A 72,089-nucleotide genomic window follows, 5' to 3' on the forward strand; every position below is an offset into this window, starting at 1 on the left:
TCGAATTGGTCATTTGAAAAATTAATAGCAGTAGCTAGCTAACGTTAGGTTAGCTAGCTAGAGTTAGCCATTTTTAGTTAGCCATTATAGGCTAACTAAAAGCTAGGACTTTTAGTTAGTCTATCATGTTTGGTAGCTAGGTATAGCTACAGTTAATGCATTCATGACAATTACATCAACTAATTTGTAGTTAATATCAACGGATATTTTCTCAATTTCATTAATGTTACCTTTGCATCAGATAACAGAGAGGCTCTCTTGGACTGTGTCAACGACCCACCACGAGGATAAGGGTCCCAAAGATTAGGGACATCATGGAAGCTGAGACATCAGAATTGCAGTCTTCTAAAAAGAAAAACGTAAGACATTTTAATTTAATATAGCTTACAGCCTCTCTGGGCTGTTGTGCGTCTGTGCTTTCCTTTTGTGTCTTCCAGGGCCTGAGGTGATTGGGTGGAGCCATGACCGGTGCACCTGCTGTCTCAGTCGGCTGACCAGCATGTCAGACCCGGTTTGACGGTCATGAATATAAGAAACCTACCAGATTTTATTGTGATTGGACTATTGTGGACTAACAGGCCGCCAATAGACTCTTTATAGTGAACCCTGTTTTACAGTTTATGTGGGATTATGCATTGTTCTGTGTTGACTGTGGCTGGTTACCTTTCTCCTGTGTACATAGAAAAGCCTGAAGACAATAGAGGAGGAACAGCTGAAGAAAAACTTAACTGCGATCCTCGCAGAAAAGAAGGCATTAAAAAAAAAGAGCCCTCTCTTCCCACCGGCGAAGAGACCCAAGAGGGACAAAGACAGGTATGCTTTTCTTCTTCCTCATACCTTTTTGAATCCAAAATTACTCAAATCCATTTTTAGCCCTTCAGGATAAGTGCAGATGCGATTAGAAATGCTGTGTGTCATCAAGTCATCTCCATGCCATGTATTTGTTTTGTTCATGCACTAAACCAGCTGAGTCCAATCAGCACAGCTCTTCAGCCAGGAAGGTGAGCTAATTAGTGAATACACCTGGTTCAGTGACTGAGCAGAACAAATACATGGCATGGAGATGACTTGATGACTCCACAATTCCCACCTCTGCTGGTCGCACGCTTGCCAACCAGCAAATCACTTATTGGCAGTGGCACAAAGTATAATTGATGTTAGGTCTAACAATGAACTTTGCTTAGGCCTACTACCTCATGTCAAAATCTGCCATGACATCCTGTGAGCTTTTTCCCTGATAGGCCTACCCAGTTGATACTAACTAATTTCAATAGTCCAGCTTAACTGACTTGTTTTTCAAGCAGGACTCCCATTTTCCCATCTATTTATCTAAATGAGTGGTGGGATTTTTAGTTTTTAAAATGACTCCTGTTTGAAGTGCGGGTTCAGGCTTTACTGCATCTTTGAAAGCTTTTGACGCAAACTGTGTTCTGCGTGTGTCCACTTCTCAGCCCCCCCCCCCAAACCAGTGAGGCATCTGATTGTGGTGAGGGGGCTGTTGTGCCAGAGAAAATCCACAATGAACTGAAAGCGAAATACAAGGCCGCGAAAAAAGAACTGATGGATCTCCGCGAAGAAATTAAAAAAACAATGCAAAAGTAATGTGCTCTAATCATCTTACTAGACATTATACTGAACTGGGTATTGAGTTTTAACCTGTTCTTTAATAAGGATATGTACTAATGATTTTGGTGACGAGCATTTCTCTGGACAACCTATATAGGTTGGTGTGTTTACCCGCAAAGCTACAGCTCATAAACCTTTGTAAACAGAGCAGTTTATCAGCCAGACCTACTATGTGAGTCAATAAATAATTATGGGTCACAGGAATCGGACAAATTAAACCTCTAAATAAGTTCTGCCTTGGCCCGTTGTATTTCATTTCCTATTTTTGATCATAGCATAAAATTAAAAGTATGAAAAAAACAAATCTTTATTTGTTTTTTGGTATCAGACACATAAACAAAAAAATAAACTTATTAAACTAATCATTTTTACATTTTTTGATTTTGGATTCTCAATTGAATATCAAATAATTCATGATACACAGATTGATGTGCATTCTCCTTTGCTATTTGCAAATGCTGCTTTATCATCATGGTTTGTGTATCTGCAGTCCTGATTTTGTTGGTTTCACTTTTTAAATGACGGATACAGACGATCACCACCTGGTGGGATGGAGAGTTTTTTCCTCACACGCAGTCAGCAATTTAGCATCCAGCATCCAGACATACACTAATCAACACTTAACAGATGAACATCTACAGTTTCATCCAATTTCACCTCCAGTCTGGATCTATACTGGCTGGCCCAAAAGACGGTGAAAGCCCCTGCTGTAAAGCTCGTTCTGTCAGTCTGCAAGGCTAACGTTAGCTGAGTTGGTCAATCCAAAACTACCCACACGTAGCAAACCAAGTGGCCTTCTTCTTTATAAAGATAGAAGATAATTGCACACATATCTGAACATGAAACAGGTAAACTCACAGTTGACAAATGCAAAGTCTGATCACTGGATGGCTGTACAAAATGTTTAGAAAGAAGAAAAAGAAAACTAATTTGAATAAAGGACAAATAGAGAGAAAAATAGATCCCAAGAGCAGAACACAAAACATTTACAATGTTAAGTCATCTACAACCACATAGGCACCATACCTAATGCATCAAAGCAACTACAAATAACTTTCCAAGCACTCTAGACTCCTTCTTTCCAAAACGTTAGATTGTCAGATGTTATCTGTCACCAAAAGTGTAGCATGCTGTATTACTGTTAGCATGCTGATGTAGGCATTTGCACTTCTGCACTTGCACTGCTGTGCAGTTGTAGAGCCTCACAGAGCCACCACTAACTGTAGACTCTCAGTATTTATTTGTAGAAAGCTAACAAAGTGTGACATCACATCACACCTATCACATCATAAAAGAGAGCTGACTGCTGCATCATATAATAGGTTAGATGGATACAGGTGCAAAGTGTACATTCAGTATGTCCTTCACACAAAAGTACACACTCCCCCGATGCCAAAAGAATAGGAGCTAACCTCAAAGTAAAGAGGGAGGTCAAACATCAGAAACATGTTCATGTTTACCTGAGGGGAGAAAATCTAATTAAGTGTTTCTTGAGTTAAAATGTGCCCTTCCACCCAGTGCTGGCAAAATCCACCAGGGTATATTGTAAAATATCTTCCCACCTGATAAGGACATCAGACAATATATGAGCATTCCTTAATCAGCAAACATGTATAATAGAGAGTACATTTCAGTAAAAATAGATGCCAGTACTGAGCCTTCATTAAATCCTCAAACATGCTTTGTTCTGTCTTGTGAAGATTAAAAACTTAAACTGACAGTCCACTGGCTGACCTGAGTAATTTGTTTGTAAAAGGTACTAGTGTAGTGTACAAGTTCACAAAAGCAAATATGACCAAATCAGATCAGTTTTTTGTCCATGAGCAGGCCAACTTTTTTACTTATACTGTGAGTTATCTCTGCATCTGCATCATCATTGATGATCTGGATAGGATAAGGCACAAAAAACAGTTGGTTAGAGTTAGGAAAGGATATTATTTTGGCTTTAAAAAACTGTTTTGGTCACCTCAAACACAGCTGGAGATGCTCTGAGGTCTCAGAAATACACCTGGTTTTGTCGCCACAAACATGGCTTGAAATTGCGATCTTATTAAAGCTGCTGTAAGTGATCCATTTTTATTAAAATACGTGTTTAATTGTTAAAGACGTTTGAGATGTACAACCATGATGAAACCATCACAAAAATGTTAACTGCCAACATTTAATTCTGGCAAGTGGGCTTGATCGCTGCAGGTAATGTCATTAATATTTTCCTCATTAAGGACGTATTTCTCCCCTCTCATCCCACCGTTATTTATCAGAATGATACTTTTTAGGACCTGTCCTGCTTGATCCATGGACTGAGATCTGCGCACACACACAGAGGGACGCGCAGCAGCTCCTCCTCCGCCTCAGTTTATTTTTTCATATGCTGTCAAACACAGTTGTTGATGGGACAGATGGCTGTGAAACAGTGGGGCAGAGGGTCCAGCAGCCGAAGATCACACCAATGTCCCTCACTGAAGACGAGTGCCACTGGTTAATATGTGCCGGCCCCTGGCACACCTGGCTCTTAAAGGGAATGGGAGACAACACTCGGATTGGTTTGATTTATGTTCCGCCCAAAACACACCCACGACTAATTCAGATCTTAAATATAATCCCTTTGCGCCGTGCACCTCACTTTGCGCCTAGATTATCCGCCGTTTAACTAGCAAAAAGTAGTCTGGCCGTGGATTCTATATATACAAATGTTATTTGTAACATTTTTAAACAAGAATTTAAAATAAAAAAAAATATGATTAGAAAAAGGTTATATGTTTAATAATATATAACTCATTCATTGAGGCAGACATTTAGTTTGGGATCGTCATCAGGCTTGCCTCAATAAATTAGTGTTACACAAATTGGAATGTGCAGTACCTCAAACTTTACAAAGAGAAAATCAACATACAATTGTTTTTTTAAAGGCTGACTACACTTCATGACTGGTTCCTCTTAATATTCATACTACAAAATTAAGACTTGCAGTGATTACATTTAATATTATCTTCAGTAACATTTTGCTGATACCAAGCTCCGCTTATCATTCTGAGCCAATCAGGTCACCTCTTCCTTTTCTTTTAAAAGTGTGTGCACTTCCCACTGTGGTGTTCTGACAGTTCCGTAATGGATGAGGAGACCAGACAGCCTGCAGCAGAAAAGCTTTTTCCCAAGAGGGAACTGATGTCCTTGGATGCAGATGGCCTGCCGCCAAGGGCAGATGATGTTCTTTTTGAGCTGAATTCATATTTCTGCAGGCACCGTATTTCCCAGCATGTTTTGCAATATTTTGTCATTTCCCTCCAGTTTGTTTTACTTGAGTGATTAAGAAGGTTATATTCACTTAATCCCTGACAACACTAAAGGCAAGAATGACACAACATCCAATAATGTAAGCAATGGCTGAAGCTACTTCATTAATTTAAAGACAAAAGAAGAAAGAAAGAGTACAAAGAACATCAGAAACACAGTTTATAGAGCTCTGGAAATCACGTGATTCATTCATAATGCAAAACTTGATAGATTTAACATAACTAAACCTTATAATGCCCCAGGTGTGCTTTTCACAAGTATTGAGACAGCTGGAGCGGACAATGTTGCAGACCTGCAGTATCCAGACATCTACAATTACCTGATCATCTCTCCCTCATCCTACTCCAGGGAGTATCTGAAAACATACAAGAATCTGGAGGGGTACAAATGGACGCAATCTGGCTTTCTGATGAATATTCAGCTTTGGAGTCTATCAGCTAAAAACAGCATCATCGTCACTGGAAGGTTAGTGTCTCCTCATCACAGTTATGTTAGCATAAGCAACAGGACAGCACAATGTAACAAGCTAATCCCCATGCTTAACATATATGTTAACTAGTCAACATTTCTGATATACCAATACTTTACCATCAGTGCCGGCCCTGACCAATTTGGTGCCCTAGACAAGATTTTAGTTGGCGCCCCCTTGCGTCGCAGTCAATTTCACAATCAATTTTCATACACTCGCACAGAAACTGCATGTATGTATTCAAGATTTTATTTCTTTAAGTCAAAAATATCACACCAAATAAAAACTGAAGAAAGAAACAAGTGATAGATTAAAAATACAATATAAATAAGGTACTGCACAAACATATTAATATTCTATTTACATACAAAATAAAAACAGTGAACGTGACATAAAATGAATTGAAAATACAATATAAATAAGGTATTGCACAAACATATTAAAGAATATCGTCACTCTGCTGTGCTGAGGTAGAGGACAGGAGCACCTGATGCTGTGTCACTGGCGGTGGTGGTGAAATATTTTAAAAGAGAAGTATGAGAGAGAAGAGAAGAGAAGTATATGTGACCACTGGATGTTAAATTTTAATAAAAAACAGATGCTTGGTGTGTGCTATACATAAGACTAATATAGACTAATAATGAAAATACGATGAGATTCATTCAACTTTATCGTCATTGCAATTCAGTCTAACCAGAGTGCAAAAAGCAGTAAAGCGCAGTGAGTGAATTAATATATACTGTGTGTGTATGTATGTGTGTGTGTGTGTGTGTGTATGTATGTATGTGTGTATATATATATATATATATATATATATATCATATAGCCTATGAATGATATGCTAAAGCTAAGGTATCGAGTATTAACAGTAATACACTTTAACTGCACTTTAACACTGATGTAAACTTTAACAAACATAAACTGTGACACAATAAACCAAAGGCTTACAACTACTCTTTTACTTATAAAGGGGATGGAAAACTGATAGCATTTTAACTGACATACAAGCAGGAAAACACAGCCGACAAGTTAAAATAACACCTGAACAGGCCTGACGTTAACTTTCCAAATGTCCCTGATGAATTTAAGGTGGAGTAACATTAACTTACGTCGACTCAGCTATTTACTGATTATTAAACAATGCTACTATCGTCCGAAGTAAGCTAGCAAGTTATCAATCTGCTCCAACAACGGTAACTACGATCCATTAAACTATTAATTTAATTCCCTTCATCACATTGACGTTACTGTACCTCTTTTTTCACGTTTTTCTTCCTCTTCTTTCCTTCTTTTCCTTCCCTGGGCGCCGGATGGTTTCAGTCTTTTGGACACTACAGTATCAATAAATCTCTCTCTTGGTCTTGGGGTCACGGTCCGGTCAGATTCAGGCAGCTCGCCTCAAAATCTGGTTTGATCAAAGAAGTGGTAGGATAACAGCATCCACCTTCAGAGCAGCTGTAGCAGTTGTGAAATGGTTGCTTATAGGCTGAAGGATGACAACACCATGGATCGAAGTTTGTTCATTTATTCTGCAAAAGGTAGCACAGGGCAGAGTCAGGAAACACACTTGCAGGTAGGAACAGTCTGCCTCCACAACAAGAGCAGCCATAGTTTTTTTTGCCCTTTTTTTCTTCTTGCTTTTACAGTATTGTCTATGTCAAAATAAAAATAAATGAGTAAATAAATAAATGGACAAATAAACAGTAATAATAATTTTAGAAAAAAAGAAAATACTCCTGAATAGAAACAAAAAAAGAAATCACATAAAATGAATATTTCCATAAGCAACTTGTAAATAATAATTATTAGAAAAACAGAATAAAAATCACTATGAAACTATTAAAAAAACGTCCATACTTTTCCTCTACACAAGGACAATAATAGAAAAACTGAAATAATATGTGCTCTACTGACATTATTACAGCTCTGACCAAACTCAACTCTCACATTTAAATACACCACGAACACGTAACAAAAAACAAATTTCAAGGCATCTTACAGCCAAAACGCACCTGCAAAAGGTAGCACAGGGCAGAGTCAGGAAACACACTTGCAGGTAGGAACAGTCTGCCTCCTACGACAGGCCACAAAACACACACACGAGAGACGTCATGTTAAACCGAAACTACAGCCGCTCCTTTACGATAAAACACAATCGAAAACACCGCAACACATTAATGAAAGGCTATTGCTACTTTAGCGCACGGTTTCATCGCATTACATGACAGCTTAAATGCATATTTCAAAGAATAATGAGAGAGCATCACAACACGTCTTACCGCAACAAGAGCAGCCATAGTTTTGCCGGGAGTTTAGTCCGACGTCACTCACGTACCCCCTTGTGTGTCACCCCGATAAAGCCCCCCCTTGCTACAGGTGAACCCGGAACTTAGAAATGGTACTGGCATAGAACAATGCAAGAAACTCAACCTTTCCTTTTTTTTTTTAGATAATATTAAAGATAATATTAGCATTGACCAGGTTTTGAGAATGTTCACCATAATTAATTAGGAAAATAAATAAATAATGACAATAATGAATGATCAGATGAATAAAATAAGGTAAACATTGACCCAGCTACACAGCCACAAAGACAGACATCAGAAAGCCCTCAGTGTCCCTGTTAAGAAAAATATGCTACCCAAAGTTTCATTGCTTCACCACGGAGGCTACAAGGTATTTATGCTGTGATGGCCTCAGGGTTGGTCCTACTCTGTCCACACTGTGTTGGCTGTGTCTTTCCTTGTTTCAGGAAGTTGATGGGTGGAGCTGGGTCCTCATCAGTGATGCAACACACCAGAGCAGGCTGGGCTCAGGTGGCTGTAAATCAGACCTGCAGGATCCTCTCACTCTCTTGCCCTGACCTGCTATACATACAATACATACATATAATACATATAATTATGTCTATGTGTGGTCTCCCTCTTTTGTCATATACTGTTGAGCCAGGTTGTGACAAAATGGGGGCTCGTCCTTCCAATTTCTGATTTTTTTTGTCTGGTAAGTTTTCTGACGCTGAGTTAGTAGCTTTTTTTAGTCTGCAGGAACTAGTACTATTTGCGTCACCTCTATCTTATGCTAATCTGCACTACTAAAGGTTTGGGGCTTGCCTTTAGAGGAGGATAGAATGATTTAGTAACAGGTTTTGCTATGGATGACTTGAGGTGGTAGTCTGGGTATTAAAGCTGTTAAGTATTAGTTTTGGGAGGCCTCATAGTCTGGAGTTTTGGTTACTGGTTGTGATGGAGATCAGTTTGTCTGTGTATACATAGGTTTGGTTGAGGTTCTTGTATCGTTAATTGCTTAGTTTTGGTCAGTTGTGCATATGGTTAGGGCTGTCTTGGGTAAAGCTGGAGACAGTTTTGGAAATTGAGGGCCATGGAGACTATGTTGATAGTTTGTTGTGCACATGTTAGAATTGAGCTTTCCCTAGTAGGATGAAGGAATGTTTCTCCTTTGGGATTCATTTGTATCTTTGTAGTGTTGCAGTGAAAATTGTTAGAGCAGTTGTCTCGGGGGCACATCCCTGGATTCGAGGGGGTCGCCTGTTTTTGCTGTTGCCTTGCTGCTTCTAGTGGTTTTAGTGCATAAATACCCACTGTAAGTAACTGCATGAAGACTAGGGTTGAGATGAATAAGTTTCTGGGTAGGTAGTTAGCAGGAAGGCTCTAATCAATATTGTCCTGTTATGGCTACTGTTGCTAGTTTTGTTGTTTTCGGTCTCTATTGCATTATGACGTCATAAACTTTGAGCAGCAAAAAGAGCTGTTGCTGTTGCAAATGGAGAGGGATAAATTGGGTATATGTGGTGATTCAGGGGGAAGCCGAACGTCACCTGGGGACTTGTAACCCAAAGAAATCTTTGAACCTCTGAGATTGGTTGGGAAATAGAAAGGGACACACAGGCTCGTTACTGAATAGGCAGAGACGTAAGTTATAAAGTAAATTAAAGGTTTTATTTTAAATGATAATGTAAACAGACAGGGTTGGAACTGCTGAGGGGGAAAAGAAAGGGTTAATGAGTGATTGAAAAAACTCTTAAAATCAGTAAGGTGAATGAAATTACTTTTTAAATTATCTTATCTTTTTATATAATTATCTTTTTAAAAAGGCTTCAATATGCAGTATTAAAAAGAATCGGTGTACGGCTAAGGCAGTCTTTGGAAAAGGACAAATTGGAGTTGCAGTAGTACCGATTAGCTCTAATAAAGGCAGGTAAGCAATCGGGTAATACTGGTGTTGGGTGTTCAGAAGAGTCTGTAGCATCTGTTTCACAACGTTGGAAAATGATATCAACGCCAGTAAGACAAAGGAGGTGGTGATCGATTTCAGGAGGAAGGCTCCTCAAACCGCACCAGTGAACATCCAGGGTTTGGACATTGAGATCATAGAGGAGTACAAATACCTGGGTGTTCACATAAACAATAAACTGGACTGGACACACAACAAAGATGTCCTGTACAAGAAGGGCCAAAGTCGTCTCCATCTGTTGAGGAGACTGAGGTCCTTTGGTGTGTGCAGGTCACTGCTAAAAACTTTTTATGACTCTGTGGTGGCATCAGTGATCTTCTAGGCTGTGGTCTGCTGGTGCTGTGGAAGCTCAGTGAGGGACAGGAAAAGACTAAATAAGCTGGTCAAAAGGGCTGGCTCAGTCTCGGACTGTCCTCTGGACTCCATTGAGGAGGTGGGTGAGAGGAGGATGTTAGCCAAGCTGACATCGATTATGGACAACCCCTCTCACCCCCTACATGAGACTGTGGGGGGTGAGAGGCCTACTGCACCGTGTGCAAGAAGAGGATTCAACTCGAAACAAAGGGAATGAAGGTGTTAGACTCTCATGCCAAATCGACCAAGCACATGAAGTATGTTCAAGAAAAGGAACAAACTCCTTCCATCACCGCTGGGTTTCCTCCAGCTAACGTTAGCCAGCTAGCTGCTCCTGCAGCCCCTCCTCCTATGACCGCAGCTAACGCTAGAGTCGATCTACGCACGTCTTTCGGGTCCACGCCAACGCTGAAAGCAGGGGCGTTGTGGACTCTTCACACCATTGCCAAACACCAGTCCTACAATGGAAATGAGGGTATTTCAGAGCTTTTCAAGTGCATGTTCCCCGACTCCGACATCGGCAACACCTTTACTTGTCGTGCCGACAAAACTGCTTACGTAGCCAAGTTATGGTTAGCCGTTCACATCAAAGATGAACTTATGTCCAAAGTCAACAAATCGCCGTTTGTTCTGATGTTTGAAAGCCTCAATGAGACTACGAAAACCAATCAGCTGGATGTGCACGTCCTCTTCTGGGATGAGGGGGCGGGTTCAGTCAAGATATCTGGGCTCCCAGTTTATCTGTAAATCCACACACTTCACTGATAAACCACAGAACCAGAAACCAGAGTCACAAAGCTAACTGTGAAAGTGGCTTAATAAGGAAGAGACATCTTAGCACCCTTATTCCAGACACTTACACAGTAAGTTTTGTACATACTGTTAACAGTATTTACTGTTCTTTTTTGTATAGTGTTTTGATCATATTATTTCGATAGCCTAAGCACCTCAGTGTTTTCAGAAAGCGATCTAGTTTAGCCAGTCAGTTAGCCTAGCCGGCTACTAAAATGAAGAAAAGCAGCGTCATGCTTATCAGGAGTGTCTTTAGCTCTACAGAGTTTTGCTCATTCCGTCTAAGTGAGCTTTCACTCCAGCTGATGCTGAGAAAAGGGCAAAATGGGCAGTGAATATTTTCTAACAACAGTTAGAAGGGAGAAGTTCACCATCACCAGTCGGTGCAGGCCGTGTAGCAGGCACTTTGGACACGGGAGAACAGCTGAGAATGGGCACTGGCCGTGGGCTCATGCAGCCTGTTGTTACCCTACACTTTTGTGGTTTATCAGTGAAGTGTGTCGATTTACAGACTGAAGTGTCTGTTAGTAACAGACATAGATCTGCATGCTTGTCTCCTCTATGAATCGTCAGTATCCTCACTACAATGCATTATTATAATTAATTTTAGTAGCTGGCTAGGCTACCTGACTGGCTAAGCTAGCTCATTTTCCGAAAACACTGAGATGATTAGGTTTCTGAATGATCAAAACACTATATACAAAAACAAACAGTAAATACTATTAACATATGTACAAAGCTAACTGAAAAGTGGCTAAAATCAGTAAAAAAAGCACTGTTAGGAAACCAACGGTGAAGTTAATGGGAATTTACCTTCAGCAAAGACTTCTAGTAGATGAAATGTAGGCCTACTCCAGCTTTTTTCCATACTTTTTTTCAGGTCATAAAGGGAACCCAGAACAGCACATATGCGCGCTTCAGTGAGCAAAAGTCTTGCATCTGTAGATGATGATACATTTAATTAATTACACCAGTTCATGGGTGCCCCATACCACACAACAACTGTTGTAGTCAGGGGTCATCAAGTATTCTAGAGCAAAACTGCCAGCAATTCAGACCCACACACAACAGCAGATCATCATTTATGCTCAAACACAGACCCACACAATGCTGAACCAGAACCAAGACACTATCATAAAATACGGGCTGCATTATTATCTCTAATTCCTAATTCATGTGTCAAATTACTCACTTTAGCACCAAGAAAAGATAATAAAAAGAAATATGTATTTTCCTCTTGCTCATGTTGACTGTGAATTTAAAGTAATCTGCGTTCAATAAAGTACTAGTCATACATTTGAAATAAAAAGACTCACTAAAGACTTAAAATGAAATAACAGACTCTATATTGATGTCAAAATGTTCCTCTAAAATAGCTAATCATTAGTGTCACTGTTCATGCCAGGCACCAGTGTAAGCTAACAATTAGAAAAAATATGACATTTTATAGTGGTAATGAAATGCCAAACCAGGGCAGGCTATCAGCTAGCTAATATAGCTCATTTTAGGTAAAAGAAATGGTGCCTTTGGTTAGCTAAGAACAGTTAGCTAAATTTTAACTCAAGTTAAAAACTTGCTCACTTGAGCATTCATCCATAGACACTTGACACAATCAAATTACGAAACCCTATGGCTGGAAAGTTAAGTGAATTAATCAAGCTAGATAGCTAACTTTACATTAACCTACAGTGTCTCCATTAGCTTGTTGTGTGATGCACTGGACTTTACTGAGCAACTGGGATCAACTGTTGTTTTTGCCTCTTTTAGAGGGGTCCAAGTCTTAATTAAGGAGGTCAGACCCCCCCCCCTCTGAGAAGAGGAGACACAAGCCTGTTACTGTTGCTCGGCCTGCTACTAAACTAAGTGCCAAGACCAAGACCAGGGGGGTATTCCAGAAAGCGGGTTTTGTGAAAACTCTGAGTTTGTTAACCCTGAGATGAGAGAAACTCTGAGTTTTCAGTTCCAGAAAGAGAGGTAACTTAAACTCTGGGTCTGTTACCGCGGTAACTGACTCTGTGAACCTAACCTGCTCACTGGCAGGTTTACCTGAAGAAACCCTGAGTCTGGCGGAGCTGTCTGACAGCGGCTGTCCTTTCCTTCTCAGTCCGATCATGTTGAAGCAGAAATAATTAACATAGTTTTACACCAGGAGGAGAATTTAGATTCATTTAGATGAGCTCTCACTCCCTGACGAGGACTGAACCGAACAGTAGACCGCTCCTCATCAGTCCGTCATTTATATTCTCCGGCCGCACAGCGAATATCAGGCTACACGTCATCGCTGACGTGCTCTCAGGTCTGAACCATCCTCTGCGTGTTTTTTTTTTTTGTTTGTTTTTTTTAATCACTTCGCAGGTTAATCAATCACCTTCCAGCAGCCAGAAGGAGGAGGAGCCACCGTGAGACTGTTTTTATAGGTAGGCTATTTCATTTTCAGCCGATTTAAATTAAATAGCCTAAAATAAAATGAAATAAAACATTGAACAACATTCAACCACTTCCCCAAAGGCTAATATGAAAGAATCTGATGTTAAATTCCAAATGAAAAGACAATTGCATCTAAAACTCTATCAGTGATTTTTATTACGGCCGCAGCCGTGTTACTTTTTTTTTTTTTTTCCCAGAAAATGTCTGCTTCCTGTTTTCTCCCCTGTTGCCATGGTGAATCACAGTATCGGAGCTCCACTGATGATGGCTTTTTACTAGTCGTCAGGCACGAGCTCAACTCAGTGTTAACATACTCAGAGTCGACTTACCTGACTCAGATCAGCTGTTCTGGAACTGAAAACTCAGAGTTTCACTTCACAGGGTAAGTCAACTCAGACTTCAGGGATAGACTCAGAGTTTGTTGAACCTCCTTTCTGGAATACCCCCCAGGTGGTCATATCCCATCATAATGGTATTGTGAAGGCTGGGCTAACAGAGCTGCACCTTATGCCCTCAGCCCATAACACACAGTTAGTCACTCCTCTAACACGGGATGGCCCTCATGTTACACGCAAGGGGATGCACTGGGCAAAGAACGTGCAGTTTATTATTCTGATGAGGTGGAGGTAAGCAGACATGCAGCTGACAAGTATGAGAGGAAGGTGTTATAACCAAGTGAGAGGCTGGAGGCTGCAGTCACATCACCTGCCAGGAACTGGTTTTACCTGGAGTGGCTCCTGGCCTGAATCAGCCTCAGGGGTTCAAATGCCAAATGAACCAGGCCCGAAGAAATAATACTAATCATGATAATAAAAATAAATGTACGTTACAAAATCAGTTCTTCACAAAAAGATAATAATAATGAAATATTGTTGTAATGTGTACAACATTGTGTTGCATAACATTGTACCTTGTAGTAAAATACATAAAATAATTAAATAGAATTAAATAAATAATAATAAAAAAAGTTTCACACAGAGATGAATCCCTTCTTAAAGAATCCTGTTTTAAGACGGAATTTAGAAAGCATTACAGCAAACAACTGGCAAGTTATACCAGAGTAGTAGTAGTAGTAGTAGTAGGGAGCCCAGACTGCAATAAACCTTATAACCCTGAGTCACCAGATCTAAGAGGGGCCCCCGGCTCTAAGGGGTTTAGCTTTAAGGACGGGGAGGAGGGTTGGGGACAGGATGGAAATACTGGCCCACTGAACTTAAATGGCTTTCTTGCCTGACCCACCTTGGCCAAGAAGAGGGGAGAGAGGTGGTGAGATCTGGATCTGAGCATTCCTTCATAAGGAGAACACGGCACTGTGAGACGGCAGAGAGTGATAGAGGTACCTTCAGCAGGGCCCAGTGTGTCTCTGAGGCGAACAGAGCTGATGGAGGCCGCTTATTCTCTACTTGCACCATGTAGTGTGATGTAGATCCATTTTACAAACTGCATGTGTGCTTACTTCCTGTCAGCTCTACCGGATAATTTCAGTCACTTTCACAGATAGCTTTGTATATTGTTAACAGTATTTACGGTTTGCTTTTGTATACAGTGATTTTGTTCCGATAGCCTGATCACCTTAGTGGTTTTAGAAACTGAGTTAGCTTAGCCAGTCAGCTAGCTTAGCCAGTCAGTTAGCCTAGCTGGCTTCTAAAATAAGGAAAAGCAGCTTCAAGCTTATGAGGAGTGCCGTCAGCTCTACAAAGGTTTGCTCAGTCCCTTTTTGCTCTTCATCAGTTAAGTTCTTCTCTGTGAGCTTTCACTCCGACTGAGGCCTGTTGAGGCCCTGGCCAGGGCTTATGCAGCCTGTTGTTACTCTACACTTCTGTGGTTTATCAGTGAAGTGTGTGGATTTACAGACTGAAGTCTCTGTTAGTGACAACAGACACATAGATCTGCATGCTTGTCTCCTCTATGAAACTACTGTAACTACAATGCATTATTATATTTCATTTTAGTGGCAGCTAGGTTTGCCGACTGGCTAAGCTAGCTCGCTTTCTAAAACCACTGAGGTGATCAGGCTATCGGAACATAAACACTATACACAAAAACAGACAGTATACTGTTAACAATATATAAAACTAACTGTGAAAGTGGCTAAATAAGGATTAAACAGTGCTGTAAGAAGATTGGCGGTGAAACTAACGTTACTGTAGAGCTGACAGGAAGTCAGCACATATGCAGTTCATAAATTGGATATACATTACACTACATTGTGCAAGTAGTCTATTATGAGAGAATGGGGCCAGAGGCCTCCCTTTCATGCATTTACTGGAGGTAAATTGAACTGCGCACAGTGTGTCACAAGGAGATGCTAGATCCAGGGCTTAAAGCAAGAACATTTTCTGTGCCTGAAATGTGTTCAGGGGTTACGACAAAGATGGAGGGTAGGGGGCAAGAGCGTAACTTTGTTTTGAAAAGTGATGGGGACATAGGGGCTCAGATTAGGGGTGTGACGATACACAAATACTTGCCAAACAGTAGATAACTTAAAGGTATAGTTGGTAATCCTGTTCAGAAACACTTTTTGTTATACTGGGTGAAATGGTCTTCCCATCGTCACAACGCTGCGCGAAGGCTGTCCAAATTCAGAGGCTCCTCCAAACGCAGCCCACAAATGCAGCCTGGCCTTCCCTCTTTTCGGAGGACGCATCGCTACTATCCTTCGCGGCCTCCCATATCCCAAGATCCTTTGCGCACCACTGCTCAGTCCCGAAACAGAAGAGGAAGCAAGAGAAAATGGCGACATCAAGTGGCGCAGACATGACATTCAAATTTAAGTAATGGGTTTATACTCGGTTTTTAGTCATGTAAACATCCAACGCCAGATAATTTATGTTAAAGCTCTGGTCTACGATCTGAGAAAGGTTTGAAAAAAGCACCCCCCCCCCCACACACACATCCCTCCCCTCTGTGCTCGTATCGCTCTCCCCTCGGAGTCCCGCGACACACCCCCTCCGGCTACAAGCTTTTTTTTTCTCTTCAACGAACTTTATACGTCCCGCAACAAGCACCAAGAGCAACAAGCCGGCAGAAACCAAATACAGCCCAGCTTTGAATGCGGAGTAACGATGTCGGATTCACAGATAAAGTTATTACAATGCACGTTAAACTCACGTAAATCTTGTAAGTCATTACAATGTCCACTGCTAAGCTCCACAGCCAAGCTAGCGTAACGTCATTAGCATGCTACAGCTACGTTACCTTACAGCTACGTAATAAGTTACAACAGCTAAGTTAGCCACTTCTAAAAGTTATTGAGGGCCAAGAGACTAACAGATGCTGCCGTCAGCTTTCATCACAACGATCGCTTCCACATTGTGGCTGAAAAACAGACCTGTGTGAGTCTCGGAGCAGCTGTGTGTGTCCCTGGTGCTGTCTGAGTAGCACCAGACTGCAGCTAGGACACACACAGCTGCTCCGAGACTCACACAGACCGCGACACAAACGTGTCCGTAAACCGTAATCTCTTGTTTATGACAGATAAGACACACAAATACACACATCGTAACGCGTTTATGATAATCCATCATATTGATTTAGCAAAGGCTTCGTTGAAAACAAACGGACAAGACCGGGAGGAGGGTTAGCAAAACAGCTGAGCAGTGACCGGGCGAGAGGTTGTTATGGAGAAATAAATCCGGACAAAAAAGATAAAAATAAAATTTAAATAAATCCGAAACCCCTCCGCTTCGCGTTGGGATTTCATCCATCCCTTCATTCATCTTACTTGCTGCTTCATTTAGCTGCCACGAGCAAATAAATAGGCTGATTTGGTGTAAACATGTTAGCTTGTTAGCTTGTTGTTAGCTTACAATGCTAGCATAGAGGCTAACGTCTCCGTCGAACAAGTAAACAAGTGTTGACAACACTGCAGAGACAGACACCGTCTAATAACACAGAAACAAACTAACGGCAGCTTTCACAGTCATAAGCAGCATCGGCATGAAAGTTATCTGTGTCACAACATCCACAATAAAGACGAAGGATACCTGCTCAACAGAAACGCCCCTGTGTCAGCATCGGGTCCATATCTTCACGGACCTTTCGCCACCGTTCAAACAATGACCCGATGTTTATTCGGTTTGAGCCCTCTTTGTTTCACATCTCCGCTTTGTGTCTTTTCAGTGACAGACTCTTTCTTTGACTCTTTGTCGGTGGGGCGAGCAGAGGCAGCTGAACAGCTCAGAGCAAAACAAACCTCTTGTCCGCTTGTAGTTTCAAATGCGGAAGTGGGTCGGGACCAGACGTGAGCAGGAGCAGGAGAGTGAGCGAGGATTGGATCGGAAAATTGATCCAATAGGAGCCATCCGGGCCGGATGGTTCCTATTGGTCAATTTCTTTTCAGTTTTACAGACACTAGAGAGAATGGATTTTTTTGGTTCCTTTTACTCTTCACATTGTGTGGGTGGTACTATTGGGTCATAACCACCATCTAAATGATGTTAATAATAATAACAAATCTTTCAAATCGTAGACCATAGCTTTAAACTTCAAAACCTCCAAATTTCAACTTTCAGTTAAAATACGTTACGCTGGTGATGCTATGGTAAATATAGTTGTTATTCACCAGTGGGTTAATGTTTATTTTGTAATGTTAATGATTCAATTCAGATTTGACACATTTTGTTGTTAATTTTTGTACACACACAAATAAATGTACACGTTTGATAGATTTGAACCAAAACAGACTTTAATGCATCTCTTCATTCACAATCGTGACGTAAGGGTAAGGGGCGGGAACATCTGGTGAGGCAACCAGGAAATACTCCGAAGGCTAGACCGTCCCATTTACCAACGGTAGACGCGGCCTTCAAAGACCTGTCCGAAGGACCCGGCCCTCGTGGACCGCGAAGGCTAGGCCACTGAAGGCTGCAGCCCCTGAATTTGGACACAGCCATTATGTGTTCAGAAAAAGGAAGGAAATAAATCAGACCTCTGTGGCAGCTGCAGGCCTGTAAAGACTCTGACCAATCCCTCCCTCTCGGTCCGAGTTGAAAGAACCAATCAGATGCCTTCATGTGTCGTCCTGCCTGCACCCCCCTCTGTCCCCCCCTCCTCCCTGCGCGCACTCATCACGTGTCACCGTTGCCGGATATATTCAGCACACTGCATATGGAGTTAGCAGGAGATCCACTCCAGGTCAGAAGGTGGCGGTAATGCACACCTAACAGTTGTTTGCAGACAGCCATAAAACAGCAGAAGAAGAAGAGTTAGCACAGTTAGCAAGAGAGAACAATGGCAGAGGAAATGCAGCTAAAGTAGCACTTCCAGAAGTGATGCAGAGGTTGCTGTCTTTCTGTTGGACAGGTAATTATTTGTTTTGCTTCGGGGGGATTTGTTATTTTCATGAAATATGTAACGTTAGCCAACTTAGCTACTTTTGTAGCTTGTATTAGCCCAATGCTAACAGCTCTCCTCTGCCCTGCTGACGGACTGTCTGATGCGCGTTCAAGTTTGTGGGGGCGGGGCTTTGGACGGAGCACTGGGAGGGGGAGAAGGGGGTGGAGCTTAGACGAGGTGCCACTTTCAAATCTTGCTAGCTCTCCAACATTACCAACTATACCTTTAACATATCTGAGGTAGAACATTCAAAACAATTACGATCAAAGTGTAAGCACTGATAGTCTGCTGTTAGTAGAGCAGCTAGAAGAGCCAACATGTAAAGAAGCAGAAATCTCAGTAATGCCAGACAATAGCGACAGCAAGCTGGATCATTACGGTTACTCTGTCACGATAGACTCCAACCCTGAGAATGAGGACCAACAGAAAGACTACCTCGCAGTTAGCGAACAGGGGATAACAAATTAAATACATTATATTTGGGACTCACAGATCAATGATTTTGGAGATCACTGACTTGGGAAAAACACTATTCAATGTTTTTTTCTGTCAACATTGTAAATATGTTATTTGCTTAATTTGTATAGTTTCAAGCCATTTTGGGAGGATCTGGGCCAGTGGCTAAACCAGAATGGGTTCCAGACTGGAAATTAAATCATAAAATCACTATTTACTGATCTTCCAATACAATTTTATTTGGGGATTTATCTTCTCTCTAAGGGGAAAATACTACATGCCTGACATGTTAAGGCATGTCTTGTTGCTGGTCTGATTTCTGTCATTCTAATTTAAGTCATTAAAAAAACATTTTTAAAATACATTTCTATTGAGTAATTACCTCTCCACATGGAATTCATGTAGTCCTTGACCCGATCAGCTGTAGAAATAAAATTCTAAACAATTTCTCAGCTTATCAATTCATATTTCGGAGAGAAAAAGTGAACGTAGGAGATGTATTGTTAATGTCATTAAGTGTGCTAGTGTGAGTACACCCTTAGACAGTAGAGGTGGCTGAGGGAAATGGTCATGGTGGGGACGTTAAAAGTCAGGATTTGTGTAATATATCACTGAGTACAGTCCTTTCACCCAGTCTCAGTATATATCACACACATCCGGACATTTCAAGTCCCCACCATGACCATTTCCCTCAGCCACCTCTAATCTCGCTTGGGCTGGTCTGCCACCTTGTTAATGCTAGCTAGCAAGGTTGATCAATATTATTAATCTCCTACATTCACTTTGTGTCTCTTTTAAAAACTGTGATGAATGTGTAGAAATAGAAAAATAATAAATGGTTAGTACTAAGAACAGGATTCACAGTTTATTTATTTAATCTTTTAATTCAACTAACTAACTATTTTTAACTAAGTTTCAGTTGAGTAGTGTGTCTGTTTGGAGTGTGGTGTCAGTAAAAACTGATATACACAGATCCGGACCTTTAACGTTGTCAGCGTGTTCGTTTGTTTGAGTGAAGACATACAATGACGTTCTGTTTAACTATTTATTTAGAATTGTATCATTAAGGAAGCATGATCATGGACCTTTCTCTGTTAAACAAATCACAGTCAGCGGATTGCTGTTACTCTGTAACCCGTCGCCCAGAAAAAGGATGCAGATATTCACATTACAATAACAGTTATGTTTTTGCTGTTGAGGTGTTATAACTTCTCATTGGTCAAAAAGGTGAGGAGGCCGTGGTCTAGACTTTGGCTCTCCTTTCGTTGGTGCACAGGCTGGTCCCAGCCTCTTGGCAACACGATTTCTCCAATCCGTGAAGACATCGCCCTGTGGAAAGACCCTCCCTCTTCCTGTTCTCTTACTGTCTCATCCTGCACTGCTTCTGCACTACTTTTGAGTTCCTCTAAGTTACACTTTGCTATCATTCCACAGACAGATACCGCTCACTACAAGGTCATCATGTGCAGGCAACTTCCCAGCTGGCACCAGACGTCAAATAGACGTCATAGAGACGTTGCCCTCCTACGTTGAATAGACGTTAGTATTTAGTTGAAAATGAAAATCGGGTTGACGTCTAAACTTAACGTTGATCTGATATCAAAATCCAACGTTGGACAGATGTTACATTTTTATATTAAATCAACGTCGGGTTTAGACGTTAACCTGATTTTAATTTTCAACTAAATACTAACGTCTATTCAACGTTGGACTTAGATATCAAATCATCGTTGGGTTTAGACATTAACCCGATTTTCATTTTCAACTAAAATATAACATCCAGCAAATGTTGGACTTTGATATCAACTCAATGTTGGATCTAGACGCCTACCTGACTTGCATTTTCAACTAAAATATAACATCCATCCATCGTTGGATTTTGATATCAAATCAATATTGGATTTAGACGTCAACCAGATTTTCATTTTCAGCTAAAACATATCCAACGTTGGATTTTAATATCAAATTTACGTTTTTTTCATTTTCAGCTACAATACAACATAGCTATGCGACGTTGGATTTTGATATCAAATCAACATTGGGTTTAAAGGTCAATTCTTTTCAATTAAAGTATAACATCCACCCAACATGTGAATTTTAAGTCTAAACGACATTGGGATTTGACGTCATCCCTTTTTCGACAAAACTCCAACATACATTATATTTTGATGTCAAACCAATATTGGATTTTGATGTCAAACAGATTTTCATGTTCAACTACAGTTCAACATCTATTTAACAGTATAGTTTAATGTCAAACCAACGTTGGGTTTTGATTTCAACCCATTTTTCATTTAACTAGAATTCAGTGTCTATCCAACATTGGAGTTTGATGTTTAAACTTTTGTTGGTAAGTATTAATTTAAGACACTGTTTAGCTGTATGGGTAAATAACTAAAACTGGTTAACAAAAAGGCTTTTTAATAAAACATTTAAGAATAATTAAAATTTTAACATTAACAAAAATTGAACACATTTAACATTAAGGGAAAAACAGTTTCAACATTAAAAAACAATGAATATTTAAAACTTAACTTTTAAAGAACAGTTAACAACATTTAAAAACAACAACAACAACAGGACAGTGCAGTTCCCCAGAATGAACAGAGGTGGCAGTAGAATCACAGTCACTGCTGCATCTGGCTTTTCCTGCCACCTCCGCCCACCCTGTCTGGGGCATATTTGAGGCAGAAGGAAACAGCCTTGGAAATCTTCGCCTCCGTCTCCTCCTCCCTCCCTGGAGTCTTCAGGACACTCTCTGTAAGAAATATTTGAAACTTCAGAGTACAGGACAAGTAAGGCTACAGTAAGAGTAAGGGTGAATTCCAATTCTTATTTTCATCCCTACCCCTACCCCTAGCCCTTAACCCTTGCCCCTTGAAACAGAGCTACAAGGGGTAGGGGTTGAAAGAAAACCCCTACGAATTGGGACACCCCTTCAACAATCACATAGGTCATCAGTAGTCTCTGTTGGCTTTCACGTAAGCAGACGTGACAAGCTTTTGCCACAAATCCTGTATTCAAAACCATGTTAACTTAATAAAATCTAATGCAGATGAATTGGTTCATTGTAAAACATTTATTGATGTAAATGTGGTGATTTATGTACGTAGACTACAGAGCCCCCAGGCAGCGCTGCTCTTCTGTCCAATACACACATGAAGCTTCACTTTTAATTAGGGATGCACCGATCCGACTTTTTCAGTCCCGATACCGATGCCTGAGCTTTGTGTATCTGTCGATACCCGATACCGATCCGATACCGTTGTTGAATTAACTGTATACCTTCCACCTTATGCCTTCCTTCCACCATGTGGAAGAGACTAAAGGCACCAGACTTTCCTAACTAAGACAAAATAATCAAACATTTATCAAACAATGTAAACATGTAAAAAAATATTTGAATTCTTATTCATTTGTTATTTAAAAAAAACAATTGTGCATTCAAATCTAAAACGGAATGTAATCAAACTTCTTAAATTAAAATAAATAAAATGTAGGATGTGCTGTGACGGAGGAAAGGAAAAAAAACTGGATCTGTTCACTAGCGGCGCCAGGATTTTGATTGTGGGTGGGCCACAAGAAAAGTGGATGGGCCAATTAAAATAAGCAAAAAAAAAAAAACGGGGTTCCCCTTCATCTCTGTTTCAGCACTTTTCTGCAGCACTGAGGACAGCGACTCAGTAGCCTACCTGTGTGGCTCTTGTGTCGCTGTCCTCAGCTCAGTGCTGAAGCGGACAAAGACCTTGGCAGTAAGCCTGACTTCATTTATCTCTTTTGAACGTTCAATACAACAAGACTGAAACGGAATTATATCTTTGGAGGGTCTATTTCTCTCTCCATTTATTTACTCAGCATGGCGGGCAGGGAACTGTCCAAAATTATTTAACTGTTTCTAATAGGCCTACATTCAGAATGACAGAAGTACATATCGACATGAATTGAAATAACCGCAGCATTGAATCCGAAACAGCTGCTAAACACAAACGGCAGGAAAACGATCCAAAATGATTTCTCCTGTAGCTTATTTCTTCAGAATAATTAAATGAATAACATATCTAACCATATACACAACAGCATAACAATCCGAGATAGCTGATAAATAATCACACATGCACACAATTTAATTCAAACGTGCTTGTGGGACTTGGGGCTTGTTACAGCAGGAGACGGCGGGGTTTCGTCCTGAACACAGCAAGAATTTCTTGATATCCCAGCGCACAATCTCATGTTTATTCATCAGCTCATCCGTCAGTGCCATTACTTTAGCAAATGCATCATTTTCATTCCTGAATTGTGTGTAGCTGTCCTTGAGCCCTTCAATCAGATCAATACAATCTGTAACTGAGAGTGTGGGAGATTGTAAGCCCTTAGTGGCGTAGTCGCTGACTTCAAACAACTGGTTGAATGTGACAAGCAGAAACAAAAACTTTTTTGTTTGCATTTGGTGCAGTAGGGAGTCAGCTTCAAGTTTTGTTTGGCCAGAACTTTCGGAGAATGTGGCGAGGGTCTCCAAAATAGGTCCCAGGAGCGTCAACACCTTACTGACTGCATTTGACCATGAGCTCCACCTCACATCACAGGATCTCTCCAGCTCCAGTGTTTTTTGCCCCGGTCGCATCTGCTTTTGGATTTCCAGAAATTTGGCGTGTCTGTGCGCCCCAGTCATAAAGTTATGCAAGCTGTTTATAATATCGAAAAACGTTGAAATGCTAGGAGACACTTTAGCTGCTGTGCACAGGACAAGGTTGAGTCTATGTGAGTTACAATGCACATATAAAGCGTGGGGAAACGTCTTCTTCAGTATCACATGTACCCCTCCTCTGTTCCCGACATGACTGATGCGCCATCAAACCCAAATCCGACGCACAGCCCCAGGTCCAGCTGCAATGGCTCCAGCACCTACAAAATCTTAGCCGATATTGCCTCTGCAGTCATGTTGCCCGTTTCCACAAATCCCACAGCCCGTTCTTTCAGTGTGCCGTTGTGCAGGTATCTGACCCATACTGCCACTAGCTCTCTTTTTGAAATGTCTTTGCACTCATCTGCTAAAATCGCATAATATGTGTCCGGTTCATCATGCAAATCTGCCTTTATTTTTTTTAGGAGTGATGCTGCGATTTCCAGTATCTCATTCTGTATAGAGTGGTGCAGCAGTTTACCATTCTTGGGTAATTCATCCAGTCGCCTTTTTATTTCTGGGTCATATTTGGAAACCAGGTCAAGTAGTTCCAAAAAGTTACCCTTGTTTGACACATCTGGATTTTCCCGATGCCCACGCAATGGGATTTCTTGTTTTGCACAGAACAGGACGAGATCTATTACCATCATGATGTGCTGCCTATGTCTTTCAATGAAGGACTTGTCACTGGCATCGTTGTTCAGCTGGTTAATAATATTTCCTCATCCTGGCTGGTGACTTTGCTTAAAACCATCCATTTTCCCCAGCGCTGCAGCATGTGCCCTGCTGGCTTCATGTTTGCCACAACCCTCGGAAAAATGTTTCCAGTCTTTGAAGCCCGTATTAATGAACCTATTCTCATAAGCTACTTCAGGGAAATGACGACAAGACTTACAAAATACAGCATCTCTTGAGATGCTGTATTCCAGCCACGGGAATTTTGAGTACCACCTGTCAGAAAAACTCCTATCTTTCCCCGATATGTGTGTGGCTGGGAATGTACGGAGTTTGGGCTGGCTTGCAGGCTCATCTATTGATGACAGGTCTAGCGGAGGTTGTGACAGGTCTTCTTGGGGAACGGCATTTGTGCCAGGCTGCTGAACCCTGTCTCCTATAACACATCAAACGATTTCATAAGTTACCTCTGCCTACTGCCAATATTATTTTTCCCTCTAGAAAATGTGCATACAGACACTATACCTTATACTATAACGTTAACGTTAAACTATAACGTTAACATTAGCCTAACCGTTACTTGCCTTGCTGGTTTGAGGGGGTGGCTAGGGGAGGACTTGACGTGGAGAGGCCGGCTGAGCTGGATGGTAATTGATCACTAACGTTACTTAAAATGGTAGTTTTCTTCTCCTGCTCCTCGGAGCGTTTCTTGGAAAATTTAAATGAAAACAAGCTGCTTTGCTTGGCCAAGTTTCATATAAGCTAATAGCTACCGTCTGTGTCTGTCTCATGGATCATGGTCTGTCTGTTCTGTCTGATTTCTCATCTCAAAGCTTGCGCGCCAAAGTCATTCATTTCATTGGATCACTTGCTGGTGACGATGCAGCCTGTGGGCGGGCTTAATAGTCCACACAGGGTAGAAGCCGCTGATTGGCTGAGAAGCTTTCACTCAAAGCTTTCCTCAGGCTGCTTATTGGATGAACAGCTAGAAAGAAAATCACTCACTAATCAGTAGGCATGAGTCAAAATGGGTGGGCCCAGGCCTAAAATGGGTGGGCCCAGGCCCACCGGGCCCAATAGTAGCGCCGCGCCTGGATCTGTTTTGGTTTTAAGGGATATTCAATGGAGGACCCAAACGCAGACTCGCAGGCAAACACACAGGAGGCAATATAAGGGGAAACAAAGGGCGAGCTTTAATAATCAAAGCTGAATATACAACTGGCAAGGAGGAAAATACAGACAAACTAAAAAGGGACACGAAGACAAACACAAAGTAACAACTAAAGGCTAACACGAAGTAGGCTACAAACCGAAAGCAAAGTACAAATCAAAAGAGAAATTAAAACTACAAACACACCAAATGGGAGACACGAGGAGTCACAGGAGGAGACACTGGGGAGGAAGCTGGTGGGGAACACAGAACATCACAGAGAAACACAGACGAACACAGAGGAAGACAGACCAAGACGGACAATGCCGGACACAGGCTAACACAGGCTACGAGCTAACACGAAGACGGTCGGGAACGGGACATCAAAGGAAAGACGGAGTACAACATGGACCACGGACCAAGACGGGGGGGAAACGAAACGATCAGACAAAAACATGAGGGAGAACAAAGGCTATATACACAGACACTAATGACGGGATGAGGTACAGGTGGAGTGAGGACGGACACGGACAGGTGAGGGGATTAACGGAAAAACACATGAGGAAGTGAAAAGCAGGACGCGACACACAAGGGTACAATTTCAAAGTAAAACAGGAAACAAACCAAACAGACAGAACCATGACAGGATCGGCCCGTGGATCTGTTAATTTTTCCGATCCCCGATCCAGCTATTTTGCCAATATCGGGGCCGATATCCGATCTTAATATCGGATCGGTGCACCCCTACTTTTAATTCAAACAAACTAATGCGACTGCCACAATTGTTACATTTCATCAATGAGACCAGCATTTGTCTCCTAAAAAGAATGTAACCAGCCGGCGGTAAACCTCTAAAAACCTGCGGGTAAGTTAATTGGCGATCGTCTTTTCTCCCGGGATGACAACGGAGGTTGGCTGGCCAACGAGCTCTCCAGACGGGCTGCTGCCTCTGTGACGAGCCGTTGATCTGCTGCACAGGTGGAGCTTCACTTCTCCGAAAAACGTCAGAGCAAACTTTAAAACAGCCATCATTTGGGTAAACTAACCTCACATTGGGGATCTAGACAGTTACTGTCTCGCATGAAAAAACATTAAAACTTAGTGACGTAATAACAGCGCTACAGCGAGAAATAAAACAGCTTTTCGTTTTACGGCTACCGCTGCCGGTTGCCGCAAGATGCATTATGGGAAACTTGTCATACCCCTCGGTTTGAAGTGTGCCTCTGAAAAATCTCTGTTTTAAGGGCCAGATAGCCCTACCACTTCCCCCTAATCCTCGTCTGAACCAGAATCGGGACGCCCATACCACTTCACGTGAACGTGCAAAACGAAGGGGTAGGGCCAAAGGCTAGGGCTAAGGGGGGAATTGGAATTCACCCTGTGTGTGAAAAAGAGAGAGAGCGCACATCAAGAGAACACTGAAAATATGCTTTTTACCTGTAATCACACTGAACAGACGTAGCTTGGTGAAGGCAAGCTTGCCCCTCCCTCCTTTCATATTGAATCGGCTCATGAGGTCATTGCTCATCAGCCTGTGGATACAAGAAGGAAATGACTAAAAAGCCCAAATAATCAACTCGCAATATTTTTAACTGGTTAATTTTTGCTAACAAATATGTTATGTTTAATGTGGACTTCACAGTGGTTCTACTGGTGGCGCTAGAATGAGGGTCCATGGGTTCATCCAAACTGTCAGGATTCATTACCTGGCAAGACCACCGTTTCAACATTTTAGACTGGTGTTGATGCTTAAAGGCCAACTGCCATTTTTTACAACCTGAACCTTGTTTCTGGCATAAAATATGATTATTTACTCACCCAGATAACTTTGGTATCATTTGGAGTCCAGAGCCACGTATATAATGCAAGTAGGGATGGGTACCTTTCACATTTGAACCGATACGGTACTGATACTCGGTACCAGTATATATCGGTACCTGTTTTCGGTACTTTTTTGCGTATATGTGTGGTAATTATTTTGTATATAAAAAAAATTGTCAAAACTTCTGAATTTTTAATATTTATTTCTCAATAACATCAAGGAACTCCAACATAAAACTTAAGAGAACTTGAGAAAAATGTGTGTTGGGGAAAGTAAATAACTTAAAAATAAATAGTGAAAATAAATGACTCTATAACATTTTTCACATTAGAAACTAAAACAAACCACCCATTCAAGAACTATACCACACATCTTTAACAGTTCTGTTTAAGGAACACGAGCATATCTACTTTATCTGGCAAGAGCCGAGCCCGTCCATGCTGACTGTGTCCCCAGCTGTGTCTCCTTAGCCTTTGTGAATGGAGTCACCGTTGCAGCTCTCACTGTAACTGAGGGGCGGGTAGAGAATAGGGCAGACGGACCTGTAGATCAACATAAGAGTGTAACATTACGTTACGTGGAACCGAGCCGATTATAACAACAAATGCTAATCAAATTGCAAAGTCACTTTAGCTCATTATTTAGCCTACCTGGAGCCGACGAACTTGATGATGATGCCTTACTAATTGAGTCGTGATCGTAGGCGTCGTCATCGATTTTTGACGGCGGATCTTCTCCCGCGATGCTGGCTGCAGGTGATGAGCCGCCGGCTGCTACGGTGCCTGCTGTGGGAGTCGTAGTGGCCTGCGTTTTAAAGCTCTCGAAAACTGTGCTCTTCTGCGTCCACTGCCGTCGCCGTGACTTCCGCTCTAACTGACGCCCGTGAAGGTGCGTTCAGGTACCGAAATGTGGTACCGATTGACTTCACGTGAATCAATACTCGGTACTTCGGGGGGAATTCGGTCGGTACCAATAAAAGTACCGAATTCGGTACCCATCCCTAAATGCAAGTGACCGGGGCAACAAAAGGCAACCTCTAAAAAATGAATTATTATCTGCTGCGAAACTCGTTCATTTCACCAATATTTTGTCCGGTCTGCAAACCATGTTAGCAGTATAGCAGTAGCAAGTTCCAGGTAAACAAACCAGCCGTAGCAGAATGAATGAGCCGTGGCGGTGACATCATCCAGTTCAAAAGTTAGTAGCTCAGTCTACAGACCCCAGATGATGATAACGGGTAACTCCGGCTCCGGACTCAAACGGGAATAGCACTAGTGAATCATAACAAAATATGGTGAAATGAACAAGTTTCGCGGCAGATAATGCATTATTTAGAGGCTGCCTTTCGTTGCCCCGGTCACTCAAATTATATGGCTATACGTGGCTCTTGGCTGGATCTGAATATCATTTGAATGAAATTATCTGGGTGAGTAAATGACTGTATTTTATGCCAAAAATAAGGTCCAGGTTGTAAAAAATGGCAATTAGCTTAAGGTCAGTAAGGATTTGTTAACACGTACAAAAATCTCTTTACTTGAGGTTGATGTTTGCAAACATCTCATTGTCATTATCAGACCTGCCAACCTTGGCAAAATATTTTGACTACAACTTGTGTCGTGCAGCTTTTTTTTCCTCGCAAACTTTTGCAACTACTTTGCATACAGTAATTTCCCTATGATTCACTGGCTGGAAATTGGTCATGAAAAAATAAAACAATGAAATGTATATTTTTGGTTACTTTAATGAACAAAATATAGACATTTTAACCATTTCTTCACAGATATTCATCAGAAAACCCATCAACAGAAAACCAAAAAATGGTATGTCCTGTCCTCTGCAATGGATTCCTAACCTTAAAACTCTGGGGTAAGAGAAAAACAATGTGGAATTTAGCTACTTTCCACATCGTTACACACACGTGGAAATTAGCAAATGTTGCTACAACCTGGCTCAAGGCATCTTTTCTCGTCTCACAAGATGTTTTTGTGCATTGTCCCCATTTCAAGTAAATAAATTCCTATTCCTATACACACACCACTAGCGCTAATTTCTCTATTTTCTTCCGACGGTGCACTGAGGTCATTAGAGGAACATGAATGACAGATTTGATAGACCAAGAAAAAAAAGAAGTTTTTTTTACTTCGGCTTGACTGTCGGTGCTTATTTCCCTGTTGGCCCTGATATGCCGTTGTATTTCCACCGTGAAAGTAACATTAACATCTTAAATTTACCAAAAGTTGTCAGGTCTGCTGACACCGTCACCCACACACACACAGTTTACCTTTATAACTGCCAGCTGTTGCTGGGGGCGTGGGGAACAGGGAGGGAGGCAGAGGACAGGAGGCAGGAAGTAGGGGAGTGGGGCTATAACGCTAACGGCAGACTCTTTATTCTCCGCTACACTATGATAATTGGTTGAAACCGCTTCACCACCACACTGCTGCATCATGTTGTCATGAGTATTGCACATGCACATTTCTCACAAAACTCACAGATGTCAGTAGCTTTTTGTGTAGTTTAGAGGCGAATCGTACCAGTGTACTTTGATGTCAAATTGCGTACCTGCTACGCAAAATGCATGGTGCCAGAAGTGGATGTTCAACTTGGCAATCTGGTGGCCACAGCTGCATGCCAATTGTCAGTTAACCTCCATTCCTGTTGTATCAATGCTTCCTTAAAGTCCCCCTCCAATGATCCTTTTTGGTCATTTTAAAGCGTTCTCTGTGGTCTTTAAATTGTGATGAAGTTTTTAGCCAAAATCACAAAACCTGTGCCATTTCCCAGGGCTCTCCTTCTGCAGAGCACCAGTAGCTCATTAGCAATGCGCCTCTGGGTGGTGGGCGGAGACTGCGCTGCTCTGCATGCATTTTTAGTTATATATTGGTAAATAAATAATTATTTTGCCATCAAAAGTCTTTTCTCAGTGTTGTTTTTGTTGTTTTATAGAAGGAAAACAATGTTCAGACGTTTGAGGTGTCACTAAAGCAAAAAATATTGACGTCAAAGTCACTGTTCTGCTTGACATGTTTCTTTCCACAAAAAGCTCGTTTTCTCAGTGTTTTGGTCAAAAACAGGTGTTTTTGGTGAAACCAGCATATGTTCTACTGCCGTTTACCAAAGAACGGAAAAAGGTAGAAACAAACTTATTTTCCTAAAGAAAGAAGAGAGTCTACTCTTTCTCTTGGTAGTTTCGGTGTTTACATAGTCAAAGAACACAATATTCTGTGGGTCTTGAAAGATCCGTCAAAATGCTCTGAAAACGGCTGGCAGCCGATGAGTTAATAACAACATCTTATTGACTGAGTGTTACAAACTTACTTCTCCATGATCCTCTTCACATTGTCCTTCAGGTGGATCCCTCCTACCTTGGACAACCCATTTATCTGAAATTAGAGAAACAAACAATTTAGCAAAAAAGGAAGTTTTAGAGTGATGCACGATAATTGAGGCTGATAAATTGCTTATCCATTTCATTCATAATTCCAATAATGACAAATAGAAGCGAAGATAAGATAAGCGCACTGACTTGTCTTGGCAGGTCAGACACAGTTATGTGTCAAGCTATTGTGCCACAGTTGAGCCACATGAGCGTGCTTAGTGAAGAAGAAACATAGCACTTAGTGTTGAGTGGGGTTGTGCCGGTTTCTGGTTTGATCCGGTTTATGAGCGCTAGTTGGGTTTAATTTACGTTAATAGGCTAAACCCACCTAACTTCTCTGTGTGTGTATTCTAATGGCGCTTTTCCACTAGCGCAGTACGGTACGGCCCGTTTTCTTTTGCTTTTCCACTAGCCCTAGTACCTGGTACCAGGTACTATTTTAGTACCGCCTCAGCCCTGGTTCCAAGTGAGCTGAAGCGATACTAAAACGTGACGTCAGCCGACTGCCTTCCACTGATTGGGCAGAGCGTCGTCCCTGGAAGAGTGCGAGTGCGACGTCCGACATGAGAATCAAACCCAGAAAATTCCAAAACATAGCTGCAACAGCGCCACTGAAATGACTGCTGTGTGGAAAACCACGCTGTGATCCGTAATCGAGGAACAGACAAGTGAGTTTGGAGCTGACGAGAGGATCGAAAAAGAGAGAGAGGGACAATGCGGCCCCGCGATTGCCCCCGCGACGACCCCGCCCCCGCTGAGGAGGAACTAGAGAACTCAGCTGTAATGGAAAAGCACCTTTACCGAGCCGTGCCGTGACTGTGTGGTGGAAAAGTGCCATAACACTGCAGCCGCTGCTGGAACCTCTGGGACAATTTAGATATGTCTAATGCGTATTAACTATTTTAAATCAGTCCATTACTTTTTCATAAATGCATTTTAGAAGAAACGCTGTGTAGCATTTCATGTAAGCCAATGTGGTGCTACTGGAGTGCACCTAACGAATGGTTGTGTCAACTTTAACAGACTACATGATCAAATGTTAATCAGACTTTATGAATGATGTCATTATGTTGCCAATATGTGTGTGAGCAGCCACCAGCATGGAGACTTGTTTCTGCTGCAACATCTGATTATCTGATCTCTGCCCTGTCTCTGTAGCACTTTGACATCTTGACAGATTAACTGTAAACATTAAGCTTTGGTGGCAGGGTAATAAATATCGGGGGACAAAAGAAAAAGGGATTAAGTAGGGCTGTGTGGTATATGCGGTCGACGGTAGAAATTATATAAATTTGGCCAACGGTAGAGATTTGCACTGTACCGTCCCATCGTCGATGACGTCATTGCACCTGCCTCAGAGACAGCGGAGCTGGAGAGCTTGTTAAAAAAAAACAAAAAAAAAACGGTGCTACGTCCGAGATTTGGACTTGGTTCGGCTGTAAAGCTACAGTTGGTAAGTTGACGAAAGTGTGCGACTTTATGAACCTGCCATCACCATGGCCCAAAACACGGATGTTACCCCACTTTTCATATTTTTACGAAATCGCGGTGTACCAGAGGAGTGCCTCTCATGCTTCCGTAAACATCCGTGTTTTGGGCCATGGTGATGCGAGTTCATTGCTGAAGACCACTGGCGGTTCACAACCGGAAGTAGATCATGCGGGGACTACCTCCGTCCGAGACCATTATTTATTACGTTATTTCATGATAAGTTTCACGTTATTTCATGAGAAATATCACGTTATTTCATGATAAGTATCACGTTATTTCATGATACTGATCAATTTTTATTTTTGCTGGTGTGGCAGCAATACGCTTCCGTAGGAACCTGACGGTGTATCATCTTGAAATTTCCAACCAAGTCACAGACTTAACTTTCACTTTCGTCAGCTTACTACGAGGTGTATGTGCTGCGATTGGCTAAATGTCCGACTATCAGAATAAAGTGACAGTTCCAGCAAATATGACTGAATACTTGTTACCTACTGAAGCTTCAAATACCCACACGGGCAGTTTAACAGCCCAGTTTTAAACTGTCCATTGTTCCCTCGACATTGTTTCCTCACTTAAACTATGTATCACTGCATCTCTAAAATACAATACATGTTATTTGTCACATTTGTGCAAATGTTTTCATATCCTATGACCTCATCACAAGTACTCCATTACAGAAGAGGACAAAACAAATATAACCAACCTTCACTTAAGTTGGAACCTTCGCCATCTTCAACTTCCGGCTCACTCTCACTTACTGCACTGTCAAGATCACCTAATTCAAGAAACAAAAACAAAATGATTCTGTTAGGAGCTGCAATTATTTTCATTACTGTTTAATCTGTCATTCACTTCAATGCATTTCAATTTTAGGAAAATATGCAACAGTGTAAATAGCTTTCAAGCTGCACTATTTTTGAGTTAAGTGCTGCAAAATAGGGTAAAAAGGGAGTAGTTCATGAAAACAGTAGGGTTCACATGAAATAATTCTTAAAGTTATACATGAACAACTATTTTGAAAGATAAGATTTGGTACCTAAAAGAAAATCATTCAATGGCTTAGATTTTCTTTTTCTCCTTTCCATTAGCGCTTCCTCCTCCACTTCTGTAGCACTGGTTAGATCCAACTCCTCGCATGCTTTGAAGTCATCTATTAATAATATATAACAATAAACACAACAAAACGGTGTTAATTCATGATACTGAATTCAAGACAAAATGCACACAAACAATGTAACTGGACCTACCAGATCTCATTTTGATTTTTATAATTGGAAACGAGTTCCAACTATCAGTTGGTGTCTGCCGTTCTTTCAAATGTTTGGCAGCATTTGCCACCTTTGGCCAGAACAGCAACATCTTCTTGGTGTCGACCCAGCTGTCTGGCACCGTTCCCTCTTCCTGTCGTGTATTTTCTTGCCACACTGCCCTAACCCAAGCCATCCTGAAATATAACATACAGACAACTTAAAAAACATGGCTTTAAAATGAATAGAAATAAGACACTGACTAAATGACTTAGCAAAACTTCCTCAAAATCATATTTTTAAAAATTACCCTATGTTGATGAGGAAAAAAATATTGCTATTGGCGGGCCCGCACACACACACTTTAAAAAGGAAGTTTAGTAATTAGTAATTACCCTTTAGTGTATTCACTCCATGGTGTGCAATAGTGGCATGAGCACATACCCTGTATGATAGGGCAGACAGCACACTTTTCTGCTGATTTCTTCCTTGTCAACAAGCCTGTGTTTTTTGTGGACTCTCTCCCAGTTTTTGACATACATGATATTAATGAGCCTGGAGTCACAAGGTAGAGTGAAGAAGCTGTCCAGTCTTTTCTGTGATATGATATCACATACAATGCCATCATCCCGTTTTTCTTGTACAAAGGCAAAGCAATTATTGTTTAAGAGGAAACATCCATTCCTTTTGTTTGCTACAACAAAATGTCCACTTTCACGACCCGTCTGTTTGTGGCTTTCTGCCGTCTCATACTCAAAAAGTCTTTTTGCCACTTGACTTATGGGATTTTTGGCATTTTGCACCAGTTTCTTCAGGATTTGCAGGTGGTTTTCAAAGGCAAATGCAGATATGTCATTGAGTGAACACTTGAAATCTTTACAGTCATCTGACAGATGCCTTAAGTTGTGCAAATTATACACCGAAAAACTGTCTGTGTATATATGCTGACATTTGTCTACAAAATAGCATAGCAGTTGTTTGGCATAGTCCATGTAAGCAGCACGTGTCCTCTCACTGGAGTCCAGAAGGATTGATATCGCTACTGTTAGGCAGAGAAAGTGTTCATATACATTTTTGTGCAAAACCTTTTTCAAAACTACAGGTCCAGTATAAAGAAGGAATTGCCTAAATTCTGTGGTTTTCCACCGATCTAATTCAGACAATGGCCTGGGTTGGCGAGCAAATTCACTGGGAAGCTTCCCAGACAGAGAAACAAGAAGAGTTGAAATCTCCCCTACTTTTCTCTGTGACAGTCTACATTGAGGTGGTCCTTGTTTCAGAAAGCACAGCAGTCTTTTTACAACTCCTAGACATACTAAGTGCATATAATCAAGAGGAAAACCTGACACACATCCAATTCCTACATTAACTAAAGGGGATACTCCAACCTGATGATGAATATAAAGTCCATTGGAGAAATCTCGATCAGTTCTCAATGGGTAGTCTCCTTGGAACACAACTCTTTTGTTCTTATACTCTCCCCTAATTGTGCATCTTTCACAGCAGTGATATCCAGTATGTCCTTTTACACACTTTAAAAACACTCGAGCTGGAGCATCACAAACAAAAGCCTTGATGCACACGTGGATTTGTTTGCCATTCAGTGATGTGCGTTCTCTGTAGTTCTGTGTATTCAGCTAAAAAGTCTTCAAGAAAATGATCAACCGAGTTAGGTTTAGAGTCACCATAAAAAAGAGCAACTACGAATGGTTTAAAGTCACTGAAACGACAGATGATTGGCCAGAACTGGGCTTTAGATGACTTGAACAGAGGAACTCCATCAACGTTCACCGATAGGTCCACAGAGTTTGAATGTTGCAAAAAATTGCTGTTCCTAGAAATAATTTTCACAACAGAGCACTCAATCCCAAAGTAAGCATATTGACCACCACACTTGTCCTCTGTCTGGATTTGGCGAGGTGTTTTCAATAATGTCCTTGAATCCTTCGGCACATCTAAACCTTCATCTTTCAAAATACCAAGCAATTCATTAATTTGACTTCTACCACATTTACTTCTTTGTAGCCCAGGAAGCAAGCTTTTCTTGAAAGGTTACTACATCTTCTTTAGCAGAGTTTATGCCTTCTTCAGAATCAGTTGACAAATATTCTCTGTATCCAAAATCAGAATCAGTATCTGTATCAACAGGTTCACTTGCTTCTTGTAAGTACTGCTTTCCTCTAGTACAACAACTTCAACTTCATCTTGTACATCATGCTGGTTGTGATCCAAATTTTCAGGGCAATCATCTTCACTGCTACTTTCTAGTGCAATTGCTGCTGCTTCAGAGCGGATTTTTCACCAACGCCGCAGATAGGACATGCCATGATCTAAAAAACAAAATCCCACAAACAGAGGTTTTTTTTTGGAGGATCTGAACTTTTACTTTTACTCTATTACTTTGACGTTTGCCAACTCATTGCTCGTTACAAATTAAAATAGAAATATAATTAATCAAAGGATTATCTGGAATGGGCGTGTCTGAGAGGACGAGAGGAACAGCGTATGGTACTCTCGCGAAGATTTATCGGTAAGGGTGGGATGCGCGGGGTGGCAGAGATCAACAATGGTGCTGTGTGTAGTGAGAATGTATCATAGCGTCCGACCAGACGTTAGAAGGACAACGACGAGTTGGTCGCAAATAGTTATTTCATTCCCAAAACCGTAACAGCTACTGTCGACCCTAACTATGCCAAAAAACAACAGCAACAAACTTGTCTAACAGCTCTCACTCTCCCACATACACATGACTCCTTCTTCCCACACTCACCCTGCCCCCTCGCTTTATCATCCAACCACATACCTACCCATACCATACACCTTCACAGACTGTCAGAAATCACAGAACTTAAACACTATAACAGTGACATTACTGCAGGGTCGACTCGCTACAGTATTTCTTCAGTTGTATTCTTAACCAGACACAAGGCACCTTATTTAGTTGTGTTCTCAGAGGCAGATAGGCACACTTTTTTGTGTTCTTAGGCAGACAGACGCTTTATTTATTGTTTTGTTCTCAGGCAGACACAAGACACTTGATTCACTCACTCATTGCACTTATCATACTATTTCATTCACCCAAAGGTGAAATAAAGAGAACAAGGGGAGAACCATTTTTGGTTGTTTTACTTCTTTTTATGCATACTATAAAGATACTTTGTACTTTACTTGTACTTTTCATACTTCAGCATATTTTTCCACAAACGTGAGCTACTTTAAGACTGGGTGACTTTAACTTTTACCAAAGTCATTCTCAGTTATGGTACTTGTACTTTTTTTTTTTTCCAAGTACTTAATACACCTCTGCCGATTAGTGCCACCAATCACGATCTGATCATGTGAGGGAGCAATATGTCGACTTAAATAACTTATTTATTTACTGTATGTAACCTACTTGCCATGTTTACTTGTTGATTATATTTATGAAAATAGGGGGTTAAACACTTGATATGATTGCACAAAAAGTTTCTTAAATTTATATCACTGGATCTAAAAAAATATAATGGCTTAAAAGACAACTCCAATTACAAGTTGCCCGCAAGACTTGTACTAAAAGAGGGGAAGGGGAGAGGGAAGGGGACAGAGAGAGAGAGACGGAGGCAAAGATGCACTGCAATTAGGTCCACATTAATTCATAGTCTGTCGTAGATACTAGTAATTTGACTCCTTTTTCTGTTATAAAGAGGGAAAAAATTAAATAATCTACTTTTATCAAAGCCGAACTAATTTATACATTTTCCTTACCTTTGTTTACATTCACAGTCCAAGTATTTTGCCTCTCAATGCCCACAAAGCCGGGTTAAGGAGTCCTGAAATAAACACAAGTTCTTTACTATTTAAGTACCTGGAGAGCCTTAGGGGGGTGATGAAGACGACATAAATGCAAATACCTTACAAAACTGGGCTCGTAAAGCAAATTAACCTTCAGGGACCATCTCATTTTTGCATACACTTGTACCGCTTCGGACAAAAATGTACACTTACGAAAAAAAATCAGCTTTTTTTTTAGCTTAAATCTCTTAAACCACTTCTCTCTCCAAAACTACCAAATATTCCATAATTCTGAGGATTTTAACCCTTGAAATGCCAATTTGATTCCTTGATGTCACTGTTTTTTTAATGAAAAAAAACCACACAAAAATCTCCCATTAAAAATCCCATTAAACCACATTTTTTAATCTAATTGTTTTAACAAAAAACAATCATGCATTCTGTGATGAAAGGGTTTAGATTTGAAGAATAGCACTATTTGCTGGTAAACTGTGAAAATGAAAAATATTTTTAAGTTGTGTCACTGTCATCAACACAGACAAAAGGCCACCATTTTGTCTGTGTTGATGACAGTGACACAACTTAAAAATATTTATATATATATATATATAAAAGAAGATGAAAAGAAGAAGATGAAAATGTTGCCCAGAAAGACAAAAATGTCCCTGATGAGGCCTTAAGGTTAAGAAAAGAAGAAGAGCTCCGTGAAGTTCTGTGCAGCGAAAGGGAAACTCACTGAGGAGGGCTGCTGGCCCCGCTAGCTGTCCCGGATGCTAGCACATCCCCCTCTCTCTCTCAGCAGCAGTTGTTGTCAGGACTACAAAAAAAAAAGAAATACAGTCCGAGTGAAGCATCGGAGCCACGAACCGATACCCGGCCGCAGGGGCGTCGCTAGGAATGCAAAACATCCGGGGCCTTGGTTTATGTTAACGCTGCTGCTGCAAGTAGCCGTCAGAACCACGGTCATACATACTAACATACAATTGCAAAATCACGGTCATACAGACCATCATATTATTGCAAACCCAAGGGGCAGCCAGTCTCACGAGTTACACTCAAAATTTCATCAAAGAATCCACGTTATTGACATAGCAATACGTAAGCGTCGCATCAATATTAACGAATACATACGAAAGTTTGATGAATATCACCACCCCCCCTATCATCCAAAACAAATCAAAATATCACATCAAAATACTGAGTGAAATTAAGGAAAAATGAAGAACTCAGTCAGTATGAGTCCTTCCTCTTGTCCTCTGTCCTACAACACCTTAGCAACCACCTGGCAACATCCTAGAAACAATGAAGAACACCTGAGAAACCAACTTGCAAAAGTCTGGGCACAGTTGGGTGCATGGCAGTTAATTAATGTACCGTGTACGGCAAAGTATGCACATTGTGTATATTATACTATTTATCCAGGTTAATATTGTACTTCAGGCAAGATCTCACAATTTCTTCTTAAATGTAGCCTTTTCTCTTTCTTCTAACACTAAGCTTTTTGTTTTTTAGCTGAACAGACAAAAGGTTGGATATACAGTACAGACCAAAAGTTTGGACACACCTTCTCATTCAAAGAGTTTTCTTTATTTTCATGACTATGAAACTTGTAGATTCACACTGAAGGCATCAAAACTATGAATTAACACATGTGGAATTATATACTTAACAAAAAAGTGTGAAACAACTGAAAATATGTCTTATATTCTAGGTTCTTCAAAGTAGCCACCTTTTGCTTTGATTACTGCTTCGCACACTCTTGGCATTCTCTTGATGAGCTTCAAGAGGTAGTCACCTGAAATGGTCTTCCAACAGTCTTGAAGGAGTTCCCAGAGATGCTTAGCACTTGTTGGCCCTTTTGCCTTCACTCTGCGGTCCAGCTCACCCCAAACCATCTCGATTGGGTTCAGGTCCGGTGACTGTGGAGGCCAGGTCATCTGGCGCAGCACCCCATCACTCTCCTTCTTGGTCAAATAGCCCTTACACAGCCTGGAGGTGTGTTTGGGGTCATTGTCCTGTTGAAAAATAAATGATGGTCCAACTAAACGCAAACCAGATGGAATAGCATGCCGCTGCAAGATGCTGTGGTAGCCATGCTGGTTCAGTATGCCTTCAATTTTGAATAAATCCCCAACAGTGTCACCAGCAAAGCACCCCCACACCATCACACCTCCTCCTCCATGCTTCACGGTGGGAACCAGGCATGTAGAGTCCATCCGTTCACCTTTTCTGCGTCGCACAAAGACACGGTGGTTGGGACCAAAGATCTCAAATTTGGACTCATCAGACCAAAGCACAGATTTCCACTGGTCTAATGTCCATTCCTTGTGTTCTTTAGCCCAAACAAGTCTCTTCTGCTTGTTGCCTGTCCTTAGCAGTGGTTTCCTAGCAGCTATTCTACCATGAAGGCCTGATTGACACAGTCTCCTCTTAACAGTTGTTCTAGAGATGTGTCTGCTGCTAGAACTCTGTGTGGCATTGACCTGGTCTCTAATCTGAGCTGCTGTTAACCTGCGATTTCTGAGGCTGGTGACTCGGATGAACTTATCCTCCGCAGCAGAGGTGACTCTTGGTCTTCCTTTCCTGGGGCGGTCCTCATGTGAGCCAGTTTCTTTGTAGCGCTTGATGGTTTTTGCGACTGCACTTGGGGACACTTTCAAAGTTTTCCCAATTTTTCGGACTGACTGACCTTCATTTCTTAAAGTAATGATGGCCACTCGTTTTTCTTTACTTAGCTGCTTTTTTCTTGCCATAATACAAATTCTAACAGTCTATTCAGTAGGACTATCAGCTGTGTATCCACCTGACTTCTGCACAACACAACTGATGGTCCCAACCCCATTTATAAGGCAAGAAATCCCACTTATTAAACCTGACAGGGCACACCTGTGAAGTGAAAACCATTTCAGGTGACTACCTCTTGAAGCTCATCAAGAGAATGCAGAGTGTGTGCAAAGCAGTAATCAGAGCAAAAGGTGGCTACTTTGAAGAAACTAGAATATAAGGCGTATTTTCAGTTGTTTTACACTTTTTTGTTAAGTACATATTTCCACATGTGTTAATTCATAGTTTTGATGCCTTCAGTGTGAATTTACAATGTCAATAGTCATGAAAAGAAAGGAAACTCATTGAATGAGAAGGTGTGTCCAAACTTTTGGTCTGTACTGTACAACAGAAGAATCTCTTTCAAGCCCTGATGTCAGCGAGGATGAGTATGTTCCTCAATCTGTTGGACAGACAGAAAGTGACAGTTCAGCAGAAGAAGTCAAACAGCACATGGGTAAGAAGAGAAAAGTACAGCAAACAACTTCAGCTAACTCTCAGGGAGCAGATGTCCAACCACGTAAGACAAGACGTATGGCACGTTCCTGTTCCCTGGCTGCAAATGATAAAGAATGCCCTTCGGCTGAAAGTTCTGATGTTACGGTGAAGACACTGAAGAAGAAACAAAATGGCAACAGACTGTACGACAAAAAATTCTACTGTGTGTTTTGCTCAAAGCCGTTCAGCAAAATGGCACGCCATTTAGAATCAAAACACAAAGATAAACCAGAAGTGGCAAGGGCAGTTACATGTCTGAAGGGGTCCAAAGAGCGAAGAATACAGTTGAGTTTGTTGAGAAATGGAGGGAACCGTGCCTATAATAATCAGGTGCTTAAACAAGGAAAAGGAATGGTGATACCCCGTCAGCAGTCCAGTGTACCTGTTAAAGCCAGAGATTACATGCACTGTATCAACTGTGAGGCTTACCTCAAGAGGAGGTCACTGTGGAGGCACATGCAGAGATGTCACCTAAACAAGGAAGTCGAAGGTTTAAAGCCCGGAAAAACTAGAGTCCAGAGCATTTGTGTGCATATGCTCAGCCAGTTCCAGACAGTGTCAATGCTCAATTTTGGAAACTGGTGCTTAACATGCATGAAGATAACGTAACAGATGTTGTCCGCAAAGAGAGAAGCATACTGAAATTAGGGGAGCACCTCTTCAATAAGCATGGACATGATGTCACAAGACATGAGACAAAAGATGCGTGAGACAGGCCGCCTTCTTCTCCAAGGACAAGAAAATGTAAAGTTGAAGATGTCAGATTTCTTTGTACCGGCTAATTTCCCTCATGTCATAGAGGCAGTTAAGAATGTGGCTGGCTTCAATGAGGAAACAAACACATACAAAACACCATCTTTGGCCTTGAAGTTAGGCCACAACCTCAAGAAAATAGCCAGTATTGTTGAATGTGAAGCAATGATCTCAGGTGATGAGAATACCACTAACAATGTGCGGGCGTTTAAACAAATCTGTGACACTAAATGGAATGAGTGTGTGTCGTCTCAGGCCCTCAGGAATTTGTGTGAGGCAAAGTGGAATGTTCCACAACTTCTTCCCTTTGCTGAAGATGTGAGAAGTAAGAAGCCCTGGGCAGAACTTGCAAAAATTACACTTTGTGAGGTGATCCTTTTCAATCGAAGAAGGGAAGACGTATCCAAGATGTCGCTGAGTGCTTTTACGTTGAGAGATGCCTCGTCGACTCATCCAGATGTAGAGCTTGCTTTGTCTGACCTTGAGAAGAAGCTTTGTAAGCACTTCGAGCGAATAGAGATAAGAGGCAAACGTGGACGAAAGGTCCCCATTCTCCTCACACCTGATATGCTGGCATTGATGGAGTTACTTGTCAAAACTCGCCGGATCTGTGATGTGTCTGAAGATAATCAGTTCATGTTTGGGAGACCACAAGGCACTCACTTACTTCAGAGGATCAGATGTTATTCTTCAGGTGGCTCGAAGCTGTGGGGCAACCCTCCCAGAAGCATTGTCCTCCACCAAATTGAGGAAGCACATGGCTACTATGTCCAAAGTCCTCAACTTAAAAGGACAATGAAATGGACGACCTTGCTGACTTCCTTGGCCATGACATCAGAGTGCATCGCCAGTATTATAGGCGGCCTGAAGGCACATTACAGCTAAGCGAAGATAAGCAAAGTCCTGATGGCCCTGGAACAAGGACAGCTGGCTAAATTTAAAGGAAGGAATCTTGATGAGATCAACATTGATCCAGAAGGTAATATTGGCCTTTGTAAGAAATAATTGTAAGTGCACACAGTGGTTTCCCTCTGTAGAGAATAATTTGGTAGCTGCAAAAGAAATGTTATCAATTGCTGAAATTGTAGAAATACCATTAGATTGTATTCTCCAATCCAGTCGTACTCCTCTCCCTCTGCCCTTTTGTGCAGTGTTTCTTTCTGAAAATAGTTTATGTGCTATGTGATAATTTTATCCATATGGTTGCTGTTAGTGGTGCAACGGATCATCATTGATCCGTGATCTGTTCGGATCAACATCTTTGGTTCGGCACACACGTGATCCGCGGATTGATTTTTTTGAAAAAAAAAAAAATTGTGCCCATGTTCAATCCACACACGGAGGAAGGGAGGAGCGGAGGAAGGGAGGAGCTTGAATGCCCCGCGTCATTTAAATCCCCTGTATGGGAGCATTTTGGCTTCCCTGTCAAATTTTGTTGTAGTGTATCGAGCACCTGGTCCTTACTCAGAATTTTTATCTGAATTCTCTGAGTTTTTATCAAGTCTAGTCCTCAAATCAGATAAAGTAATTATTGTAGGTGATTTTAATATTCATGTGGATGTCGTTAATGATAGCCTTAGTACTGCATTTATCTCATTATTAGAATCTATTGGCTTCTCTCAGTGTGTACATAAACCAACTCACTGTTTTGACCACACCCTTGACCTTGTTCTAGCTTATGGTATCGAGATTGAAAATCTAACAGTTTCTCCACAGAATCCTCTTTTATCAGACCATCACTTAATAACTTTTGAAGTTCTATTACTGGACTACACACCATTAGGCAAAAACTCCTTCACTAGATGTCTATCTGATAGTGCTGTAGCTAAATTTAAGGAAATTATACCGCTGGCACTAAACTCAATGCCATGTCTCAATATAATAGAGGACTCCTCCACTAACCTCAGTTCCTCACAAATCGATCATCTTGTTGATAGCACTGCAGGCTCATTGCGAACAACACTGGACTCTATTGCCCCCCTGAAAAGGAAACCTATAAAGCACAGGAGGTTAGCACCCTGGTATAACTCGGATACCCGCAAATTGAAGCAAACATCACGGAAATTTGAAAGGAAATGGCGTTCCACCAACTTGGAAGAATCCCGCTTAGCCTGGAAAGATAGCCTTAAAACATATAGGAAGGCCCTCCGCAATGCCAGAGCAAGCTATTACTCGTCATTAATAGAGGAAAACAAAAACAACACCAGGTTTCTTTTCAGCACTGTAGCCAGGCTGACAGAAAGTCACAGCTCTACTGAACCATGTATTCCTACAACGCTCAGTGGTAATGACTTCATGAGCTTCTTCAATGATAAAATTTTAACTATTAGAGACAAAATCCATCATCGCTTGCCCTCAACTGGCACTATTGTATCTTTAAACACAGGAACCTCAGAAACAGTTCTAAATTCTGACTTATATTTAGACTGCTTCTCTCCCATTGACCTCCACCAACTAACTTCGATGGTTTCTTCATCTAGACCAACAACTTGTCTCCTAGACCCCATCCCAACTAGGCTGCTGAAAGAAACTTTACCTTTAATTAGCACATCTTTACTAGAAATGATCAACCTGTCTCTATTAACAGGATACGTACCACAATCCTTTAAACTAGCTGTAATTAGACCGCTCCTTAAAAAGCCTAATCTTGATCCAGAAACTTTAGCCAACTATAGACCTATATCCAACCTCCCTTTCCTCTCCAAGATCCTTGAGAAAGCAGTCGCCAACCAGCTTTGTGACTTTCTTCATAAAAATAGTTTATATGAGGATTTTCAATCAGGTTTTAGAGCACATCATAGCACAGAGACGGCACTGGTGAAAGTTACAAATGACCTCCTAATCGCTTCTGACAAAGGACTTGTCTCTGTCCTGGTCTTACTAGATCTTAGTGCTGCATTTGATACCATTGATCATCACATTCTACTACAGAGACTGGAACACTTAATTGGCATTAAAGGACCCGCATTAAACTGGTTTAAGTCCTATTTATCGGATCGATTTCAGTTTGTACATGTTAATGATGAGTCATCCCTGTATACCAAGGTTAGTCATGGTGTTCCTCAAGGCTCCGTGCTTGGACCCATACTATTCACCTTATATATGCTCCCTCTAGGAAATATAATTCGGAAACACTCCATAAACTTTCATTGTTATGCAGATGATACACAGTTATACCTATCAATAAAGCCAAATGAAACTAATCAGCTTACTAAACTCCATGCATGTCTCAAGGACATCAAGACCTGGATGACCTGCAATTTTCTGCTGTTAAACTCAGATAAAACCGAAGTTATAGTACTTGGTCCTAAACACCTTAGAGATGCATTATCTAATGATATAGCGAGTTTGGATGGCACTAACTTGGCCTCCAGCACCACCGTCAGGAATCTGGGAGTTATCTTTGATCAAGATATGTCCTTCAACTCCCACATAAAACAAATTTCAAGGTCTGCATTTTTTCATCTACGTAACATTGCAAAAATCAGGCCCATCCTGTCTCAAAAAGACGCAGAAAAGCTAGTCCATGCATTTGTTACTTCCAGACTGGACTATTGTAATTCTCTATTATCAGGCTGCCCTAACAAGTCTCTAAAGAGTCTCCAGCTGGTCCAGAATGCTGCAGCACGTGTACTGACAGGAACTAAGAAAAGAGATCATATTACTCCTGTACTGGCCTCTCTGCACTGGCTCCCTGTAAAATCAAGAATAGAGTTTAAAATCCTTCTCCTCACTTACAAAGCTGTTAATGGTCAGGCACCATCATATCTCCAGGAGCTCATATTACCCTATCACCCAACTAGAGCATTACGCTCCCAGAACGCAGGATTACTTGTAGTTCCTAAAGTCTCCAAAAGTAGAATGGGAGCCAGAGCCTTCAGTTATCAAGCTCCTCTTCTGTGGAACCATCTTCCTGTTTTGGTCCGGGAGGCGGACACCCTCTCTACCTTTAAGAGTAGACTTAAGACCTTCCTCTTCGATAGAGCTTATAGTTAGGGCTGGTCCAGGACAGGCCCAGGCCTGTCCTGGACCAGCTCTTAGTTATGCTGCTATAGGCCTAGTCCGGGGGACAATGACACACTGAGCTTCTCTCTCCTCCCCTCTCCTCTCCTCTCCATCTGTATACATTATGCCTGTATACATGCCCCATCTCTGCATGTCACTGACTTGCTTCTTCCCCGGAGTCCTTGTGCTTTCTAGTCCTACAGGCTCCCTTGGATCCTGGCCGCGCCCGGGTCGTGGATCGTGGATGCGCCCACTGCTATGGCCCTGCCTGATCGTGGATGCGCCCACTGCTATGGCCCTGCCTGATCGTGGATGCGCCTACTGCTATGGCCCTGCCTGATCGTGGATGCACCTACTGCCATGACCCTGCCTGACACCCACCACTACTGTCGCTAATATTAGTCACATCTCTGTTACATACGTTCCACTACTATTATCGTACTGCATTGCTACATACCATCCTTGCCATTGATCATTACTACTGTTATCACTAGTAATCACATTTCCATGTGCATTTCATCATTATTGCTGTAATACATCTTTGTGTACTTTCACTCCTGTCAACCATCGCTTATAATTGAATACATTGTGATCTCGTTGATCTGCTCTGTACATGCGACATCTATTGCACGTCTGTCCGTCCTGGGAGAGGGATCCCTCCTCTGTGGCTCTCCCTGAGGTTTCTTCCGCATTTTTTCCCTGTTAAAAGGGCCTTTTTTGGGGCAAGTTTTTCCTCACTCGAATCGAGGGTCGAAGGACAGAGGGTGTCGTCTCTGTACAGATTGTAAAGCCCTCTGAGGCAAACTGTGATTTGTGAATTTGGGCTATACAAATAAAATTTGATTTGATTTGATTTGAAATATAATGATGAGGGAAAGAGGTTAGTGGATAAAACCGTGACGGTGTGTAGGCACTGTGGCACAAGAAAGCCATATGACAGTGGAAACACATCAAGCATGGCCACGCATTTGAAGCGACATCACCCCGGTGTTTCACTGACAGGAGTGAAAATGAAGGCTGCTCATCAACCGCTTATCACCGCAGCATTTAAGCAGCCCCTTGCTGCACAATCCAACCGGGCTAAAGCCATCACAAACGCCATCGGTGTGTTTATAGCCTTCTTATATTGCACTTTAAGTTGTTTTTCATTAATTATGTTAAAAAGAAGATATTATGCCTTGTGCACTTTAAGTTGATTTTATATATTTTAATTTAACAAGTGTTTTACATTACAAACAAAAGACAAAGTTATGTTTATTTGTCTTGTCTTTTTTTTTTGGTGATCCAAAAAGTTATCCGATCCGTGACTCTGATCTGAGAAACGATTGAGTTTTTTGATCCGTTGCACCCCTAGTTGCTGTGTTTCTCAGAGAAAGTGGTGGTGGACAGTGAAACATCAGACACTGAAGATGAGGATGTTGCACTTCCATCTTCACAATCATCAGGTATTTTGACAACTATTTAGAAGTAAAAACACTTATTAAAGCTGCAAGCGGCAATGAATGGGCCCTCGCAACTTCCCATGTGTCAAGGGGTGTGCCGCAGCCGCTGCACCTTTACTGGAGGTTGGCTGACACGGCTAATTTTTTTTCAATGTGTTCTGGATGAATAGGTTAAATGTCACGTCCTGTGTCCGCTAGGGGTGGGAATCGCAGGAGTACCTCAAAGATCTGACAGTGTGGGGTTGAGTCACCACAGTTTCTGTTTTTTCAAAATATCAATATTCGCATCATCGCCATGACAATACTATTTCATGCAGCTTCACAAATAAGCATTGCAAACATCTTTTAACTGTACTTCTGAACTGTAAGCAGTTCTAATGAACCAAAATTAAAGCTGCAGGCAGGATCAAGCTTGTTTTATGCTTCACAAAGCAGAGCAAAGACACTTAGCTAGTATAATTCTGTTAAAAGAAGCAGTAAGAAATCACACACGTTTAATCACTGCAGTGTATACAGCATCTCACTGTGCTCTGTTATAATATATAAAATAAACTAGTTGTGACGTTCATGAACGAACCGATTCTTTTGAACGGCTCTTATATATATATATATATATAAATATATATATATATATCACTGTGTTTCATGCAGATGCACACAAAAGCTCCTCCTTTGCTCCTCCCCTGAGTGGGACAGAGAACAGACAGAACGGTTGTCGTCATAGCCTCATTACATGCTGGTCATGTCACACTGCATGCAAACTTATGTTCATATTTTAGGAAGATATGTTTATATCTTTTTTTATTCAGGGTCATCAAAATCAAAAAGAAGGAAATGGGGAGATGAAGAAATTAAGGCTGTGGAGACAACACTCTTGGACTATATCTGGTCGTGGAAGGTTCCTGGAAAAGCAGAGTGTCTCAAATGCATTGAGACTTCTCCAGTGGCACTAAAGCTACGTTCACACTGCAGGTCTTAATGCACAATTCCGATTTATGGCTCAAATCCGATTTTTTGTTTGGCCGTTCACATTACCTCTTTAAATGCGGCCTGTCTACGGATTGCTGTGTGAACAGCTCACGCTCCTGAAGTGACCCGCATGCGCAGTTGATCATTGATGACATCACGCCACAGCGGTGTTTACGGAAGCGAACATGGCAACGGCAACCGGTAACGTGGGACTGTATGGCTTAATGCTAAAAACAGTGTGTGGCGGCAGCCGGCAAATTTGTGCCGGGTGATATCACGAAGGAGGAAGAGGAGAAAGAAAATTCATATTTTAATGATGGCTCTATGCGGAGCATAGACGGAGCATTCACTGCTGTCCTCCATGTTTGTTTTGATTATGTTCGTGGCTCCCGCCCGCTTTTCAATCAACTTTATTTGTCATTCATTTACAAAACAGTGCAGCGCGGGTCAGAATGACGTCAAAGTCGCATTAAATGCGACCTGGCTGTTCAGATTGCGGTCGCATTAAAAAAAATCCGATACGTATCCGATTCAGTACCACATTTAAATGTGGCCTGAATCTGATTAGAAAATGTAGGATTCAATGCGACTTGTGCTGTTCACACTGTCAAAAGCAAATCAGATATGGGTCACATATGAGCCAAAAAATCAGATTCAGGTCACTTGTAACTGCGGTGTGAACGTAGCATTAGAGGGAGGAGGTGGGAGGGAGTGAAGTTTTATGTAAAAAATCGTATTGACGCTTTAAGGCGAGACTGTTAAAGAAAAGAGGTAAGTTAACATTTGTTGCTGTCTTAGAAGATTACACAGGTAATTTTTTTGTCCGAGTACATTTTGCCTGCAGTCTTGCATAACAGCCATAGAGTTATGTTTGAAAGCGCTGAGATTTTGTTTAAATGTAAATATTTTCAAATGCAGTATCTGTGATTTTATTTTTTTATATCTGAAAAATAGTGTAATTATTATTTAAATTGAGCGTTTCTGTACTGCTGGCATACCCCAGCCTGAGTTTGTGGGATATTTGCTGCTATGTTTGCTGCCCTGTACTCAGGCGGCATTTGTTTCCCAACTTTTGTTCATGATATCAATCACATTCTTGATGCCCTTTTTAAATAGGCAGAATGTGAGAAGAAGAGAAGAAGACAAAGGGCTAACGCTCCCGCTCCACGGCGTGGAGGGGCTCAAATCAACTCGTAATGAGCGAAAAGTGAAAGCAAACAACATGTTTTACCACGTAAAACAAACAGCAATAAAAAGAGGGACACGGCGGTCCACAAACTCACAGAGAACAATGTAGCTCACAAGCATACAATACTAGCTAACTTCTAGTATCTGCCAAGACACTAAATAAGCCTCACTTGTAGTCGTGTCTTCCTTAATCCAGCTCGCTTCCTTGGCGTGGATTAAAGGCGGGTGCAGTGTTCTGCGATGCTGTTAAGACAGCGTAATCGACGGGCAATAAGAAAACGGGCAAAAGCGGGCGTTTTCTGAGGAAAAATAAAGTCATCCTCCTTCGGCAGGCAGGTAAAGAGAGGCTGGTTGCACAGCATCTTTAAAGGATCCAGAGCGTGTTCGGTGAACACGGCGCAGTTTTGGCTCGTCCAGCGAGATGAAAGACTGCGGCCTAGGCGGGAAAAATAAGCGTCGCAGCGACGGCTTAGCTACGTTGTCGACGCAGACCCCTACGCGTCACGTCGAGACGCGAACGGCAAGGACTGGGATTGGTCCGCTCAGACCGTCATTCCGGCAGTTGCTTTTCCGGTCAACAGTATAACAACACCGCCAGTTACTTCTGCTGCTTGCATGCTTGCTTGTGAACTCCATGCTTTGTGAGATCCCAGCAGGGCAGGAGGAGTATTGGTGTTGTGCAGCATGTAGCTTGTAAGCCCCACACTGTGACCAGAATGCTACACAGCATATCCGCTCTGACCGCAACTGCAGTGCAAGAGAGCAAGAACCCCCCGAAACCAACCCCCCCCCACCCCCCCTCGCGGCTTGGCGGCGAATTGCAGACCAACGCGTTCCCTCGACGCAGAACTTCGAATGCTCAATGACGGCGTAGGGTCGACGACGTAGCTACGCCGTCGCCGCGACGCAGAAGCATAAACTAGGCTTTAGAGCATTAGTTGCGTAGGCGAAAGCCGATGCTTCCTGCAACACGTAACTCTGGGACTGCGTTGAAAAGAGTCTGCCGCTGTATTTATCTCCTCCGACTGCAGCGGAAACTGATGCGTTCAGGTGTGCTCGCAGACAATGGGAGATGAGAGTTTCAAACCTGGGGGGCTGTGACAAGCAGGCGCTATCTACAGGACATAAGGGTCGTTGATCCAATCTGATGTCAGAACCATGTGGATGGTCCCAACACTTCTTTTAATTACATCGTCGCTGTCCGATAAAAAAAACGTATCTCCAAAACTCGTTTTTTTCAGGAGCATGAAAAAACTGTTTTACTCATTAATTAACTTACAAATTAAACCCAAAACACAGTAATTCAAGACATTTAGGACTCAAAAACAAAACCTATAGTTACACAGTGATTAGTGACCCATTTAAAATTTTAATCGGACTTAACGTGCGTTGTTGTGAGCGATATTGGATATACGTGTTTTATTAATAATGCGTTCCAATGATGTCCGGTCATTTACGAGCCTCGAGTCTCCTGTTTATGTCCCTCTAAGTTCGTAAACTATTTTTTACAACATTTCCACATAGCACATTACCCTAATCTAGAATTTTTTTTGGCATTTTAGATTGAAATCTGATTAATCCATAGCCTATAGGCAAAGAGTCATCTAATATTAACGCTTGCATCTGTCTGACTCGGTACAAGGAAATCACAGATCTTATCGTCTATCCCTGGCTTAAAACCTAACATTATTAACCCAAAGATTATCTTCTAAACCCCAGTCATAATTTCTCTGTTCCTGCATAACACTGCACCATGCAAAATACTGCAGAAACCTACCTTTCGGCCTACTTGTATCCGGAGGCTATTAAGATACTTTGTTACATGAAACGGTGCAGTGTTTCCGCCTGAACAGATACATTTGGCTACATTTTACAAATCCTGCAGGTGTTGTGCCGAAAAAACATCCTTAACATAAAGTGCACTTTCTTCTAATAGGAGACAGGAGGGGATCCTTTTCCTGGAAGACTGGCCTGCTGAAAAAAATACCCCTAACCCCGCAACTAACTAGGGGAGCTTTTTTCTTTTTTTTTTTCCTTAGCAGAACACCTTTAGGGGAGAGCAGGGTCGAAAGTAACATTTTTCACATTAACGTCATTTTAAAAGACAACGTTACAGACAGAAACTGTTTTTTGTTGTGATCAACAGCTCATATGTGTGCTCTATCAAAACCAGGCCCTATTTTGTAAAAATGTAAAACAACTTCGTTATAATTTGATTTTGAACGGAAGTTGCGATTTTGTTACTTTTGACCCACCGGCAGGGACGAAAGTAACAGGGGGGTGGGTCAAAAGTAACATAATGGTATAAACTTGAATTGATCGGATTATTCTTGTTTTTATTTAAAATGTATGACTATATCCCTGCTAATATGTTATAGCAAACATGTTATGCCCTTAATCTTAATATATATATATATATTTCATTTTTAGAGCTAACGATCAACGATGCGCATTTCTGATTTTTCAGACCTTTGTAAATCAGCCTTTAACACACTCAACTTTTTAAAATTCCCGTTTCCAATCATACTGAGTGAATTACAGTTAAATATAGGCTTATTCATTTTAAGATGAGGCCAACCATTCACTTTCTGCCTCACCTTAATATTCCCGTTGCCATTCATTCATGCGTAAAAACCTTCCCAACATGCGGGTGCCACTGAAATCACTCCAAGACGGTAAGTCGTCAGCCTTTTTTATTCTCTATCACAGTATTTTCACCAGTTTTGTCTGAGTGTATGTGTGGCAGTGGGTGGGACAATGGGTGGGCTTCAAGATAATGCACGACACATGAAGCAAACTCGTTAGCAGAAAGACCAGCTTCACCCTCATGCCACAGGTAATTTGTTGCATTGTGTGATATCATGTCAAAGATGGTGAAGTTATGGACACTGAGCTTGGTCTTGTAGTAGAGGGCGGAGGCTTGCAGCTTAGGGCAGAGCAGGAGCCCTTGAAGATCCATACACACCAACAAGGTCTTCTCACCTGCCTCATCTTTGTCCCTCTGCTTCATTGCTCGTGCAGTGTCCTTTTTAATGACATGCTCCTCCCATGTGGCAGCGTCGAGGTTCCCAGCCTTAAATGTGCAACAGGTATCACACTGATCTTTTTTTGGATGAAAAAGAGAAAGATTCAAGTCATGAAAAACAGTGGAAAAAACTTGTCTTGACAGAGGCTGTAAACCTTGTTCTGCACAAGAGCGCTTGTACTGTGTGTGAAGGTGGCTGACGGACTTGAAAACAGGTTTCAGGTACATCTTTGTGGAGGAGGACCTACAGTAGTGTGAGGGGACTTTTGGCAGGTCCAGAAGGAAGGTCTTCAAGAACTCTTTCTCTTCTGTCCCTGCCCTCACTCTCACATTAACTCTTTCAGTCTGCTCAGGACTCTTCCCTCTTCTCCCCACCCACTTCAAAAAACACCACTGCTTTATTCCCAATGTTGACAGGAACATGCGTTGACACACTCGAAGTCCTCTACCATCCACAACAAGGTGACAAAAAATGGATGCTGACCTCCTGGACTCATCTACTCCTGTCTGCCACCGCTTCACACTGCTTACCTCCACTAAAGATTGGACAAAAATGTTCCTCTCCTTCCAGTCTAATTTCTCCCAAAAGTATTTAAAAATCTCCTCCCTCTTTGAATCAACAACTTGTCTGCAGTGCAGTTTAGAGGACCTTTGGCAGGCTGCAGATTGGCAGGGCATCCCCATATGCCTTGCCTCCTTCAACGCAGGCTCTTTTTCTCTCTTTCTGAGATAGCATTGACCCCTCATTTTCCTCCTTTTCTGGACATTGATCTTCCAGGTCTCAGGATCAGCCTTCTTCCTCCGCCTTCCCAGACGACCCTCACCACCTGTGGAGTCCACCTCATCTTGTCCTTCTGATTCAGAGAAAAATAAAGAAAACACATTAACATACATTAAAATACATTAACTGTGAAATATTGTTCTGTGTTCATTGTGAGATCTGTGATCCCTTTGAGGTACAGTTTTTAGTGGGAAGGTTTCTAAACAAAAAATGTAATATTACTAATAGCAATAATAATACCTACCATCATTTTCTGATTCATTAGGAACATAGTCCTGTGTAGAATCTTTTTCACTTTCTTGTGAAATCAGGGGTGGACTGGCCATCTGGCATACCGGGCATCGTCCCGGTGGGCCGTTGACCCAATGTGGGCCGGTCCGGTCTGCTATGTTTTTTTTTTTTTTCTTCTTCTCTAAATTCCCTCCAATTTGGCCGGCCAATTGGCTATAGAGGGCTAGCAGTGTGTTACCAGCATCGACACATATAATTGGTCTATTGTTTGTCATTGTTAATCAATCATGGGCTGACAGGCTCAGAGAGCCCTGACAGTGCTGTCAATCACTACACGAACCAGGGTGGGGCGGGACCTCGATGGGCGGGCCGCGGGCGGGATGGGCTACGTTGGCGAGTAGTAGTAGTGAGCGCCTTTGAGACCGCGACTTGAAAATGGATAAGAGGAAGAAACGCCCGGGTGGTGCTGAGAAACAGCGACTAAAACAGTTGAAGTCTCTGGGGGTGGAGGCCTCTAAATGTGCAAAGTTAACGGACCTTTTTGGTGCCGGCCGGGCCAGTGACACCAACCCGCCAGCAGCCACAAGTGCTGCTGCACTGGGAGACAAGGGAGGAGGAGGAGGACCTAATGATGATGAGTGAGTGGAGGCAGACATGGTAAGTAACGTTAGCCTGGGGCTGGCTAGGCTAAATTTTTGAGACATGTCCAAAACAAAGTAAAAAACGCTTTTACATTGAATGTGATGTGACCTAACTAACTGCATACTGATGAATGCAGCTGCCGCTAATGCTGACGTAGCTCCTCAGGGATTGAAGCCGTTATTTATGGAGTTAAAATCATGCCAAAACCTCCCAAACACACAAAACATGTTTTACTCACGCCCAACGATTCAAAAACAAACTCAGTGTGGTTTGCAAATACAAAACATCATTCACAAACTAATGCATTTTGTTTTGCAAATAAGAAACTTACCTATCAAACAAATACATCATGCTTCACAAACAAATACAGCATGTTTTACACATACAAAGAAACATATTTCTTCAATTACAAAAAAAATCCTTCAAGTACAAACTAAAATCTTTCAAGTACAAAAAAAATCCTTCAAGTACAAACTAAAATCTTTCAAGTACAAAAAAAATCCTTCAAGTACAAAAACAGAACAATCTTCAAGTACAAAAAACTGTCACGTGACTTTTGGCACTAATTTTCCGCCTTGCAGATCCACACACAAATGCCTTCAGATCCACACACAAATGCCAGGAAACGTTCTAACAAATGTCCTGTAATTCGCACTCCACAACAGCAGGTGGCGCTGTTGAGTCAATTTAAGGCCGCCAGGACGATTTTTTTCCCCCAAAATCTTTATTCAAGGCCGCCAACGGGAGCTTCCGTGGATTCGACTTGCCGCCTCTGACTGGACTCGCACGGAATGAGAAACGCTAGTTTTCGGGATAAAGTTTATCACAATGAATGGCCAACAGGTGAGTTTGTGGTCGTTGCTGGTGAAAAATCAAATGTTAACTAAACTCCAGAAATGTCTTTTGTGGGTACGATGATAAATATGTAGCTTGGTACCGCAGGAGCTAACCTAGCTTACACGGATTAGGCTAACTTAACTTTTCATTCTGTTTCTAACTTAACTAAATTAAACTATGGCCACATATAACGTTACACTTGATACGTCTTGGTCTTAAGACTGAATTTTGAAGTGAAGACGACCTCAGTCCACATACATTTGTTTTAGCACCACCTGAGGAGTCGTGTTAAGGTACTGCAGATAAAACACGCCCTGCTTTCCCTGCTTCACATTGAAAGGTTTGAAATAACAAAGTAACGGGAGGCTTTTATTGTGAAGAGGTTATAGGAAGTGAAATGCGGTCATTTAGAGCTAATTTGTTCTTGTTCATGGATCAGTTATAAATACTACAGGAGGTTAGAGTGTAAGCAGAAATGGCCACAGTGGGGTGTTATATGCTGCAAACAAACCGGCTTTGTGCACCTCGATCTGCACTTTACCTCCAACAGGTGAACTATCGTATGTCAATGCTTTTACATGCCGTGCTGTGTGGTGAAAAAACACTTACAACACTACATTTTATCGTGAATAATTTGAAGAAAGACTACTTAAGTTTATGTTTCTTATTACCTTTCCAAGTTGACGTGAAGTGGCGAAGTTATGAGATGATGATAAGAATAGAAAAAGCAATGTATTATTTTGGGCTGGTAAAAAATATGCCTGGCCGTTTTGTTTATGATATAGTTCAATTACCACTTTCTCTACAGTTTGCAGTAGTTGGGTGGTAGTTAAACTGCAGTGCATTTCAAATCTCTGTAGCTTTTTCAGTAGTTAACTACTTTGGGTCATGTAGTTTAGCTAGTTAATTACAAAATAACATTTTTGGTCATAAAATATGGCACATTTCCACAGCTCATTGGCCACAGTAGTCATTTAATGACAATCACCTGTTTTTATAATTACATGTGGTTTGAGTTTAAGATGTAAATGGCCGAATATTAAGAATTTCTCTAGAAATGTAGCATTTTGTAATTCCACGTTAACAACTGCTCCCTATCCTCTCTTTACAACACAAAACACACCTACACTTTACTCTGTGTCAGTTCAGTTGGACCTCCATGTAACAAGATGAGATTCAGACACAGATTGTGATCATTTCTTGTGATGTAGTTTGGATGTAGATGAACTACTTTTTCGTAGGTTTAGTTTGACAAGTTAGTCTGTTTTTTGAGAGTAGTAAAGATGTAGTTCAAGTACTTTTCATTGTGAAGTAGCTAGTTGTTTGGTGTATGCGCTGGTAGAATTAGGTGACCAGACATCCCAGTTTACCTAGGACAGTCTAGCTTTCAGGTCCGCCTCAGTATGCTGTAGATTGTCACAGAGCCTGCCAGAGAATACCTCCCCTTCCCAATTAATCCTAATCCCTATTGTCTGAATCACAATGTTTATTTACAATAATTGACTATTGCTAACATCAAGTCACAGTGATTTGATCAATTTGCATAGAACTGTCTAAGAGCCACAATTACTGATAACTTCAGATCCAATCCAATCCACTTTATTTCTATAGCACATTTTCAGATGTGTAATTCCAACATAATTTGTTCACCCAATTAGCTAACTTTTTATAATATTGCTAAGTTGTTGGTTATTAATTATATCTAAGTTAGTGTGAACAGATAAAATGTGTGCACACTAACGTGCTGAGTGTTTCCTTTTGGATTTGAAATTGTGAGTTTTAAATTATCTGTCTAAGTTCTCTCACTTAGTAGATGATATTTATTTTGCTGAAAACTGCTTTTATGGTAATTTTTAAAAAATGTTTCACACCTTTCTTTATTCTTGTTTGTATGTATGTGTTTCCAGAAGCCGGACTATGCCAATATTGAGTCTGCTGCACGGAACTTGCTGTCTCTCTTATCAGCAAGTGTCAATCAAGGGCAGGTTGAGGATCCAGGCCAGAGCCAAGTTCAGGTTCAGATTCAGGGCCAGCATCCCAGCCAGGGACATTGTCAGGAATCAAGAGCGAGACAGGCCAATGTGCAGCAGGAGATGTCAAAGTTAGAAAAAGTACAATGTGTCTACAATGTATATAGTACGTGGGCCGTTCAGATTTTGTATGACATGCCTTTCAATTTACTTCACAGGTCTTTTCCTGCTCTTTTTAGAAGAGAACGAACCAGTGGCAAACGCAGATTTCCTACACCACTTAGAATGGTTTCAGCAGCATCTACAAAGGCCACAAATATTCAGTTTTATTTACTCCCAAAACCCATGACCAGAACTCCACAGGGGTCTCAGGAGCTCAGCCTGTTAATGGCAGGCTTAGGAAAACGCATGATATCAGTGCCTGAACATAGCAACCATGCAGAGGTAAGCATTTCTAAAATTATGAGTGATGATTTATTATTAAGAAGTGCTCATGGTTTGTTTTATATTGTCCTAATAAGATTTCAGCAATGCTGCTGCTTGAATTCCCTAAACTGGAGACTTTGTCTGGTGGATGGCTATTTTATAAGGCAACTGGTAAGTAGATACAGCATGATTTGACATTGTGTGACACATCTGAAATGGATTTTTTAAAAACAAGTTAAAATTGTATTTAGTAATTCAGTGTTGCTAAACAATTCTGATCATCTTCCAGGGCTGAAAATTAACAAGCACCAAATGCGGGTAGATTATCCATTTGGGGACTAAATTTTGAAAGGCTATCCGCCACATTAGTGGGTAAATGTTTGTACCAAAATAGTCATGTAATAAATTATATAAATATAATAGCTATTTGACGGTAGCTGATAGCAGACCGGCACTCTGTTTGTTGTGTGTAAAAAAGATGAGAGAAACAGAGAGAGAGCAGCAGTGGTTGAGCAAGCTATGGAGTGAATGAATGCTAACAATGACAAAACGCTAACTGAAAAAAAATAAATAATAAAATACGAGTAAAAGGGGAAAAAAATAGAATTACAAAAAATAAAAACGGAATTTGGGAAAAAATAAAACGTAAATTGCTGTATGAAGTTAACTTAAAGTTTAAAGTTCTCAGACACCATGCATGATTTCAGGCATAGGGTATTCATACAATACTTAATTTGATACATTGTACTCCTTTCCTCCTGGACAACTTTTCAGGCTCACAAACCTTTTCTTACTTTAACCCCTGTTAATTTGACCACTTTCCCACTGTCTAATGAAGGAGGAAGTGGCCAGAGAAAACTTGCGTTGATCCCTCCAGAGTCTGAAGGCTACACCGCAAAACTGCTTAAGACTGTGTCCAATAATGGAAGAAACATGATTTTCATCGTTCCACTTCAAGATGAAATAGACACTACACCACTTCCTGCTGATGCCCCTGAGTTCAGCAAAATGCCAAAATCGCAATGCAAGACCTGTGGAGAAATTTTACCGTTACAAGTTCTGGCTCTGCATGTAGACTCTTGTAGCAAGTCTACAACTGAAGAAGTAAGTTTTTCTTAACATGACACTTTACTGAGCGAAAATCTTTTTCATTTTCAGCGAATGCATATCAAAACAGCAATTGCTTTACTATTACAGTGATGTCATTAATAATGTTAACCTGATCCACTTAACAGGAAAACGATGAGAATGCCGATGAAAAACAAGATCAGGATGTTTCGTTTGTATGCTGCAGTCAGAACAGTAAGTATAAGTACATTATCATCACATTCTTAAAAGAATAACTTTACATATTTTCATGCTATATTGATTAATGATTAAATGGCAATTAATGTGGGCTGGATTGTTTGTTGTTGTTAAAAAACTTTAAGAATAAGCATGATATTCAGTTATTCTGATTGATGTTGCATTATTATTTCTTTAGATTTCATCCCATATTCTTGTAGTTTAGCCATGGGACTGATTTTCTTTCTTTCTTTTTTTTCTCTTCCTGGTTGTGTTTTGTTTCCTAATTACCACAATGTTGTTGTTGGTATGTATCTTTAATCATATTACAACTTCTCAAGTTTTGGCTGAAATTATCAAAATAATCTTTACATAGCAATGGAAGAAATTGGTGCCTTGCTAACATTAAGATTTGAGTTAATAATTTTCTTTTAAGTTAACGCTGATTACTGTATTTGTCTTTTTTTCAGCTTCCACAGTTGCTGCAGAGAGCTTGTGTCCCATTTGCCAAGTAGTGTACCCTGCTGACGTCATTGAGATGCATGCCAGTGCCTGCAATGACAGGTATGTTGTCCCATGTAGTTTTGCCTTGATGCATAACAAATTTTCCTTTTGTAATTGGATGTTTATTGCAAATGTTTGTCTTCTCCTTACTTTGAAATGTCTCAAAATATTAATATTGATCAACAAGACATTTAAAGTGAAACTCTCGCCAAAAAGCAACCGAGGCTTTATTTATGATTGGGTATGAGTCAAACCTTCACGTACAAGCACACTCATGACCAAAGAGGCACTTTTAAGATTTACCGTAGTTTCGTTTTGGGGCAAGCTCATTTTGAACGGGAGTACATAGGGCATACCACGACGGCATCAAAATGTCTATTTTTAGACCACTAAGAAGGCTCCACACATCATGAAACTTTACTGGTAGCATCACCAGGGTCTCTACTCATGACACGAGCAGTAAGAACATTGTTTGTGTACACAAAGTGTGTGAAAAAGACGGTTTTGAACTACTTACGCTTAGCTACTGGGACTCCGGCGCGCCGCCGCCATTCCAGGCAAAAAGTGTCGATCTCCGAGTGCGGCCATCATGACGGAGAGTAACGGTGGGACGCTCCTCGGGCTTATTTCCAGATGAATTCGCGGATAATTCGTTGTTCTGTCGTTAGTCAAAAGCAACACTGACGTCCATGTTGACAAGGGAGCCACATATTACAAACAGTACGGCATCAACAGCCGGTGATGTCACGTAACCGGAGATCGACACTTTTTGCCTGGAATGGCGGCGGCGCGCCGGAGTCCCAGTAGCTAAGCGTAAGTAGTTCAAAACCGTCTTTTTCACACACTTTGTGTACACAAACAATGTTCTTACTGCTCGTGTCATGAGTAGAGACCCTGGTGATGCTACCAGTAAAGTTTCATGATGTGTGGAGCCTTCTTAGTGGTCTAAAAATAGACATTTTGATGCCGTCGTAGTATGCCCTATGTACTCCCGTTCAAAATGAGCTTGCCCCAAAACGAAACTACGGTAAATCTTAAAAGTGCCTCTTTGGTCATGAGTGTGCTTGTACGTGAAGGTTTGACTCATACCCAATCATAAATAAAGCCTTGGTTGCTTTTTGGCGAGAGTTTCACTTTAATATACTAGTCAATGGGTTTTTGCATGTTTACTAATTAGTTAACATACTTTACATTACTCCTAAATGTTTTGGACAACACATTACTTGTGACTTTTTTTGGAAATAATAAAATAAAAATTTCTCCATGGCTTTCCCAGGCTCTAGGCTTGACTAGAATTGAAATTCTCTAGTTTAAAAATGCAATCTGAGTTAGCAGACATATGCACAATTTAGAGGGTCCAGATTCTGCCTTGACCATATTCAGAGATTAGAGAAAGCTAGAAGACAGACATTATGTCTTTCAGGCCATCAACTCTGGAGGAGCTCTCGTTTGACAGCAGTGGAGTGGATTTAGAAGCAATGGAAGGATCATCTGGCACATCTTCACAGATGGCACCTTTGCAGAATCAGCCAACAAGTTCTTCAGGACCTTCTGATTCTAACAACAAAACTGAGGGTTTGTAGTGTATTTGTTACACCCTGTTAGTGGTCCTTGTCAAAATGTTTGGTTGATGGCTTTTTCTGTGTTGAAATTTTTCATTCATTTATAGATTGGAAGACCATACCAGACCTGGCAAGGGCTACTCAGTTGTACAGGGAGACAATACTTGACATTCACGCATCAGGGAAGCCACTGCATTTGCACGTTGACCTCAGAGGCAGCAAGTTAGACCAGGAAATGGCTTTAATTGCTTTTTATAAAGTACGCTGTGCAGAGTGGGCAAATCCCCTGCAATGCAGACTTGAAGGTTCATCTTTTTTCTCTTTTAGTTCATTTTAGAATTTGTTATGTGCAGTCTGTTTTTTTTTTCATAAATAACCCAGAATCTTTACATTTCTTTTAATTAATAGGTGATCCCGCAATCGGAGAGGGAGTGAACCGCTTCTTGTTCTCCAGAATCACGGAGAAGCTGAAAGATGGTTTTAAGATGAACTTTGGTAGTGTTTTCAATTAACTTTCCATATATTGTGTGGAGTGTGTTTTCGCTGCAATATTCTTAATGCCATAATCTCTCCAATTAATACATGTTTAAACAGTCCTTCCAGGAAAATGCAGAGTTTTTTTGTGATTGTTGCGGAAATAGGCAATTTAGGCGGCCAAAGTGTGGCGTCTTTGAAAAAATGCGGCCCCCACATAAATGTGTGGACTTTGGCTGATTATGCGTTGATATATGCGATTGCATAATCGCGTTTTTCTGGAGGGACTGTTTAAAGGCCTTGTGAAACAGAGGCCGAAATATTCTGATACTGTTTATTTGACATATATGTCGTATCAAGAGCCAAATGAACAATTAACACAGGAACACTAGATTAAAACTGGGAACATTTATTTTTCACTTCATGAGGCATTTAAGATGCATTTAGGATACCTACTGTACATACCTATTGATGTCTCTTATTCTATACAACCACAGAATCACTAAAAATTTGAGTACATGATAATTGGTCTTCTGTTTGCACAGGAAATTCTGGTGACACAAAGCTGTTTGATGGAGAGCCAGACCATCTTGTACCTTCGTCCTCTGCATTCCTTGTTGAGAGTGACCTGTTTCTGATGGCCGGCCGCATGATTGGTCATTGCTTTTTGCATGGAGGTCCTGCATTGACAGGCCTAAGCCCTGCGATTGTTCACATCCTGTGTGGGGGCACAGCTGAAACTGCCATCATAGAAATCAATGACTGTCCAGACATTGATCTACGGGAGAAAATTACACTGGTGTGTATTCTGCAAACTGCACGATTTTTTTTAGATTCTTCTAGATTGGGTTTAAGAGTGTTCATATTTTGTCTTAAAGCTTGAAGGGAATGCTGAACTCTCAGCTGATGAAAAGGAGAGCCTTGACACCTTGTGCCTTGCATGGGACCTTCCTTTGATGACAGAAAACAACCGAAGATGGCTCTTTGAAAGGCTTCTTTGTCATGCTGTATCTGAATATTGTTTAAACTATTTAACATCATTTATTACTCTTTTAAACCACTATATGTGTAAAGATTTGTCTTTGTGTCTTTTCTCACTAGGTCACTGGACGGTTCATGAGGCAAATAAAGCAAATAAGAAAAGGGCTTAAAGAAACCATGTTGTGGCCACTCATTAGTGAATGTCCAGATGTAGCTCCATTGATTTTCCCTCGAGAGTCGAGTGCTGTGTTGACCCCAGAGGTAAATAGTTCAGTTAAGACAAGCAGTTTTGGTCATATCTGGAAATTGATTGTTAAATCAGGGGAACACCAACACTCCAGGACAATTGCTTATTCCAGATGGTTTATCTGCTTGGTGTTTTATGTGTAGTGCATTCTGGAACGCATCAGCTGGCCTACAATGACTGATGACGACGATGATGAATGCTCTGTGACAGATAAGAGCCGCATCACAGGGTACCTTCGCCGGTTCATTCAAAATGGTATACTTCCCTCATGTAATGAGTGATGCATGTACATTATATTGACAATTCATTTTATTTTTCTCATTATCATCTAATCTTATGCAAACCAGACAATAAATGTACTTATTATTTTATACAGTTGTTACATTAAAATTGTACAATACCAGCTCTGGGTTATATCTCACAGCCCTTATAGAGTCCTTTATATTCTTCAAACTATTAAAAAAAAAAGTCAGTGACATACTGTTTATCAAAAGAACGTGGCCAGTGTAGGTTTTCCAGATACAAATATATTTAGCCAGCTTTCTACTCATAACCTGAAACAAGATGCTTTCCAAAGATCAAAAACAAGGGCTGATGAACATTATTTAGAAAACTGAATTGTATCTGTAATGATAAAATCTGGAGTTGGCATCAGCTACATAGCCAATACTTGTCAAGTAAAATCTTGGTTGGCGTTGTTCTTCACAAAGAATTATTTGACAACCATGAGCAAAATGTATAAAAAGAACAGCATTCTCCATTACTGTGAGCATTTATATATTTCTATTTTGTAGCATCCAGTGATGAACTGAAGGCGCTCGTGAAGTTCTGGGTTGGATGGGAGGCGCCTACGACTACCCTCACATTGGAGGTGACTGACTGTAATCTACCAAAATCTTCCACATGCTTTGAGACTCTCCGTCTTCCTGCCCGCTACAAGAGCTTCACTACATTTAAGGAAGAATTGATTGCCTGCCTTCAAACAACTGACACTGGATTTGGATTGGTGTAATGGCAGTGCTAAAATGTAGCTTCTTTAAAAGGCGGTTCTCATTCATATGTTTTTGTTCAGATTTTGTTCAGTCTTTTGGATATACAATGAAGACCACGCTGCCTCCCTCCTTCACCTCCACAAACAGGGTGGGGCGTTGTGCTGGTTTGTGTTTTTAGGTGTGCTGTTTCACAAACACCTTCCATCGTCTTTATTTAAGTGAATTACTGCAAACATGGACTGTCTATATTGAAATGGCTCTGATGTAGATGTCTCGCTTTTTAACGTGCACTTGCAGGACTTGCTGCTGAGCTTGTTTGCATCTCTAAGAGGAATTTGTTGCCAAGTCATGAAAAAATGTCTGGCAACAAAATGTTTGAAGCATTCAAAGAGTTAGTGTTTTGCTGGTTGTCGGCTTGGCTGCCATGAAAAAATAAACAGTCAAAGTTGGGGTTTATCTTCAGAAAACAACCACTCTGGCAAAGGGTATGTTCATTATCAAAGGTTGGAAAACAAATTGTCAGTCCTCTGGAAATAAAATAAAAACATTCTGGAAATAATCAAATGGCATGTTTATTGTACAAAGTTTGTAACAAACAGCCCACCATGTCTTGCACATTTTATTATATATTTACCAGTGGTAGAAATACTAGTATTGCAGTAAAAGGGGTCTGGTCCCTCTGACTGATTAGCTTAACTGAAGCATCAGTGCATCTAGTACAGTAAGCAGGGCTCCCACATGTCCTGTGTAGAATAAATTCTTTGTTGAAGAAAACTTTACTTAGGTTCAGATTGGTAAAAAGAAAACTTAAGTCCAGAAGAATACAGGGTGATTGTGGTGACCATACATGCAGCATGGACGGAAGCACATTCATGTAGTGTCTGCATTTCTCTGGCCTGTGTCCTAGACAGAAGTTATACCTGACAAAGACAGATACTGTGTTGTGATCAAAAGACAAGATTAACATAGGCCAATACATGTCTTACAATCAAAATGTAGATTGAATTTGGGTGCTTCCTGCTTAAGACAATTTTTTTTTTACCTTTATTATATAACAATACACCAGATCAAATCATCCTCCCATTGATTAGTTTGAAGGATGTGATTGTATTTGATGTATTAGTTGTTGTTGGATAAAATAATCACCAATAGAGGTCTTTGGAAGTCAATGTCTCTTTATTACAGCGATCATGAAAACTGGCACAGGTTTGTCAAGGTGTCTGTCAGGAAGCTTACAGATTTCACACATGCCAGTTTCTTATATTACAAAAAGGGTGATACAGAAATACCTATGTAGCGCCCTGCTATAAATGATATGTTATTTCATGTGTTTGGGTTTACAAATATTCAGTATATTTTGCAATATTGCCTGTTAAATTAGTTCTATGGTGAAATAACCTTGAAGTAATACAGAGAAATTCATGCACTTCATTTGGGAAAGGTACTAAAATGTCCCATGTTTTTCATGGTTTGTGAATGTCTCATGACGTTTCTTTTGTTTATTTGAGTAACCAGGTATCAATCTGTTATTAGCCAATCCGTGCCTGTCAGAGATGAGTGTCAACCATAGACATATATACATAGACGCCTCATTGAGCGCTGGACCGTACGTCGACGTCGCCGCCATATTGGAGGAGGCAGATCTGCCCCGTGAACTAATACAAGTGAATGGAGTGAACTTTATAAAGCTCCTTCTACAAAGTGCTGTAAGTTGATGCCTCTCATTTACACATTCACACACGTACGAATATATTCAGGAAACAGATAGGAACCAAAAACAACGTCTGTAACGTTCTCTGATGATTATAAACGTTATCTAATCCTTACATGTTCAGTATACAGGTAGGCACCAAACCACCGGATGTATTTTTATAATGTTTTTATGAGTGTTTACAGCTGCCAACGTATGTAACTCTGCTACTGTGATGTTAAATGACAGTTAAATATTGAATCTGTGTCTATAATAACCAGATCCTGACATGTAAATGTGACATCTGTCTACCATACTGTCACCTTATGGACTACTGACTGCATAATATATTAATCAGAATCAGAAATACTTCATTAATCCCCAACGGGAAATTGCTTGCGTTACAGCTGGGAGCAGCTGTAATTCAAAGTCAAGAATATGTAGAAAAATAGTAATAACAACAACAATAATAATAATAATAATAATAATAATAATATACAATAATAATACAAACTATAGCCTATATAGGCCTATAGGCCTAGTGTATATTTATAAAAGTAGCCCACTGCAACTTTACTTTTTTTTTTTTTTTTTTACCATGTAATGTTATTTTATACAATATTATATTTTATAATGTTCTGTCATGGAGTTTATCACTTCACTGCTAAACAAAAAGAAAGCAGGCTCACTGCCAGTTGCAGTTACTTATCTTGATTTGCGGACTTTTAAATTTTTTGTCTCCATGATTATTATTATTACTTAGATTATCAGAAATCACTGTGTAAAAACGACGTTGGTGCTGTTTATTCCCACAGATGTCACATTTACGTGTCAGGATCTGGTTATTATAGACACAGATTCAATATTTAACTGTCATTTAACATCACAGTAGCAGAGTTACATACGTTGGCAGCTGTAAACACTCATAAAAACATTATAAAAATACATCCGGTGGTTTGGTGCCTACCTGTATACTGAACATGTAAGGATTAGATAACGTTTATAATCATCAGAGAACGTTACAGACGTTGTTTTTGGTTCCTATCTGTTTCCTGAATATATTCGTACGTGTGTGAATGTGTAAATGAGAGACATTAACTTACAGCACTTTGCAGAAGGAGCTTTATAAAGTTCACTCCATTCACTTGTATTAGTTCACGGGGCAGATCTGCCTCCTCCAATATGGCGGCGACGTCGACGTATCGCAGCAGCGGGCCAACCCGCTCAATGAGGCGTCTATGTATATATGTCTATGGTGTCAACTACCTACCGGATTCGGAAGGGGGTGGGATTAAAAAAAAAGAGAGAAGACGAGGCTCGGGCTAGTAACGGGGAGAGACGAGGAAAAAGAGTGACAACACCATGGAAAAGTAGTTGTAAGCTATTTGAGACCCTATAAAGTTACTGTTGTTACTAAAACCTTAAACCGGAAGGTCCGTTTGTGTGTTACCGGTACCAAATGTGGAAGTAAGCCGAGTTCAGAGCTGTTTCAGCCGGGAATTGTACTGAGTGTCCGAGACGCCATTATCGTTGTGTATAGAGCTAGAGTTAGCCTCGTCTTTGCTAGCTGGAAGGAGACCGCGTGTGTGTGAGGAAGAAATATTTTGCGCCGAGTTTCCTGAGTGAGTATGAGCACTATTTGAGCTGGTAACAATATGGAAATGTATGAGAACGAACAGTGAGTTTATTAGTGTTTTGAATTATGCTCAGTGTATCTCCGACCTACATGCCTGCCTGCCGCTGATCTGCTGCTGCTGTAGAGGGTGCTCAGGATCCCCGCTGTCGCCAGAGAGACTGCTGCTGCACGAGGACGTGTCAGCAGGACTAGTTTTCTTCATCTCCTGTCACCTCACTCCTCTGAGCGAGGGTTTGAGGAAACTGTGGTTATCCGTGAGTACTGAGAAACACTTTCACAAGGATACATGAGCTCCAACTCGACATGCGCGCCAACGATATGGTACCATAACTGACTTACAAAACCCGGGTATTTATTTATTTTTTATTTTATTTTCTGAACTCAAAGGTCACCAGGTCAAAAGTAAAGGGTGATTGCCTATGTTTTCTTTCTGTGTAATAAACACTTTTTCCTGTTGCAACGTGTATTTGCAGTCACAAATGTTTATTTGAATGTGGTGTTATTAGGGCTATAGTGTGTTAAAGGTACATGCATGGGAGTATTAAAGTTCACAATAACAATGTAGCTATAAAATAAGCTAACCAGGCCTCTATGCACCCTAGGCAGAGTCATACGCTCTAGTTTAAGTAAACACATTAAACGGTTGATATTTTCGTGGACTCCCTCCAATTCAGTTCCCAGGCTCAAGGTGTCATCAGGTATAAGGGGTTTTACCATGACAATGCTGTAATAAAATAGAGTTGGTTGGGAGGGCTACACCTACATCACATGCAAACAGAATGAGCTACACAGCTGCTTTGTCCTAGTCTAGTCAAAACATTCCCCCGCACAGTGTGCGGCCTTGAGATAGCAGTACCTCTGCAGCAGTCTGGGGCAGAAATTTATAGGAGCTGATCACACAAATCACAATCATACAATTTTACAAAAATATTCATACATAAACCATACATTCCTTACAGTTGTCTAAATACAGAGTTAACTCTTGAAGAAAGACAGGAACTTATTATATATATATATATATATATATATATATATATATATATATATATATATAAATAAATAAAAAAGTACAAATAAAACTAAAGCTACTAAAATATTGTTCTACACCTGGAAAACCAGGGAAATTGTTGTCCAACTTTGAATCAATTGGACCTGATTTACACTGCAGATGCCCAGTTCCAATGTTTTGCCTATATCTGATTTTTTTCTCAAAAATTTAATTTTTTTCCTCATGAATTTACAACTTAACAAAATTACAACTTTAATCTCTTTAAAACGTAGACTTGGAGAGGGGACACTGTATGGTGCGATCCCAGTCTGTCTGAATATGTTCTAGAAAATGATCTCTAGAAAAGAGTGGGGACCCTGAGTAAATATTTTTTTTTAATACTCTTTAATTATTAAATTAGGTCCACAACCTTACAGTAACTACTGTATGTCCCATCTCGCCCCACCCCACAGTCCCAACATCACCAAATGCTGAGTAAGTCTTACTGTAGGCCTAGTAAGTGCTGGACATACTGGACAGTAGCTAGGTAGATGTCTGAGCCATGTGATTGGGAGTGTCCCAGGGGATTTATGGCTGCCCTTAGTGCTGCCATTCGTTCAGCACTGAGTACATCACCCATCTCAGGAACAGTGACCCCATGGTGTGGCTCATCAGGCAGGCCACTGTCCTCCCAGTCCAAATGCGGTAGGTACAATCCCTGAAAAGACATGTAAAGTGTTTATGTAGAGCAGTGGTTCTCAAGGACCCCTAAACTGAGACAAATTACACCACGGGCCACATTTGATAACATTTTGAAACATAAACTCCAGAAATACATATATTTATCCTGAGACTGAATAACATTACTTTCTTTGTCAATGTATGTTCAAATTAATGTCAATGGGATTACTTTTTTGAAAAATTTATAAAGAAATTTGTGGAATAAATGGCAATATTTCTAGAAAAAGTAACAGTTCTAGAAAAAGTCATAATTAAAAAGTTTTAAAATAAAAAAAATAAAAAAAAAAAGGGACCCCTTGAACCTCCCTCAAGGGAGTTTATATATATATATATATATATATATATATATATATATATATTCAGTATATAAGGTATTGTATATATAATCAATATTTTTACCCACCCCTAGTATGCACAGTAATTTATAATAAAAGCACCATGAATTCAACAAACCATCTAAATTAGATTAACATAAGACTCACACCAAGCTCATACAAAGAAAGACTGGCTATGTTGAACTTGCTTCATAGTACCCCTCCCTCTGTTCAGATAAGTGCTTTTCTGGACTGACATAAACTTAAAACATAGAAGCACAAAATGGCACAGACATTCCCTTTTACCTCTGCATTTTCTCGTTCTGCCATGGCATGCTGAATGTTCCCCATCTCCCATAGCTGATTGGGTGTTAGGTTACCCTCAGTTCTGAGTGGGTGGTTATCCCATCCACTGCTGAAGATATCAAGACTAGCTTGTAGTCTGGGCAGAAATGCATAATGACAACTGAAGAGGTGTGCAATGTTTGACAGGTCAAGAAAACCATCCTCCTCTAGTGAGTGCAGCACACTGTAGTATACGCTGGTCACAGCACACCACACGTCTCTCCAGAGTCGTTCAATTCTGGGAAGAGAGTTTGAGTAAGATTAGATATGGTTTACATACATTTATGCATAATATTTTACAATAGCATTTTTTTAACCAGTGATATAACCAAAAAGTCTTAAAAGAAAAATGGTTATCACAATTAAGTGACTATTCTTTTTCCTTTTCTTGATGTTAAAGCCTAATTTGTTCAGTCAGTCGCTATATGGTGCATGTCAAAGACTTGAATTTAAATTTACTTTGTGGGGGGAAAAAAACTTATAGTGATGTTCAATCTTATATTCATTACATTAATCAGGTACCACCATCGCCCAAGCGTATTTGCTGCAACATTATCAAGTGCAAGACAAAGAAGTCCGCAACTTCTTGGTCACACAAATCAGAAAAATTAAGTATAAATCAAATTGGGTCCATGTTCCGTTTTTTCCTTTTCCTATTTTTGACTTGAGCATAATATCAAATGTAGAAAAAACAAGCTATTCTTTCTTTTTGAAAAGAACATTGTATGATATTATGGAAAAATAGATTTGATATATAGAAGTGTGACAAAAACCTGCCTTTGATTGTGCACGCTCTTCCCAGCAATGAAACTGGACCTTCCTGTTCCCTTGATAGAGAACATCAGCCGTGCAATGTCAATGTTCTCGACTCCATGATCCGCTCTTACCCTAAAGAATAAACATTTTGTGCATTTATTATTTGTGGTGCTCTAAACAATTTTAACTTCAGGCATTTCCTGTTTGTTTGTGTCAACATATCATGTAAACACACCAGCTTCACACTTAAAGATGCAGTAAGTAGTTATATTTAGCAACAAAATAAATAAATAAAAATCAAATAAAATATAAAAGTGTCTACATTCCGACAGCTGGGGCTGTAGTCCCCTAGTCAACCGGTTGATTCATTGGTTGATACGTTCTGGCTCGACCAAAATTCTGATTGGTCGAATTATTGCCATGTTAATTTCATCAGGAGTAAAGTGCTAAGTGCTAATGGGGGTGTTTTCAGAACACCCTGTTTCACAGGTAACAGTCTGTCTTCAGATCTATGGAGCTAAATCAGGGTCAAAATTTTTGTACTTGAAAAAGTAAAATTTGAAACTGAAATTTCAAGTTTTGATCTTGAATTTTGAAAAATAATTATGATCAACTCTGCCAATTCTTTTGAATAAATCATTTATTTTCATTTTTCACTTTCATATGTTTTGATATTTGGGATCATATTTCTTTCAGTTGCATGTTTTATCTTTTTAGATTCAGATCTTAGTTTTTTTTTTACAGTTTCAAATCTTTTTTTCAGTTTCAGACTTTTGACCCTGATCTAGCGTGGGGGGCGTGGCATCAACTGAGAGGGCTGTGGAATCATGACAGACAGCTTAACCAAAAGGCTACAGACCTTCCCCTATCATGTTGTCTTCAGGGAACGTAGGATCTAAAACGATCGGCTACGCCACATGATTGGCAGTGAAAAAACTGCTATCAGTAACAAACTTCCATTTGCACACCATGCACGAATATCCTGCACGGAGCCAACTGTTTTAAATTCCAAGGCTGTTTAGATGTGAGATGTGGAAGCTGTTTTAGACAGTACTGAGGACCAGTTGTAGTACAGGAGCGACAAAATCACGCCAGATTGTGCACAGACACCCACACTTCAAGTACTGAAATGTCCGACACGTAGCACTGGACCCAGCACACAGGTGAGAAAAGTAAGGTTGGGAAATCGTGATAAATATCAAAATGAGAGGTCGTTTTGTGTTTTTTTCAGCTGACCCACTGAGGCCGTATTATTTACCTTGATGGAAATCCATATCTGTCCACTGATTGCTGGAAGAAGGCTAGTGCTGTTGAGGACCGATTGTTGTTTGCTGCACCCAGGTACATGATCTGGAGAAAATATTAACAGGGTGTAAATTTTTCTTTTTCGAGCTGTCCTCTTAAATTTTTTTTTTTACGTGAATTATACCTTTCTTGAAAAGCCATCCACAGCACCAAAAATGACAATGTTGTACCTGGTTAGACAAAAGACACTATAATAGTACAGCTTGCAATAGATGTAAGTGAAATCCATTTCATTTATATGGCATTAAATCAAAACAGAAGTGATGTCATGACAGTTTTCATATACAGCTGGTCAAGACAATACTCTAACTCTTAGTAACAAGTAGAATTATACAGACCGTATTAGCTTGTGATTGGTGTCCACGTGGACCAGAGCTTTGGGACCAGGAACTGAATATGTGCGACGCACAACACACCCTAGCTGGTTCATGCGACAAAGGATGCCAACAGTGTCCACACGGTGCATAGAGGCCCGCACCCTCTCCCACTGCACTCGGAATCCTCTGGCCTGCAAGCTTCCCTTAACCAAGCGGTACCCAGCATGAGGCATGTCTTTTTTGATTTCAGTTACCAAATGGTCCAACTCTGCGTCTGAACAGGTGCTATAGAGTGCTCTGACAGAAAAGCCAAACTCTTGCATTCTTCTGAAGATAGAGCGAGTGGACACTCCCATCAAGTTAGCAAGACACGGCACAGGAAGACCTTGGTTGATGAGATGTAACAGAGAATCCGGAGAAATATCAAATCTTGGACGCCCAGTTGCTCCATGACGAACCTGCACAAATGCTATGGGGACCTGATTTTCTCTTTCTTCAACAACCAACTTGTGCAGCTCTGTGAGTGCATCTACAATGGCTTTTGGGATGAGAACCTGGTCAGAGACAGCACTAAAAAGAACAGCCTCCTGAGAACACACAAATTCAAGGTAATCCAGGTCAAGTGGCTGCTGACTGACAACATGCTGGAGCCGTGTGTGGAGCCTCTCTGACATAGTTTGTACAAGTAGTTCCTAGAGAGAGGGGAAAGGAGGAAAAATGTGTGAGAGGTCACAAATACTGGTATACCTAAACATGACTAGTAAAATGACAAAAAACTGCTATTACACTTTGTTTTATTCTTAATATCTTCATGACCATTAGTGATAGAGAGAGTATTTATAACTGATCCATGAACAAGAACAAATTAGCTCTAAATATCTCCACATCTTTACCTGATTTCATGTGAATTAGCGCGAGCAGCGCCGCTAAAAAAGTTTGCGCTAATGACCGCATTTCACTTCCTATAACCTCTTCACAATAAAAGCCTCCCGTTACTTTGTTATTTCAAACCTTTCAATGTGAAGCAGGGAAAGCAGGGCGTGTTTTATCTGCAGTACCTTAACACGACTCCTCAGGTGGTGCTAAAACAAATGTATGTGGACTGAGGTCGTCTTCACTTCAAAATTCAGTCTTAAGA

General features: G+C 40.8%; 4 protein-coding genes and 1 long non-coding RNA gene across 5 annotated transcripts in view; 3 read left to right on the plus strand and 2 right to left on the minus strand.

Annotated features, from left to right (window-relative positions):
* Positions 1–9,962, plus strand: part of LOC311266363 (uncharacterized protein) — a gene marked incomplete at its 3' end in the record, with an annotated part of 16,461 nt that extends 6,499 nt beyond the window's left edge. The window contains exons 3-7 of the mRNA XM_084368712.1: positions 242–359; positions 683–813; positions 5,269–5,385; positions 8,142–8,255; positions 9,641–9,962. Coding sequence (XP_084224838.1) covers positions 315–359; positions 683–813; positions 5,269–5,385; positions 8,142–8,255; positions 9,641–9,962 — 729 coding nt within the window. The 5' untranslated portion in view covers positions 242–314. The remainder of the gene's footprint in view (positions 1–241; positions 360–682; positions 814–5,268; positions 5,386–8,141; positions 8,256–9,640) is intronic.
* Positions 1–14,280, minus strand: part of LOC311267010 (class I histocompatibility antigen, F10 alpha chain-like) — a 501,763-nt gene extending 487,483 nt beyond the window's left edge. Inside the window, exon 1 of the mRNA XM_084369796.1 lies at positions 14,270–14,280. The gene's annotated coding sequence lies outside the window, so the exon portion shown is untranslated. The remainder of the gene's footprint in view (positions 1–14,269) is intronic.
* Positions 14,281–21,596: 7,316 nt separating this feature from the next.
* On the minus strand, positions 21,597–53,035 carry LOC311266364 (uncharacterized protein; the record flags this gene model as incomplete). Its single annotated transcript, XM_084368713.1, has 5 exons — positions 21,597–21,764; positions 26,950–27,044; positions 30,653–30,717; positions 52,622–52,782; positions 52,954–53,035. The coding sequence occupies 5 exons, from the start codon at positions 53,033–53,035 to the stop codon at positions 21,634–21,636; spliced, it is 534 nt and encodes a 177-aa protein (XP_084224839.1). The 3' UTR covers positions 21,597–21,633.
* Positions 53,036–60,037: 7,002 nt separating this feature from the next.
* LOC311266280 lies at positions 60,038–61,273 on the plus strand. Its single transcript, XR_014623693.1, has 4 exons — positions 60,038–60,178; positions 60,273–60,470; positions 60,574–60,660; positions 61,185–61,273. It is a non-coding gene; the product is annotated as an uncharacterized lncRNA (long non-coding RNA).
* A 15-nt stretch (positions 61,274–61,288) lies between these two features.
* On the plus strand, positions 61,289–63,307 carry LOC311266365 (uncharacterized protein; the record flags this gene model as incomplete). The annotated part of the gene is made up of 5 exons (XM_084368714.1): positions 61,289–61,438; positions 61,518–61,646; positions 61,741–61,881; positions 62,011–62,122; positions 62,662–63,307. The coding sequence occupies 5 exons, from the start codon at positions 61,289–61,291 to the stop codon at positions 62,877–62,879; spliced, it is 750 nt and encodes a 249-aa protein (XP_084224840.1). The 3' UTR covers positions 62,880–63,307.
* Between the last annotated feature and the right edge of the window lie 8,782 nt (positions 63,308–72,089).

The sequence above is a fragment of the Pagrus pagrus genome (genome assembly GCF_965226575.1).
Source record: "Pagrus pagrus genome assembly, chromosome: 12".
Taxonomy (NCBI): Eukaryota; Metazoa; Chordata; class Actinopteri; order Spariformes; family Sparidae; genus Pagrus; species Pagrus pagrus.